Source organism: Enhydra lutris, unplaced genomic scaffold (assembly GCF_002288905.1).
Source record: "Enhydra lutris kenyoni isolate GAN:26980312 unplaced genomic scaffold, ASM228890v2 scaffoldscaffold47, whole genome shotgun sequence".
In the NCBI taxonomy this organism is placed as follows: domain Eukaryota; kingdom Metazoa; phylum Chordata; class Mammalia; order Carnivora; family Mustelidae; genus Enhydra; species Enhydra lutris.
Window position 1 is genome coordinate 4473042 of NW_019154131.1, and position 72089 is coordinate 4545130.

General features: G+C 35.4%; 1 pseudogene; it reads right to left on the bottom strand.

The window, feature by feature from the left end:
• Positions 1–10176: 10176 nt before the first annotated feature.
• On the bottom strand, positions 10177–43133 carry LOC111156585 (annotated as a pseudogene).
• Positions 43134–72089: the final 28956 nt, after the last annotated feature.

A 72089-nucleotide genomic window follows, 5' to 3' on the forward strand; every position in this document is an offset into this window, starting at 1 on the left:
TTTGGTCGAACACCAGTCTTGATGTTATTGGAAAAGTATTTCTTTTTAAAGATTTTATTTATTTAATATAGAGAGAAACAGTGAGAGAAGGAACACAAGCAGGGGGAGTGGGAGAGGGAAAAGCAGGCTTCCTGCTGAGCAGGAAGCCAGAGGCCAGGCTTGATCCCAGGACCCTGGGATCATGACCTGAGCTGAAGGCAGATGCTTAATGACTGAACCACCCAGGTGTCCCTGGAAAAGTATTTTTTAAAGAAGATTAACATTTACCACTAGTTTACTTTAATTAAGTAAAGCAGTTTGTCCTCCATAATGTGGATGGGCCTCATCCAATTAGTTGAAGGCCTTAAAAGCAAAAACAGGAATCTCCCAAAGAGGTAATTCTGCTTCCAGATGACTACATTTCCTAACACAGCTTCTTTTTCCTGGGTTTTGTTGTTCTTTCAGTATTATGAACCTGCTGATAGCTGAAATACTAAATTTACATAAAGAATAACTGAAAAGAGAGGAAGATTAGGACAAAATATAAGAAGAGTAAAGAGTAATTTGTAAACATGGTGGTCATTAACACTGAAAACGCTTCAGGATTGATTCACATAAAAGGAAATTTTGGTGGAATGCTCACTTTCAACATGTAGCAATTCCTTAGATTGATAAAAGAGTTCTTGTAGAAGTCCACAAAGTGATCATAAATTGAGGTTTATTTGGTTCTTTCCATTTGTCCCTATGTTTTATGTACATCTGGTAGAATTAGTGTTGACTGAAATATAGATAGATATGAATTGATGACATGGAGACATGAATGATTATAATTATTTAATCTGGCTAACATTTTATTTAATATTTATATTAAATTAAATATCGTAGCAAAAATAATCAATATCAGGTCAAATTTAGAGTGAATTTTGAGGAATTAATAGTGAAATTTAGTTTAGGGCAATTTTGGGTTAAAATATTATATTGTCCAATTACATACTCTCTCAGAGATATTGATGATATAGAACAAAGTTTGTCTTGTTAAGGAAAAAATATTATGGGTGCATATTTCTCTATGATTTCTAAAAATAGAGTGCGACTGAATCCAAATGACTGACATGTTATTATCTCGAATAAACTTGATGGTCTTAATTTGCTGATACAGTAATTCTTTGCCATTTCTGACTTTAGTGATTTCATGATTGAGCAAACTGAGTATAAAAAAGTGGTTGGATGCTCTTGATGAAAGCATATACACATGCATGTACACGAGTCTATTATCCTTTATGTGTAATATAGGGGTTTAAAAACTGGTTTAAAGAGCCAGTTTTCTGGGACTAGTAGAGGACAGTGTCACACAAAGATTTGTGAATATATGTGCATATCAATGCTCAACTTTTCAGAAGCAGTGGTTGGAGAGTTATGTGAAACATCACTTTATTGGACTACCACATGTGCATGGTCACAGTTACAGATATAGATATGACTACACATATATGATAAAGCTGAAGAAAATGGAAAAATCCTTGGAAAAGAGAGAGGATATGACCCATGCTTAACCTGAGTTAATTTTTGTGTTCTCATTGTATACCCACCACCCTCCTTCCCTCAGCTCTGTCTCCTTTACTCTCTCTCAAGCTTGAGTGAACTCTGGTGCAAACTGTGGAGGATGTGTCCATCTGGCTTTAATCTAGAGAGAATTTACTAAGAACAGAGAAAAATTTATGTTTTTCTTTCTATGAAAAATATACTGGATTTCTTCTCAGATATATTCACGGATTTGAAGTTTTCAATGACCTATGAGATTTTCAAGATCTCCAAGTAAAATCTGAGTCTTTAAAATGAAACTCATTGGCTCTAGAGCACAAAAAAAGAAACCACAATACCAAAATGAATAAACGTTTAATTAAATGTCCGCATAACATGCCACTTCATTAATTATTAAATTTAGTATTAATAAAAGATTTATTATATTTGAAAACAGTTTAGTGGATAAATTTCTCCACTTTTCAAGAATTTCTAAGTCCACAAAATGTCAAGAAATATTCCCAATCATAAATTATATCAATAACACATAGCCAAATAATTTCAAAGGCAAATTCATGACATTTCTTTCCCCAACTTTTCTAGTAAATACTTAAAATGTGGGTGTGCTTTCATATGTTTTTGACTATGCATGTTGTGCCTTCCAAAAGGGCTGACCAAGTTCTTAAGGCAGCTCCACTTTTAATTCATCCATTGTTGTTCTATGATACAAAAGAAACACATATTTTGTTCATGCTTCCCTGCTTTAAAATCTTTAAAACTAGTGAGGATCTTAGACTGTATTCTCTAGGAGCAGTCTCTGGGCAGAGTCCTGTGCAAAAGGATTATTGTGCATTATTCTCAGGAGATACACCTAGAAGGAAGGGTGGAAGGCAAACTGGGCAGAGGGAGAAGCTGTCTGCTCTGTGATTGTAAGAGAGGGATCAGCTGATCCTACAGTGAGCTCTGGAGCTAAGATGGCTCTTCAGAGCTGCCCCAAATTGGGTCAGGGAGCAAGGCTTTCAAATCCCTCCCATCAGCCAGTTATTGGTCAAATCTTCCCTGGGAGGAGACATAACCTTTGGCAAGCAGCTCTAGACATCTGAGGGAAACACATTAGTGACAAAATCTGGAGATGGAACATCACAATATGTATACCCTCTAGGGAGTATCAGATTTCCTCACACCAAAATTCAGTCTGTATGTTGCAGTTATAGACAAAGGTACACTGGGGGAAGGTGAGATTTCATCCAGTTCTTTAGTTTATCAGATTAATACAATGGTAATTATGTATTCCTGGAGTAAGTGTGTCCTTAGTCTTGACTGAAGTTTAATATTAAAGTATAATCAGTATGCTAGATCAATCTAGCAATTCAATATTAAATGATCAAAGACTTCTTCAACACTCTAAATTCTGAACTAGTAGTATTTTGTGTAAAATAAACATGCACAATTCTGGATTTAATTTAACTTGGTCAAATCATAATCCACAGTTATTATTTTTGACACCTATTACTAGGTTAGACCCCTGAATGCATTATATTATTTATTATTAAATATATGAATCCTACTTTAAAGAATAGAAAATTGATGTCTAGAGAGTTGATAAACTTGTCTGAATTCACACAAAGTGTAAAACATTCATTCCAAATCTCTCTGACTCTGAAGTCCACATTTTCCTCTCCAATTTACCATGTTGCTGCTCTAGTCCAGAATAAGTTGTTAAAAATCTTTTAAAATATATGCAAAGATAATGTAAAATTATGCCTAGTAAAGTGAAGAAAAGTTATACGTGAATACTAATTTCACTGTAAATATAGCTTGCTACTATGTACCACATGCTGTTTGAATTACTTCCCTTGAATAGACTCTTCACAGCTCTAAAAGGGCTATACTATCATTTTATTATCCCCTTTTTAGAGATTAGTTAAATAAGGTATGGACAGAGCTAGGAGACTTCCCAAGGTTATATAGCTTTAAGTAGCAGACTTGGCATTAGACTCTTGTGGTGTGACTCCAGATACAGGATCTTAGTAGGGGTATCACAAAACTCTGTGCCTCTTTGGGTTAAGTGTTGATGTCTTCTGATTTAAGTGCTGCTATACCACATTTCTTTCTTTACAAAAGAAAAGTGTTTCTATTGACACACATTTCTGGGAGCCAAAGTCAATGTGTATAATATCTAGAAATTTTCAAGGACTAAAAATGATCAGACTCTGACAGTGTTATTTTTAAGCAGAGGTAGTGTTTTGGCTTTTGTCCCTCACAATGGTAGTAATAAAAGTATACTCCAAATGACACATGTATAGCAAAATATGAGAAAGATGTTGCAGCAGGCCACTCTACAAAAGAGGAAGGGTAGTTAGCAACATAGCTCAAGGACTGTTGTTTTGATCTCTCATCAAAAGAGCCATCCAAAAAAATCTCTACATCAAAATATCACCATTATACTTTCTCTAAAGCGTATTTTTTTCTTAGACACTATCTTATGTTTGTGTGTTTTAAGAATAAAGGATAGAAGATACATTTAATGAGCCATCTCAAGCACATACGGGGCAAGATAATTTTTTTCTCCAAAAATGTTGTTTTTTAAAGTTCCTCTGCTTTCTAATGCATAATTAAACATTAAAAAGAAGGTATTGATTGAAGTGTATGACTCAGTAGTAATTTTATAGTTATTTAATTAGAAAACAAAATTAGTGTGGCCATTTACAAGTCTGAAAAGTGCTTGTGAGTTTTTGATCAACACTTTGATAAAGGGACTTTCTCCTATTACAATGGCACTGTGCTGATGGTCAAAACTGAGAAGAAAGATGAAACATAAATAGATTATCTTTTAAATTATTTTACAGCCACATAGGTAGGATTGCAAGAATAAATGCTCTACTCTTGCCATTAAGAATAAATGTTTTATACTAATTATTTCCTATGTCTCAGAGAATATTTTAGTATAAGTTAAGGTTAAAAAAAATAATGACCTAATTCTTGCTTTAAGATATGCACTATGCAAGTGTAAACTTTGATGGGTACTAATGGACACCTCTTCCTAGCTTTGACCCTTAGGTTGGAAATAACAGCCTGTTGTTATTTGCAGAGAGAATAAGATCCATTTCTAAACATTTTAGAAATCTCAGGGCTTTTTTCTCCTTATAAATAGACAAATAAATGACCACATTAGCAACTGCACTTCAATGTGAGCCAAGGACATTTTTAAAATGTCACAACTCAGGGTTAACACTCTCATTTTTGACATTTGGCCTTCAGATTTTTCTTCTTAATTGTCTGTTTGCTGCCTCATTGCTATATACAGGGATTTAAGGTCAAACACATCTCTTTCTTGCATTGCCACAAGATAGAGTGTCCAAAAGTTTTAAATATTTCATATATTGTGGGCTACCAGACTTACCAAATTCTGTATTAGTTTTAATGTTTTGAATATTAGGTCATCTGGAAGGTCATCTGTTTAGACCAAAATTGCCCGCAGAAAGGATCGTCAGTTACTTGATTCCAACTACAGGCTGCTTACTTTTTAGCAGATACTTGGTGTTTGCTTTTCTAGACCAGCAGAAACAATTTGGGCTAGTTTTGTGAAAGCAAATATGAATGCAGCTTATACATAGTAGTGTATTGTTATATTAGAAATAGATTACATTGTTAAGGTGATGTTGTTAAAGATTAACTGATATAACTGGGACTTAAATATTCTTTTTAAATCAGGATAACTTCCAGAGTGGCACCAAGTGAACTGAAATGTGTCTCCACACACTGTCCACTTAAGAAGTCTTTTTTTTTTTTAAGAAGTCTTAAATACAAAGATATTCTACATCTATTGGCAAAGAATATTGAACTTATAGCTGACTCCTACCATCCACTGAGAACAACAGAGAATGAAAACTTCATGTGATGGTGGTTTTAACATTGAAATGCTCAGCTCAATCAAGAACCCATGCCATTCATTACCCATTCAGCAATTATAAATCAATATTTTATGTTCCACATATAGGCAGGTTACTAGAGAAACAAAGAAAAATGTTGTTTTTCTCAAGAAGTTCTAAGAGCCCAGAGACTGATTTCTGTGCCACATGGCTCTCTGTATTTGATTTGTTTTTGTTTCTTCCATTAAATTATTATGACCTTCATAAATCATTATAAGCACCAGAAAGCGTACTAAGTTCTTAACTGCCTTTCCAAGGTATGTTATATTTAAGCCCATAGTCCCTCTCTCCTCACTTCCTACCCCAATTATGGAATGTGGTCTTACTCTGTTTAAAAAAAAAAAAAAAAAAAAAAAAGAATTTATATATATATATATATATATATATATATATATATAGCCAAATTCTGTATATCAATAGAAACCCTTTCCCTTGGCCACAGATGAAATGACTAAGGATGGGCAAACTATTCTATAATTGACAATTTATGAGTTAAACAATGGCAACCTGTGTGGCTTTGGGAAAAGGCTTTATCCAACTATGGACAAAGATGATTGGTTAAGTTAGTCACAAACTTTCTCTGGGTAATTTGACCCAGTGAAACAAACAAACATAAAGTTTACTGTAGCAAGCTGAAGCAAGAAAAGATACAGAGGAAAGATAGTATGTAGGAACTAAGTGGCAAAGCTATGAATAAACACCATGACACAGAGAAAAGAAGAGAAATAATGATATACAGTCATTGTGGCTGAAGAGATATACAGAGAGAATGGCAGGCTTACTTTTTCTAATTATATCAGAGCTGCAAATTCCTGGAAAAGCAAAAGCCCTGACTTTCATGATCTCTGAATTGGCCATGCATCTACCCCTTGGATTTCTCTGTTACTTCTCCATTATAGTCTTCTAATATATGTTATTTAACATGAACTTAGTGAGTTTCTGTCTGTTTTTGAAATAGTCTAAAATATTTCATTATCACAAATGTGAAAAATATCTACAAAATGCCCTAATGAGTTACCAAAACAGAATTTAGGTGTTTGGTCCTGAAGGGTTTGCAATATATTGTCAGAAATAGAACGTGCATAAAGGAGAAGATAAATCACAACTAATGAGCATATATATATATATACACATACGATCCATGATTAATAATTTCTCAATGATCTTTAGATATATCCAAGAATGAGGATTGTTGTGACATATACCTGAATGCAGCAGCTGTAACCCTGTGTGTTCAGGGAGAATGCCTTCTCAAGAAGAAATGTGCATGGCATTTCAAAGAGGAAGAATTCAGAACAAGGACTGAAATATGAGAAATTATAGATAAATATTTTAAGAAAGATAAGAGAAACTTAAAAAAGGTTGAATGCCAGCTAAGTTGTTGGCATTACTCTAGAATTCATCACATATATGATCTTACTTAATCCTTGTGAAAGACTCTGGGAAGTAAATATTCTAAACTACAAAAATTAATTTAAAAAAAAAAAAGAAAGTGGGACTCAGGGAGTTTGCAGTAACTTCTCCAAAGTCAAGTTACCAGGTGAAATTCATTCCTTTCTGGCTATAATCTTCTCATTTCTTTAATTTAACCAGAATGCCTGCTCTTTATATACAATAATTGTCTACTGTCAGAAAAAGCATAAAAACCTCATGCTCACAAGAACCCTTGACTCTTGATTCTTGTTGCCTTTACTTTTATCCAGAACTTTCTAGAAAGGAAATCCCTGCCAAATTGTAAGTGATTTCAAAGAAGGAACTATCTTCACCTAATAACATGGGTTCTGGGAATTCTGGTAGGTGGTCAAGATGTGTATGTTGAACAAATGCTTTAACAGACATTTATACTTTACAAACATTATCACAGATTATCCTAAATCAACATTAGCTATCCACATGCAGATTTGCTTGGGTTACTGCAGTTGCGAAAAAATAGATTTCCTAACTATTTCTGGAGATGCTAAGCCAATTAAAATTTAAGCCTGTGGGCTCTAGAGACAGTATTCTGTATTTAAAACTTGACGGCCACTTCATAGTTGTGTTGCTTTAAGCATGTTATTCAACCTTTCTAGTCTCAGTTTCCTCAACTATAATGAGTTAATAGCAGATAATGGTATGTTTTGTGTGAATATTACATGAGTTGATACTGTGAAATATTTAAAACAGTGTCAGGAAAATGATAAGCAGTCAATAAATTTGAGCTATTTCAAAAGAATTCCAATGGTTTTCATTCCATATTACTCCTATTTTTTTTTACCCCTTAGTGAAGGGCAGGCCTTTCCCAGATCAGATATGACTTACCAGAGGATTTAACAGAACCCTATAATGTGACTGTATTCATATGTCTGTTGGTGGGGGTTTGGGTGGGGGAAGAGTGTTATCTTTGTCTTGAAGGACCTGACACAAGGTAATAGATATCCTACTTTTGAAAAGGAGCCTTCTGTAAATGATCAAATAATAAATATTTTATACTTTGTGAGCCTTCATCTCTGTCACAACTTTTTAACTCTGTTATTATACCATAAAAAACAGTCACAGAAAATAGGTAAACAAAAGAATGTGGCTATGTTCCAGTAAACTTTATTGACATAAACAGGCAGTGGGCCAAATCTGGCCCCAAGAGTTAGAGTTTCCTGACTTCTGCTAGAGATAATGACAGGCTGCACAGTGTTCACATAAGTACACAGTTGGGATAACTGCTCCCCAAATATACCTTGAATATACCTATATCATCAGGGGCAGATCACTTAAATTACATGATCAGAGTTTCTCATTTGTGAGCTGGAATAAATGTTTCATGGACATCTTTTCAGTAAGTCTCTACTAACTTTTAATATCCAAAGGCCTGGAAATCCCATGTAACAAAACCAAAATTACTCTTCTATTAAGATTGCTAAGTTTTCCCTTCCTTTCCTTCTAAAGGAAATCCTGCTTTGCTTACTGATGTTCTCCTCCCCAACCTTACTTGACTGATGATTTTGAGATTTTTATAATATGGAGTAGGTAGAAAAAGGTGAAGATAGGAGAATAAGATGGGCATGTTTGCTAGGGCTCGATAAAATAGCTTTGTGAAAGGTTCCAAAGTAAGAAATGAGGAAATACCTATAACGTAGAATAGAATAGAATAGAATAGCAGAGCAGAAGTGGAACGGTGATGATGTAACATATTTATTCTTTTCACTGTGTCTGAAAATTGCAAAGAGAAAAGGTTATTTTGATTTATTTTGTTTTTTGGGTTTTTTTTTTTGTTTTTGTGATTTAAATAGTTTATGTTCTAAAAATGTAATGCAGAGGTTATAGGAGTGTATAGAGGTGACACATCTTTACCTTAACCATGTTTTTTACCTTCTGTACAAAGGTAAAAATGTTCGTTAACCTCATAGTTAGTGATGTGAGACAGAGGTTGGCAAACTTTTTCTCCAAAGGGCCAGATGGTAAATATTTTAGGCTTTACAGGTCACAAAAGATCTCTGTCACATTTCTGTTCTCTTTCAACCCTTTAAAAATGCAAAATCCATTGTTGACTTGCACCATACAAAAAGAGACTGGGCCAAATTTGCTTGCCTGCAGTAGTTTCCCAACCTCAGGGATAAAATACCTATTTTCTGACCTGTCTGGGAGACTGCTCCCTTCTGGCCCTTTGACAGTCTGCTGCCTGAAGTAGAGAAAGACCTTATTTACAATTGAATGTGGCCTGGGACGAAAGTAGAACTGGAGAGTTCCTGCTCATTTTTCTTGCTCATTTTCTATTCACTCATTAAATAAGTTTGTTGAGCACCCACAATATACATTCCTAAATATCTTTGTTTTCCAGTGTTTCTTTCTTAAACACATGGTTCCTGTAGTTTCTCTCAAGCTGTAATTATCAGTTCCTTATACTCATGTTTTTGGGCAGATCACGAATAAAATCTCTACTAGCACTCAAAAGAACTCATGATTATAAAAAATGAATCTAGCTGACAATGATATTCTTTCACCTGATATACATCCTTCTTCAAAATCATAACCTAGATGAGGAAAAATATGTAACTAACTCTACTTAAAAAGATACTTCTTTTTCCTCCCATAGGCTGAAGCTTAACAACAACAACAAAATATTCTCAAACCTAGAACATCTACCACATAGTTTCTTTCATTTTCATAGTTCCTTGTCATGTTAACAGAATATCTGGATCCAGATAGGGCGTTTCATAAACTTTCAATTTCACCCATAAAACAATACATTAAGGGGTGAATACTACTTTCAAAGTACCTTATATTCCCGCATTTCATGAGAGGTCATGATTTTGCTTCTTCAGATTGAAAACTGTAACTGCCAGCTTTCTGACTATTTCTGCTATTTATCTTAAGTGAGAAAAATCTTTCAAAGTGGCCAAAAGGAGCCACAACTTCAGTATTAAAATATACAAGTTTTATATTATATTTATATTATTTATATATAATATATATAAATAATATAATATATAATATATAAATATATAATAATAATATATATATAATATATATTATATAACCCCATTCCAGATCTTTGGTATAGACATCAGCTACAATAATCTACCCACACCATAGAGACATGGCACATTTTATAATTAGAAGTGTTTGTGATTTTTCTTTGGACCATGTAAATAGAAGGAAATGCCTTGGAAAACAACTTTATTCATTCTCTCATTTCTCTTAAATACACATGTGCACAATCAGTTCTTCCTTTGATCAACTCCATGAAGAGAAAAAAAAGAGTGGACCAAAGTTATTGCCTCCACTCCCCTCATTGTGCCCTTCTCTTTTTCCTTTCCTTGCATTCCTGCTTAGCTAGTTTGTCCCTCTCCATCTGCAGCTTGTCCTATCCTTTCTTCCTTCGGGACTCATCCCAAAGTGAGACTCACTCCAGTTTTCCAACATTGAGGACATCTTCCACATTGGTGTTTTGGAATAAAGATGTATCAGAACCAAGATTCATCGTGGTGGTATCTGAATCATCCTTCTCATCCTTCTCGTCTTCTGCATCTGTCACAGCAGTATACTGACTGGGCTAGGAGTGCAGCTTTATCTGCTTCTCCCCTTCTGACACCATCCTGGGCTTCACCACAGTCTGCCTGCTTCTAAATTTAGGTGGCAATAGCCTGTATCTCATCTTTTCTCACCTTGGTGAGAACATCCCAACTTTCCAACGACCATTGTTCCACAATTTCCTTGAAGATGGTAAGAAGAGAATCTTCTTCCAAGAAGGCAGAGAGGACACCCTGCAGAGCATCAAACTTCTTTTTCTCCTCCTCTTGCAGGATACCAAGATGTAGGAGCCCTAAACGTCTCAGTACATTCCCAGCACCTGGAACTGTCCATCCATCCATGATTCAACCCAAAGCCACTGCCCCCGCCATCATCACAAAATCTTTCTGGGACTGGACCACATGAATAATGGCTGCTGCTTCTTCTACTACTTCTACTAGTACTAGTACTACTTCTTCTTCTTCCTCCTCCTCCTCCTCCTCTTCTTGTTGTTCTTGTTGCTGTTGTTGTTGTTCTATCTTCTTCTTCTTCTGGAAAACGACTTGTTAAATATCACACATTTCTAATCATGCTAGTGCATCCCCAGGTTGATTAGTGAGGATGCCAATGAGGATGCCAATATTACATATTGGCATCCATTGGAGTGGATATTACATCCATTGGAGTGGATGTAATTGTGATTTTTTTAAGCCTGATTTTTGGTTGACAGACAACAGTTTCAGAGAAAACAATAATATTGGGCAGCCTGGCACATTTATACAAACTTGAAGAACATTTCAGTATTCCAAAGTGGGGTAATACTAATGATGGCTCTTGAACAAAGGTTATCCTCTTTCTCAAAACAACATTTTTTTCAAGTTGCATCCTTACAGTTGAGTTACTGCATATTTGAAATCACTCTTTATGAGTTTTTGATGCTATCTTATTCCATTGACTATACTGAGAAGTTAAAGATTTTTTTTCTTACTAATATTGGCACATTTTTTGGTTGTTTTGCTGCATTTCTGGTAGATCTCTAATATGTTTCTGGTTCTGATAAAGTTTTATTAATAAAATAGACATTTTTTAGTATTGCAAATTATTTCCTAGACCTCAAAAGGCTTGGAAGCATTCTTGGTAACTTTAATAAGAGTATTTGTCCCAGTATAATTAAAGATGGTTCTCATCTCCAGAATCAATTCTTAAAAACTTCGTTTGCACAGCAATAGTCCTATGCACCTAAGGCATTCCACAATTCCAATTGTGGAATGAATAAGTAAATGAGTAGTTGTGGGGAATGACTTACATATAAAGCAAACAGTAACAACACTAAATTTGCACAAATTCTCACTAAACAAATCTTAATAGGACAAGCCGATGGTGAAGTGTATGATACCCTGGAACACTGAGTTTCCTGAGGTTTGGGGCAAATCACATATTGCTTGCTTTCAGGATTAGTCTATATATTATTTACCATCATGCTTAACAATCAACTGGTTGTTGTGTGGAGTGTGGGAATAAGACACACCAAGAACCCTAAATTAAAATATCTCCCCCCCCTTATCTCTCTAATGTCACATTCTATCTGCCAGGATTATACACTGGTTACTGAGTATCTCTGCAACCTTCTTTTCTCTCTGCTCACCTTTGGGATTCTCCTCCTGTGAGAAAGTAATGTCTCTTTAGAACAATCGCTCCTAAATTAAACTTTTATTTTCCAGGGGGAAAGGTTAATAGTGTTTTGAATGAAAACAAAACACTAGGCTCACTATTGTTATAAACATGCTAATGTTAAGCCACTATCATGTTGTTCTACTTCTCAGAAATAAATGCTTTTTCAAATGCTGAGAGTATTCTCTGTTGTAGAGCAAAGGTCTTCTCTACAGATAATACTACTGGGAGCTAAAGCAGACACAGATATTGAAATGGTGATACTTTATTCATGACCATATGCTGCTACTGCTTTCTGCAGCAAGGCATGTATAAATGTATTACTTTTTTTCTTCCTCTGTTTCAATGGATTCATAGTTATCAAAAGTACATGTAATAAGTAGATGAATGATAAGTAATCTAATATTCACTGATTGATATTTAACATTTTCTATATTACTCTCATCCTGCATGGGTATATGAAATGTACTCATGAGAAAATGTGATTTAGAAACTAAGTATAATAAGTATTTTTTCACTTATAACTTACATGAAAAAGTTATGATTTCAAAATATTAGAGATACTATATTTAGAACAAATCCATAGTACAGGGAGAAAGACAATGGATCTGAAAGAAATATAAACTTAATCAACATCTACTGAGTTCACACTATGTGTAATGTACTTTAAAGATGGTTAATACTTAAGAATTTAGAGACAAATTAAAAATTATTATGATCGGGGCACCTGGGTGGCTCAGTGGGTTAAAGCCTCTGCCTTCAGCTCAGGTCATGATCCCAGGGTCCTAGGATCAAGCCCCGCATCAGGCTCCCTGCTCAGCAGGGAGCCTGCTTCCTCCTCTCTCTCTGCCTGCTTCTCTGTGATCTGTCAAATAAATAAATAAAATCTTAAAAAAAAATTATTATGATCTCCAGCCATATCAATTATTTTAAAAAATATAAATGTTCTAAGCACACCAATTAAAATATAAAAACTTTCAGATTGGTTTAAAATGCTATTGAAAAAAACCTTACTTTAAATAAAAAGACATAGCTTGGTTAAAGGTAAAAGTGCAAGAAAATGCATAAACTGTAAGTACCAACCAAAAGAAAGCTGAAGTGGATATTTTAGAATCAGACACAGTAGGTTTTAGAAAAGGGATGAAGAGAGACATTCCACAGTGAAATGTGGGTCAAATCACCAGGAAGACATAACAATCTTAGATGTGTAAGCACCTAACACTAGAGCTTGAAAATACATGCACCAAAAACTAATACAACTGAAAGGAGATCAAAAAGTAAATCTACAATCCTAATTGCAAACTTCGATGTTCTTTAACAATTGATAGGAAAATCAGGGAGAAAATCAGTAAGTATATAGGAGGGTTGAGTAAGAATATTAACTAACTAATTGGCATAAATAAAACACTCCATCCAACAAGAGCAGAACGCCTATTATTTTCAATTGCTTTAAGGAATAGTCACCATAATAGACTATATGCTTGGTCATAAAATAAGCCTGCAAATGTAAAATAAAAAAAATACATAAATAATGTTTTTATCCATAACTTATTAAAGTAGAAATTAAAAATTTATTTATTTATTTATTTATTTAAAGATTTTATTTATTTATTTGACAGAGATCACAACTAGGCAGAGAGAGAGGGGGAAGCAGGCTCCCTGCTGAGCAGAGAGCCCGATGTGGGGCTCGATCCCAGGATCCTGAGACCATGACCTGAGCCGAAAGCAGAGGCTTAACCCACTGAGCCACCCAAGTGCCCCTAGTAGAAATCAAAAATTTTTAAAAAATCTAAAAATTCTCCAGTATTTATAATTAAATAATACATTTACAAATAATGCATTGATAAAATAAGAAGTCCAAAGGAAAATTAGCAGCACTTTGAATTGGATAAAATTGAAAACCCAACATATCAAAATTTGTGGGATGTAGTTAAAAAAGCATATAGAGGGAAACTTATAGTGTCTAATGATTATATTAAGAAAAGAAGAAAGTCTCAAATAAATTATCCAAACTTAGCTTACATCTTAAGAAACTAGAAACAGAAGAACAAGCAAAAGGAATGAAATAAAGATAAGAGCAGAAATAAATAATTTGGAGAGTAGAAAAAAATAGAGAATTTAATGAAACCAAAAGACACTTGGGGGTGCCTGGGTGGCTCAGAAGGTTAAGCCTCTCCCTTTGGCTTAGGTCATGGTCTCAGGGTCCTGGGATCTAGCCCTGCATCATGCTCTCTGCTCAGCAATGAGCCTGCTTCCTTCTCTCTCTCTGCTTGCTTCTCTGCCTACTTGTGATCTCTCTCTGTGTCAAATAAATAAATAAAATCTTAAAAAAAAAAAACCTGCAATAAACTAGTAATAGAAAGCAATATCTTTACTAATAGATGGAATTTACAAAAAGCTTATAGCTAACTTTATACTTAATGTTCAAAGACTGAAGGCCCTCTTCCTCTAATTAGAAACAAGGCAAGGATGTCTGTTCTTATTACTTCTTTTTAAGTCTTATTTTATGTAATAATAAAATTGGAAAAAGAGACCCCCAGATAGAAAGGAAGAAATAAACTGCCCTTTATTCATAGACAACATAACTGACTACATATAAAATCTGAAGAAATCTGTATTTTTAAAAAAAGCTAGTTAAATAAGAGTTGAAAGAGTTTATGGCTGTAAAATACAGGGTTGGCATACAAAACTGAGAGGTATTTCTATTTTTAAGATCTTGATTCTTGCCAAATTTATCTATAAAATCAAGGCATTTTGTAGTATAATAAAAATATATAACTGGTCATAGGCAAGGCCCAAGGAGGTCTCCTGAGTTTCTTTGTGCTAAGAACACTGCAAGCACAGACAACCAGATTCTGAAATCCTCTTCCATGTGACCTCCTGCAGAGGAATGTCATTAGGATTCCCAAGAGACAACTATGGACCTTTCTGAACTATGGAATATGACATCATTGTTAAAATAATAGGGTTTTTTTTTGTCGTTGTTGTTGTTGTTGTTGTTTTGTTTTTCCCATTCATTTGGCAGGGAAAGAGAGAGCACAAGCAGAGGGAGCAGCAGGCAGAGGGAGAGGGAGAAGCAGGCTCCAGCTGAGCAGGGACCCCAAAGAGGGACTTGATCCCAGGACCCTGGGATCATGACCCTAGCCAAAGGCAGACACAACAGACTGAGCCATCCAGGTGCCCTAAAATAATAGTTTTGACAATTATTCCCAAACACCAGTTTCTGCACTGATGAGAAATTCTTGTGTACCATGAGTCTTCTGCAAGTTTGTCACATTGGATGTCAACTTTTTTTTTTTTTAATGTGGGTATTAGTATATTTATATTAATATGATTATTAGTATAAAGAATTGTGCCACCACCATCACAATTTTATTTTAAATCATTTCCATGACCCCAAAAAGATACCTTATGCCTATTTGTATTCGCTCCCCAGTCCCATCATACCTGTCTTCTGCCCTAGGCAAGCACCACGTTACTTCCATTATCTATTCTGGACACTGGATAAAATGTAACTATACACTGTAGTGTCCTTGGTATTTGCCTTTTTTCACTTACCCTGATATTTTTGAGGAAGTTAAAAACTACATAACATATAAATTATACTTGTCAGATAAGGATATAATTTCTACTTTTTTATTTTTTTAATATTGCATTTATTTATTTGAGAGAAAGAGAAAGAGGTTGAGAGAGAGAACACAAGGAGAGAGGAGGGGCAGAGGGAGAGGGTGCAGACCCCTGCCCCTCAACAGGGGGCCTGATGTGGGGCTGAATCCCAGGACCCTATGACCATGACCTGAGCTGAAGGCAGATGTTTAACGAATTGAGCCACCAAGGCTCAGTTTGTTTTGTACAAAAGATTACTCCCAAAGGTTTCAGTTCAATTTTCTCCAAGACAGTAAATAAATTTTATCTAAATTGGAAAAAAAATCATGAATCAATGTGATATGCTATCTAGTAGAGGAGGTATATAAAATACCATGAAAGCTTTGTGAATGGGGCCATAATTGGGGGTAGAAAGACATGTCACGAATGAGCTCCTAAATATCAAATATATAGTTATCTCCTTCAGTTTGTCTGTTCCATCACACATTGCTTAAAATATTATTAATCAATTTCAACTAATTCACCAACACTTGAAAATTGGGTGTTTTTACATCAAAATATAGATTCATCTCTTCTCTTAAAATACCAGAATGTAAGGCAACACTTGGTTTCTCCATATACAGAGCAAAAATTAGCTGGATATGAGCAGTAGCTAATATCATAACATAAAATATATGTTATATATATATATATATGTATATAAATATATAATATCATAACAAAATATATGTTCTTTGATATTTGCAGAAAACAGGTGTTACATATTCTTGATTCCTCCCTGGTGGTTAAGCGCTTGGGGAAAAAAAATAATTTGTTCTAAAAGAAAATGCATTATCAGCACTGTAATTAAGAGATTCAGATTGGATCCTGCAGCGAAAGTTAAGGGGGACTGAACTTGATACTTCTGAATTAACCTGGAAAGGATTTAAAGTACCCACAAGTTAGTAACCACCATGGTTCCTAAAGGAAGCAAGTGGAAATCCTCTCTGAAGGGAATTGTTGGAAAGTAATTCTTTGTGGTTCTCCTATTTCTGTGTATCTTATGAGTAGCAGCCCTGTGTTATAAACTGTCTTTTCAAGGGAGTTTATATACTGAAAAGCTTTAGATCTGTCTTTGAAAGATAGATATGGCACCTCCTTAATGAGTGAAGATGATGTTTGTATAGCATTCAACCCAATAAAGGCAAGCTTTTCCTCTGGATCACAGGGCAGGCATGCTTACTGACCATCATAAAGTGTCAGGTCCCCTAAGGTCAAGGTTTCTCTCACATAACACACTACATGTGCAGATATCACCTGACACTCTTCACATGTCCTTGTAAGAATGTGGACTTGGGAAATCTGCATAAGAAAATGGCTACTGCTACTACTGTGAGTAATAAAGTCTTGTCTCTGACCCAAGAATGTTTTATCTTCTGCCAGCATCTATGAAATTGTGGCAGGCTCAATTAATAGCTTGAATGTAGAGTAAAATGTCAGACCCTTCACAGTTTTAGCTTTTTAAAGAAACATTTGGCTGTAACTATTAACATTCAAAATGTCTATGCAATTGGGTCAAGACATTTTATTTCTAGGTATCTAATTTAGAACCATATTCTCTCAAAGGCATAAGGGCACACTAGGATATTTATTGTAACACTGTTTAAACCTAAATACATACACAGGATAACTATTTTGGCTGAATTATAGGATATCTATCAGTTATATGTCATTCCATATAATGTCTTATAATTTAACCATATAACTATAATGGCTAAATTATAAGACATCCATTGTTTATATGAAGTAAGATCAAGCTATATATACTTAGGTGGAAAGATTTTCTGGACATTTATTTGAGAAAGGAAAGCAAACACAAGAAATGCAAACTTCTGGTATAAAACCATGTTTATAAAAATATTCACGATATTCCCTCTGTGTGTATATATTTATAATTGTATGCAATATACATACAATATAATTGCATATATGTATACATATATGTATAATATCCAAGAAGTTGCCTACTAAACTCTTAATATTGTAACTAGAGAGAGAATTGCAATTGGGAAGTGACTCTCCAGTGGTCAAAGGGTTTAATTTATCAGAAATGATTAAATTTTTAACAGATATCAATATATTTACATAAATCAACATAAACGTGTTTATGTAGATGTTATGCAATTATTAAAAAAAATAACAAATACTCATTACCCATTTATCCCCCAAGGACACTCATTGGGGTGATATTTTGTCTGCACATTGCATTTCTTTCTCTTCTTCCAAATAGTGATGTATTCTCTTTCATACTGTTCCTGATTTCTGTTATTTTGTCCCATAAATATATTTATTATTATCTATGTCATCATAATTTATTTTAGTTATTATTATTTACATTTATTATTATAATTCTGTATACTTGCAATAACATCAGAAAAGTTACTAATGATAAAAACCATTATCATAACAATTATGTCTAGGATAGCCCAGTGATTTAAAACCTCTTTGCAAGTATGTAGATCTTACATATTATGAGAGAAAATACAAGTTGATAAATTTTTGGTAATAAATTTAAACAAATTCAGACATTTTGTAGAGTTGCTCATTTGAACATCTTAACCAATTCCACTCCTACTGAGGCTTTTAAACATGTTCACCAACAGAAATATACAAATATATGTATGGTAGTATTGTTCATGTTATTAAAAAGTTGGAAACAGCTGAGATTTGCATAGACAAAATAATGGGTACAAATCTTCATAGTACAGAGGATTTATGTAATAGTGAAAAAGAACAAACTGTGGTTTCATAAAAAGGTGCAGATAATTCTTACAACCATAATATTGAGAGGAAAAAGCAAGTAAGAGATAATACTGGGTATGATGATATTTTAATGAAAAAAGTTGTGTGTATGTTTATGTGGATAAATATGTGATGAGACTTCATAATAGCCAAAACAATGATAAACACAAAGCAGGTCATACACATATTTATTGGGGACAGGTGATAGAAGAGGTAAGGAGCCACATCCAAATAAATGCAATCATATTGGTGATATTTTAGCTCTTCACTTTGGTGCTAGTTCATGATTAATAATTTCCTTATTTGCTTCATAATTTGCAAATATATCCAGCAGGAACATTTATAGTCTGTCATATGTCTCAAAATGTTACACACCCACGTAAAAATACCTTGCATATCACCAATCATCTTTATGTTGAACAAATGTCTGTGAATAGTACTTGTTTTTGTTTTTGTAAGAAGATACCTTAACTTCTGCCCTGTTGGGCCTTGTGTTTTGGAGGTAAATAACATAATCTTCTGTGTTAAAGCCCATGTGACCACATGCAAAGCAACATGACAATGTCTTCTTGAGTAACTCTTAACCGGGCAGTAGGTATTTGCTTAAAAGATGCATTTCCACAATTGGGAATTATGGTTTAAGAATAAAAATATTTCATACCAGGAAACAGCATAGGTGCTACTGGGAGCTTCATGCTGTGTAATAGAAGTGAGGATTATTTTTTTATGGCCCATGGTTTCTATGAATAGAATCAACCAGACACCAATTATCACCTCATTGAAAGGATAAGTCACTGTGACTTCTACAGCTGAGATCAAACTCATTTCTTTTGCAATGCGAATTAATTAGAGTTAGAGAGAGCTATACTGAAGGGTTAGGACGCACTGCAAATTTAAAAAAAAGTCTATATTTTAAGGAACTAAGGCGAAAATGTGTTCTAATTAGCGTACAATGTTAATAAGCAATGATCTTATTTATACACAAGTACTTTAAAGAAATACTTTAAAAAAAATTAAACAAGCCATAAAAACTATTCTTTTTGTGATGACTGTCATTGAAGAAACACAAAAATTCAGCAGGTGTATTATTTATTTTTAACTGGCAAGCAGACTCTACAGAAAAGGTTATCTTTACTTGAAAGTGTATTCCTCGGTGGTGAATAAAGAGAGATGGTTGGCTTCTTATCATAGCTCAAAAACATATCAGATAAATATGCCCACCAGCCTATTTGGACACAGCAGTAGATATTACCATCTGCTCCCAAATATGCCTGCAACCCTGTAGCTCTTCCATTTTGGCACCCGAATTTATGGGAAAGAGAATGACGTCCTAAGATATACTTATTTCTGAAAAGAGCCTTGAAAATGTATCCCTAGTGACACAGAGTTGTGTAAATAGCTGGGTTTACTTCAGTCACCACTGTTTTTGTGCCGGCAATACCATTCCCACAACTATTTTTTCATGTTGGGATAGAATGACATGAGCCAGAAAATTTAATATCCTATTAGAATAAGCAGGTAAACAGAACATTGCTCAGGAAGATGATCCCCGCATTTATTTGTTTGTACCAAATAAATGAAAAGAGCAAAACAAAGGAAAAATCTGACTGCAAGAATGGACACTGTTAGTGTCTTTACAGATAAGATAAAGAGTCCAGTGAAAATGGCAGCCACATTCTGAAGGGAATGTTTCTGTCCTGCATTCAGAGACCTGAATCCAGGTTCATTCGTTCTTTCATATTATGTTTTGTCAGGCTTAGATATAAGAATCCATAGCAAACTCACAGTGACATAATGTATAGTTCCTAATCTCATATTATATTTCCAACTTGGGTTTCCAAATTCTTATTTGCACGGTGTGTATAAACACCACAGTAATTTCATTAAGAATTTATAATGCATTAATTTGATTTCACATACACATAAGTTCCTTGATGTGATTACAGGTTTATTTTGTTAATTTTTATTATACTTCGTTATCTAAAATAATAAAGAAGGAAATGTTTATCTTTTTAATTTTCTTAATAGGAGAAAATAAAATTTAATAGCATACATGTGGGAATCTGCACAGACATGGAAAATCCAAAGATACTCAGGCAAAATGAAGTATATAAGGTTTTTTTTTTCTTAATTACACAGAAAGAGGTGCTGGTCCAGTATTCAATGTGAAGAAATGTAATTGACAAGGAGGGACCCAGCAAGGCCTGTTTGGTCAAAGAAGGTAATGTTGAAAAATCATAGCACATACAAGAAGTTAATATGAAATTGGAACCAATTGGCCAATATAAAGGAGAAAGAAAGAAAGAGGGAGGGAAAGAGAGAGAGAGCAAGACAGTAAGAGCTTCAAAAAAAAAAAACAAAAAATCACCAATTATGTTCAGCAAAAACAAACAAACAAACAAAAATAAAACCAAAAAAACCCTAGTATTGTCATCATAATGAAGTATCTTTGAGAGCTTAAATTGATGCTTGTGAATCCAACTGCTGGGTGAAATTTGGGATGGGTAGGTTCTTATTTCTTTATTTCAAGAAGACAGATAGAACATTAATTATAGACAGATGATGTTCTTGAATGAGCAGAAGGATTTTCTGGCAGCTCTATAAAAATACACCTGTGCAGATATGATTAGTATCCCCCACTCCCATAACATCAAGAATAGAGATGGAAGAGGATTCTTAAGATTTTTTTTTTAAAGATTTTGTTTATTTATTTGACAGAGAAAAAGAGACAGTGAGAGAGGGAATACAAGGAGGGGAGTAGGAGAGGGAGAGGGAGAAGTAGGCTTCCTGCAGATGTGGGGCTCGATCCCAGGGTCCTGGGATCATGACCTGAGATGAAGGCAGATGCTTAACAACTGAGCCACACAGGTGTCCCAAGATATTCTTGATGCATTAAAGAGGCAGCAGAGCAGGGTGTGATGATATAACCACAGTGTCTGCACAAGATTGTCATAACTGACTCTTATAAATTAGGGAAACTAATATGCGAATTATTATAATTTGTAGCACCTGATTAAAAAGAATTCTGAAGCATTAAAACCATGCTCTTATCCACAAACAACTTGAGGAGCTAAAGACATGATATGCATCTGTCACTTATGCATGTTACTCTACTCAGTTATTCCTAAATAACCATATTATTAATCCACATGTGCAGTCGGTGAGAATATTTTTACTCTAAATCTTTACTGTGGGAGGAAATTATTCCTTGACTGTACATATAGAAACTCCAGTATCAATTATTCCAGAATTCCGGGCTTACAAATTTTTTTAATATTTTATTCCTAAGGCTCCTATCCTAAGTAATTGATAGGAGCTAAATACTGATACTCCCTGACATGAAAAGGCTATGATGTGCATTGACTTGTATGGTCTTTGAAAGATAAACAAACAAGCAAACAAAAACAACAACAGCAAAGCCCACAATGCTTTGGGGGTTGATTTGATTTAATACTTATGAACAATGGTTAAAAAAAAATGAAGCATCTGCCAAGACAATATACTTATTGATGTCTCAAAGGCAAGGATATAGAACTTCCTTTTAAATTTAAATATCTTCCTAGTCTTATACAAGATTATTGAGGATCACAGCTGGGATTTTATTGCATATGTTTTACAAATATCTAGGGTAGAGTCACCACTCTATTTTTAATGTTTATTTATTTTTAAGAGAGTCTTATGAGAGAGTATTTCCTTTTACCCAGATAAAAAAGTAAGAAAGAGGAAGTCATGATGTGCCTTTATTTTTTTTTTTGAAGTAAAATTGATATGTAACATTATATAATATGACCACCAATAGGTAGTGCCTGGTAGGGACAATGATCTAAGCAGAAGAAAATGGCCAATTTGAGCCACTGAACAAAAATCATGCTGCTGGAACTGTGGCTTCTTCCAACTCACTGGAAGATAACTGCCAGCAAAGGAGTATAGAGAGAGGTGGCCTTCAGCCATTTGGCATTCACCAGCACGTAGGCCAGATTTGCTCCAAGAGCCTAATCACCACTAATCAGCCAGATAACAACTCACCCTCTCATTGATTTGGAACTGAAAGATTTACTTTCCCACCATGGTTACTTATTACATAAATAATTTAGCCTATGTGGAAAAATATTTTCTTAAATATACAAACTACAGTAGTTTTACAACGTGATCATATGTAGAAGTTACTTAGAAATGATTTGCTCCCATGGAACAAATTAGCATATTTAGTAAATTAACCTGGTGGAGACTTTTTCTTAACTTGAGGAACAGCATTTTGAGAAAAAGTAAAAACGTCACAAATGAAATAGCTACAAAACCAAAATGTGTGATTTTCTAGACTTTTTATTTCATGGGTTAGATAATTTTCTAAACACAGCTAGTAATTATTTTTCTTATAGTTAACCCTCAGAATTTGAGAGAAAAGGTTTAAGGGAATTTTTTTTTTTTATCATTTAATTTCATTGAAGAAGAGTTTGTTTTTTTTTTTTTTTTGGTGTGTTTCACCATATTAACTTTATGGACAGCTCAGTGATACTTTATGAATCATTTTAAGCAAATGTCTTTTAAAAAGGATCTATCAGACCCCTGCTTGAATTCGAATGAAAAATATTGATAACTCATTTTGGATTAAGAGGAAATGTGGAATAAATAAATAAATATGTGATGAATTTATTTAAGTTAAATGAAAATGTATTATTTTAAAGACTTTAATTGCTCACCATAGTTCTTGGCTTAAATTTCATAAAATAATGTGAAAAAATTGATTAGAGTAAATCTTTTCTTTAAGATATCCTATTTCCATAAAAAAGAAACAAAGAAACAAAGAAATTATAATATAAACCTTCTCCAAGTTTTGCAGGTACTGAAATTTTCCATTTGAAGATGAAGCAGCTCCCCTATACACAAAGCCATCACTGTAAATTGGTTTTGATAGGACAAAAGGAACTTTGAACATCAGTTAGAACAAATCTTAGCAAATTTTTTATAAAGGGCTAAACAGTAAATATTTCAGGCTTACAGGCCATACAGTGTCTGTCTAAGTTCTCAACTCTGCTGTTGTGACATTAAACCAGCCAGACAATAACAAATGAATGAGCATGGTTGTGTTCCAATAAAACTTAATTTATGGGCAGTGAAGTTCGAAATTCCTATAGTTTTTATGTGCCATGAATATTATTTTTTTAAAAATTTCCCCCAAACATTAAAAAAATGTAAAAACCATTCTTAATTCACAGGGTCTACAAAAACAGGTGATGAGTTATATTTGGCCAATGGACCAGAGTGAACCAATCCCCAAGGTTGATGATGAAGTCTTGGTTTATATATATACTCCATTCCTACTCAAGTAGGTGTTTTGTGATGGCTGTTTGATGGTGATTAGGTTTGCAAAAACAGTTATTTCTTTTTTTATTAATTATTTTTATTAACATATAATGTATTATTTGCCCCAGGGGTACAGGTCTGTGAGTCATCAGGCTTACACACTTCACAGCACTCACCATAGCACATACCGTCCCCAATGTCCATAACCCAACCATCCTCTCCATACCCTCCCTCCCCCCAGCAACTCTCTGTTTTGCGAGATTAAGAATCTCTTATGGTTTTTCTCCCCCCTCCGATCCCATCTTGTTTCATTTTTTCCTTCCCTACCCCTCAATCCCCCCACTCTGGCTCTCAAATTCCTCATATCAGGGAGATCATATGATAATTGTCTTTCTCTGATTGACTTATTTTGCTCAGCATAATACCCTCTAGTTCATCCACATTGTTACAAATGGCAAGATTTCATTTCTTTTGATGACTGCATAGTATTCTATTGTGTGTGTGTGTGTGTGTGTGTGTGTGTGTGTGTGTGTGTATACCACATCTTTATCCATTCATAAAAACAGTTATTTCTAAAGTTATTTCTAAAGTTATTTCTTGAGAATATTTCTATACTCAAGCTCACTGTCATTTTCACTGAATGTGAATGCTGTCAGCCAAAACAAATGCTGTAAGAACCATTTTGGGTAGTATCTTGTGAGGAGCTCATGAAATAGGAACTTGAAGATACATTTTAACACTGAATTGTATTGAATGATTCAGTACTCAGTGTCTACTTACTTTCTGCCTCATTGATATCAAACCATTCATTCAGTCATTTATTCACTTAGTCATTCCCTTGTTTATTCTGTCATTCCACATTAAATGCCAGGCACTTTCCTACGCACTGGGGAAATAGGTAAATTAGACATGATTCCTGAGCTGCAAGAACTTATAATAGCTGTGGGACAAGACAAAAAACAAAATAAAAAACAAAAACTAATACGTGATACGTGAGATACCAGAACACCATGGAAGAGGAAAGATGCCTTGGCAAGACAGAAAGTACAATGAAGACTTCAGACAAACAATTCTGTTTAAGACATTTAAAGAAAAGAACACTCACTGCCCACAGCCTCAGATAATACATGTAATGTTTATTCATAATAAAGTACAGTAATAGCTTACATTTAAGTAATGTACATTTAAGTAAGTAAGTAAGTACATTTAAGTAATAGCTTACAATTACTCACAGAATTTGACGAATGATAGACATCTTAGTGGTAACCTATTTGGATTCTCAAATTTAATCAATGAGGAAAAAGTGGTTCTGAGAGGAGAAATGAAAAGTTCAAGGTCACCCAGCTCTTTAGAGGTGACCCTATTCAATTTCAAAGTTCTTCAGTAGCAACTGAATATTGTTTCCAACAGCCTAAACCTTCTTTGCTTCTTCCATAGCTTCTTACAGATTGCACATTGTTTATTCCCTCTTTCCTATGCAGATTCTCTAAGTCAACTTGCAGAGCTCTTATCTTTTCTTCAGCAATTCCTTAACGATTGTAGTTAATAAAATTGAGGGGAAAAAAATTGGAAATAGTGCTCAAAGGGTGTTGCATTTTTTTCTTAAATTTCTGCTGATCTGAAGTAAAAATACGATTACCTCAGCTCAAACTCAGCATATTGTGTTTTTTGTTCTAGTTACTTCATAAATTGCAATTATCATCATTTGTGGCTCTCACAAGATTATAGGTGACTGAGTACTTCATCAGCTAAGATCAGAATTTCCCATGGCACAAAACAGAACATTTGTGTAATGATCTAGGAGAGTGGATTAAACATACTAAATGAGAGAGCTACACACTGAAAATGTTGACCGGATTATCAGTTTGACTTTTCAAATCCGTTCAACTAAAGTGAAATTGATGTGCCTTTGCTTAAGTGTCAGTACCATTTTAGAGTTTAACTTTTCCCTTTCTGACTTTCAGTTTTTAAGGTTGTCACCATTTTCAATGCTGAGGAGCAGGATCTGCACTCTTGCCTCACCCGCCTGTGTTGGATGCATATTCCCTCCCTCCACCCAGGGTTCTTTCTGGTACAAGAAGGGTGGGGGAAACAGAAGGAGGCATACAGGTTCCTAAGGCAGAGTCTCTGTAGATCTTCAGAGTCTAGAGTTTTTGTGCTTTTCTTTAGGACATTGCCCTTTAGAAAAGTATATTTCATGGCTGGGATGCCCATAAAAATTTCCAGGGATTCAACATATCAACTACAAAAACACAGTTCTGTGTGAAACGTCACTCAACTTCATGACTATTATTGCTTAGTTGGTCACTGCTGTATTCCAGGGCTTCAAGCACATTATGTCACTTAGTCTACACAAAATCTTATGATACCATTATTATTGTCTTGATATTTCTCAAATCACATCTCTAGTGCAGCAAATTATACAGAATTAGAGTATTGAAGTTATAATAAAATATCAGTTATGATAAAAATAATAACAGGTATGCACTACTTACTATGTTTTAGAGATTCTTCTAAGAACTTTAAGCATGTTATTTATTTAATATTATTTACTTATCTATCTTTAATCTTATCTACTTAATCTTCCCAGCATCCATAAGAGTTATCATCCCATTTTAAGACTATAAATTATAGTTACATAATATGCTTAGTATCACAATTAATAGACAGCAGAACAAAGATTTGAACCACACAGCCTGACTCTGTAGGTCACATACCTAACCACTACACCACAGAAAACTCTCATATAAGATGGCCGATGGAGGATATTTTTCTTCACTCTTTCAACTTATCTTCCATTGACAATGAAAAGGGAAAAAAAATCTTATTTTCAGGGTCCTATCTAACTTTAATAGGGTTATCATTTACCCAAATAATTCAAGTAATTGAGCAAACTCTGTAGTTGGTGGCTTAATGCTTATTGTGTGTATATAAGTATGCATATATGTGCATATATGTATCAGTATGAGATATATATATGTATACATATATACATACATATATATATATATATATATATATAAAATTATGTGATAATTGTTCTCTCTCTTCATGTGTCCTGAAAACTATGGCTTGTCCATCCCCATGGACTGAAATTCTTATTTAGTGCTTCTTATGATCCTTGACAATGTTTTTTCATAAGCAGTGTGGTATATATGTGTATCTTGTGTTAATTTAACTCACACCCCATGGGAGGTCAGTTGGCCTAATTCAGAGAACACACTCCAGGGATAGGAACATTTTAAATCCTCTAATCAGAAGCCCACCTTCCAAAGATGTGCACTTCAGCTATCCTTATTGCTAAGGTTCTTATGTCTGATTAGTATCCAATTAGCATAATGTGTGTTATAATTTTTTTTTGGTTACTGATAAGGATGCAAGAAATATTGTACAGACTTTCTTCTCCTTGCAGGAATGTAGTGTAAGAGTCCAGAGACCAATTACCTATATACCTTTTGGAAGTGGCCAGAATCTGAAATGGTCTGGTGTATACCCACTGATTCTAAGAATAATTGTCACCATGGTTAATCCTACCGATAACATATTTTTGCATTTGCCTCAAGCAAATCTTTCACACAGGTAGGGCCAAACTACTAAAAGGAGCTTACTGAATAAGCTACATGCTTGTTTGCCAGTAAATGTTTGTACGTGTGAACAAATTCCTCCTGTTAAAGCCTCATTTTCATGTAACCTGGTTATAGGAGGAGACCTAAAACTCTTACCTGCCTCTACACTTAGAATTTTTATTTACCATAAAACACCTACTAATTATAAATGACGGATTGCTTTAGACCAGAAGGCAGCAGGAGTGTGTGTGAGTACTACATGAGTGCATGTTTGCATGCACACGCCTACAGAGGCACCTACAGGAGAATGGTAAAATAGGAGGAGTGGACTAGGAGACAGAATGGGGCTGCCAGCTGTTTATATATGAGCTTATTTGTCCTTGTCCCTTAGGTTGGAAAGTTTTCATCCACAAATTCTCCTAAATTTCTTGCGGATGAACAAGCTATTTGTCTTTGGCTGCAGAGACGGTAACACGTTATTTATGATCCACACTTACCTACAGTTGTTCAGATCTCTGTCACCCCCAAGATGGATGGCTAAAATGCACTCTACTTTAGTCTACCCCCTTCCACTTGCATGCCTTTATTTGTTCTTTGAAAGCCTATGCTGTGTATATTTCAGGGAAAAATCTAGTTGAAATGCTCTTCCTTTTACATTTTATGTTTGACAAATGTTTAAGCCACTTTTCTCCCTCAAAATTTCCATCATTATTGCCTTTTTCCTTTCTTCTAATGTTGTCATGCTTCTTACTCATGTCTGTAAAATATGAAAACCATTTAGTAAGCAATGTGATAAATACTTCTCTAAGCCCTTAGGCCTTATATCATCCAATGTTGTTTTTAAGCAGTTAGAATCATGGTTTTCTTGAATTACAGGTTTTCACTTAAAATCTAAGTTCTTTGCATTTGTCTATATGAATTAAGTATTCTCTATTCTGAATGGTATTTCTTGAAATTTTTTTTCCTTCTTACCTTTTGTTTTTATTTTATGCTCTGAACTTAGCTATGGTCTTTTTCAACTAAGAGTGAGGATATATTATGGAATCAACAGAAACCTTCATTTGACCCAGTCCAGAGTAAATAAATTAGTACAAATAAAATCACTGGCAATAGTTTAGATAATAATGCTGTGGTGCAGTAACAAATAATCCACAGTAAAACAAAAACAATGTTATTTCTCACTCATATGAAGTCCACCCAAGGCTGAGGGACAGTCCAAGAAAGCTCTCTTCCATGTGGTGGACTCAGGAATCCAGGCTGCTTTGTCTTGTGGTTATGCCATTTGCAATACTTGGCCTATGTGGTTTCCAAGTCAATGTAAGAGGCAATTAGAAAGCTGTCTACTGGATCTTATGTGTTTTGCTCATAAGTGACACACATTATTTCTCCTCCCAGCACATGTCTAGACCTAATCAATGCCTGCTTAACTCTAACGGGACTGTGAATTTCAGGTGAGCTGTGACTGCCTCTGCCTAGTGTTCTTATAGAAGAAGAGCTATATGATTACAGAGGCCCTATGGTATGAATATTGCTCAGACCACTGGAATGCTAATAAATATTCAGGGTGAGCATGAATCTAAGTTATCCTTGTAACTAGCATCTCCACTTAGAGATATATATATGACTGGCAACTCTTCAAACCAAAGTCAGTCTCTCCTTCATCACCTGCTAGTCCTTGCAAAGTGCTAAAAAAAAAAAAAAAAGGGACTCTTCTGGGGCACCTGGGTGGCTCAGTGGGTTAAAGCCTCTGCCTTCGGCTCAGGTCATGATCCCAGGGGGCTCTCTGCTCAGCAGGGAGCCGGTTCCTCCTCTCTCTGCCTGCCTCATTGCCTACTTGTGATCTGTCAAATAAATAAATTAATTAATAAATTAAAAAAAAAAAAGGGAACTCTTCTTTTGTGTAGTAGCCAGCCAGTTCCTCTCTTGCAGGCAAGAACAATAATGATGAGGGAATAGGATGGGAAAGGTTTGGTGACTCCTTCCTTGACAATAAATGATGAGGGAAGTCTTTCAACTGGTTGTTTGTATCTTTAAGATTGTATCCTGTTGTGGATCAGTATCTTGAAAATGTTAAAATGGCCTTTGACTCTGAAACCTTGCTAAGCTTGTTATACTTATCTACATCCATGTACAGATTAGCAGTGAAGCCCTTAAAGATGCAACATCTGTGCATTTTTCTTTGGTGATGCAGGATGGAGAAAGGAAATCGGGGAAGCTGAAGATTGGTAAAGAGAATAGGCTCCCGTGTCATTCAGGTACTGGCTTAAATTCTCTCACAGTTGCTCATTAACCATTTCATTAAAAGTGAGTTAACTAGCTTCTCCAAATCTCTCTGAGTGGAGATACAAAGACCTATCTCAGTGGTGGTTGTGAAAATAAGAGAATGTACATTAACAGTACATGCACTTAGAAGTAAGCATTCAATAGATACTGGCTGTCCTTTTAATTGTTAATTTGATAACCAAAATAGTTATAATGCAGAGAAAGAAGAGCAACAAAAAAAGAAAATAGAGAAGACAGTCTACACCTCAGAGATCTCTCTAATTTTAGTAGTTGAAAGGTTTACAAGAGGTTTCTCAACAATATTGTCTTATTAATATTAATTAGTATTAACACAAGTATTAACCATAGAGATTAAAGTTCCAGAGATTTGAGGCCTCCTCTGATATTCCTCCTGCTTGACATTTTCCAATATTTTCTTCATCTTTTCGCTAATGAGTGGGCACATGATTGTTGAATAGCAATGTCTCTTTTCTTTTTGATTCTGGCTAGAGATGGTGGCCTTCCCAATTTAGTAGGAAAGTCTAGGAGTGAGCCAGGAACATTAGGCCAGATGGAAAGAAGGCACAGATGTTGAAAATTGATATGTAGTTTGAAGATGAGAAGACCATTTGTCTGAAGGCCATAGAAACAGAGGAAAAGCAATGTGACCTGGGTCTGATAAGACTGGACCAAATGAGCTTTGTACCATATCAGAAGATCCAAGGAGACACTACAGGATTGAAGGTTGGGATGAGGGAAGGGATGACATCATGACTCTTCCTCACAGAAAGATGTCTGGTAAGGGAAGATGAAAAAATTTTTTCTCTAGTCTCAAAGAGCTCTAAATCTTTGTTTGGAAGATAATAGTATGCATGTTTTTATATCTATGGCATCCTCAAATCCTGTCCTTGATCCTTGTCTGTTTCCTTCACTCTCAGTAGTGATGACATGCAACACATAACCTGGCACTTGGATTTAGGACAGTTGTTCTCAAAGAGTGACCTCTACCACATCCAGAACATCATTTGGAAACATGATAGAAATGCAAATTATTCCACCCCTCCCCCCCAAATCAGAAACTCTGGAGATAAATCCAGGAACCTGTTTTCTACAAGCATTCTGGCTGATTCTGATGCACACTAAAGTCTAAGAGCCACTGTTATAAACTGTATTATTGTATTTTTCCTATTTAGTATCACCAAATATAACTCATCCCTCCCTCCCCATTTCTGATAATATGCGCAATTCCACTATTTATAACTTAAATGTCTTCTCTTTAAGGCCAACTCTATAAGCCAGAAACTTAAATTTATCCTCTTTTTCTTGCCCAGCTTTCATATCAAATCACCACTTGTTCAACCACCAAGTAGCTCCAATCCATCTTCTTCTCTCCATCCTCATAGATGACCATCAACTCAGTCTGCACTATTGAAAGACCTTCTTGCTGAGCCACTATTTTGTGCCAGATTTTGTATTAGGCCAGTCAGCAAACCATAGAATGAAGAGTATACCCAGGTTGTGACTTGTTTTTGTAAAGAAGGTTTTATTAAAATAAAACCACACTCATTTTAAAAAATATTGTCTGTGACTTCTTTTGTGCTAAGACCAAGTTGAGTAGTTATAACAGAGACTGTATGGTTCACAAAGTCTAAAATACTTACTAAGCGACCTTATATTCAAAATCTCTGCCCAATCTCATGCTAGGCACTGGGCACACATGGAGAGAAAGAGAGATTTCATATCCTCTTGGAACTTGACAGTCCAGCAGGGAAAATCAAAAGATAAAGTGAGCTACTCAGTTACCCATGTCAGGAATTTCAAAGGAAATGTGGAAATTCATCAAAGAGAAAAAGAGAAAAGTATTACACTCAGAGGAAATAACATTTCTTTTATTTAATATAATTTCTCTTAGTACTTGGTAGAGTCCTCAGTATGTTCCGATTTTCAATGTAGCTGGCTGTCTAATAATCACTTCATAAAATCCTTTGAGACAGTGTTTAAAGCAGGGACCTTCAGGTCACTCCTTTCCAGGTGGGAGTCCAGGTTATACAGTAAGTCATAATTCTACAAGTGAATATAGACGTGACCCAGGGCAGTGCTGGGAACATGTCATTTGAGCATGTGAGGCACTCCATATTGATATGCTAAACAAATTTCTTCCTGAGATCTCAACATATGCTTTTGGTTTTGCCAAAAGTAGTGACTATCAGATCACACTTTACATCTGTTAACAAGTGGCCTTGTAGAATAGTATTGGTCTAACAATTTTGCCCCAGGATGTGTGAAAAAATGTGTATGCAACACAATTTTTTCAAGGCAAATTACATGTAAAAGGTGAAATGATTTTGGTTATGTGCTCCTCTTCCCCACTGAAAATTCTTTTCTTCTTTGTAGAAACACTTGAGGAAAACATTTGAAAAGTCTGTCAAGAAAATACAACTAAAATAATTTTAGAGGCATTTATTTCCTCTACTTTTTCCCCCTTCTTCATTTACATGTTACTAAAAACAAAAAACAGACCAAAAGACCCAACTCCTTCCCCTCACTGAAGACAAGTGCTTCAGATGCACTTTCCTCTCTCTTCTAGGACAAAATAAATAAATAAATAAATAAATAAGTAAATTTTAAAAATTAAAAAAAAAAAGAGAAAAGAAAAAGAAAAAGAAAAGAAAGAAAAAACAAAAACAAAACAAAACAAAACAAAACAAAACAAAAAAAAAAAAACGAAACTATAAGGACAGGGGCCAGGCCATGAGCGCTGAAACTCTAGCAATTTGTGGCCAGAGCCATTTCTCTTCTCATATCGCTGTAACCTTAACTGCTTTGACTGCTATCCTACCATCTCAGGTAAAACACATGTGCCATTCTCCTTTCTGCCTTCAAATCCATGCTAGAATAATTCCACCTGTTTTGTATCTGGCACTGATCCTTTTTGGCATGAAAAATAGAAACATTGGGACCGTTAAAGCTCTGTCTACATTTCCAGCATCTCGCTGGCGCGCCCTCCTCCAGCTAATAACTCGTTCCCGGCCAAATGGTACATTTTCACTTCAGGTGGGGATGTCTTCAGATGGCTGTTTCAGAGGTAGAAGTAGTTAGGGGATCTGGGAGACTTCTTAATTTCCCCCTTCTCTCCAACTTATAACATTCCTCATGAATCAGATCATTGACTGCTTGCTGCTTTTTCTCCTGCAGAGGCTGCTCCCGTTATCACCAGCATTACTTTCAATCTTGTTGCAGATCTGGCTGATTAAAAACACTAGTCTTGAGAAAATTCTCTTTCTTGAAAGTCAATGCTTGCGGGAGATTAGGACTATTTATATTGTAAGGCACTCCCTTCAAAGCCTCTGGTGGCTTTACTTTCTTGACTGATGCAAACCTAAACTAATTCTCTTTATCCAGATAATCCACTCACTTCCAATATTCATCAAATGGCAACATGAAAAGCTTTTAAGAAAGAATAAATGTGCAGGCTTAAAATCACATAGAATTTTAGTCTTAATAAAATTGTGAAAGAAATTACAAGGAAATCAGGGTTTTGAATCTTCTTCCCAATGAGATAACTTAAAAGCCGATAAAAATCCATGAGACCGTAGTAAATATGTTTTGTACTTCTTGAATTGCTTCAGCCATGTTAGGATCACAAACCTTCGATGAGGAAAAAAGAAATGGTTTTTTTCTCTCTGATAAGTACCGTAAAACAAACTCCCCCTCTCTGTTCTCCTGTTTCTTCCCTTTATGTGTGTGGAATTCTCTATCGCGCTGTCTCTTCATTTGATGCCTAAATCTTTTCATTGGATATTTAATGTGCAGTGACCACACACAAAGTACTAACAAATATACAATACCTACAGTAAAAGAGGGAAAACTTGTCCTGAGGAAGTTTTCTCAGACTTGATGGAGTTGTTTTGAGTTAAGGCCAGAAAACCAGGGGAAGCTGAGAAGTTTCCTATAGCACTAGAAGAAAGAAAATGTAGTGAGGAAAGGGATGTTTTTGATACAATGACATCTAGAACTCCAGTCCCAAATTTAAGGAATTAATAGTTGAACAGATTTCTGAGGTTACCTATAAGATATGTGATTTTAAAGTGTTGTAATTTGTGACTCATGATCATTAACAGTGTTAGGGATGACATGTAGGATGATACTACAAAATTCTTACTATCGCTGCCAGGATTCCACCAGGAAATATTCAGTATTTTCCAAACATATTAAAAAGCAATGTAGCAAATCTTTCACACTTTGAAGAATACTATCCAAAAGAGGAAAATTTTTAAAAAGCCTCAGTTTTCTTTATAGATAGCAATATGCTATGGTTAGGTATCAACTGACTTAGTATTCACCAAAAGGGGGTCTGATATTTAGAGCAAGACAATGTGAGAAGAAAGGACCATTCAGGGTAGGAGCTAGCAGATTTCTTTCCCAGGTTCATACTGTATTTCATAAATGGGCTTTTTCAGGCAAATAGAGAAAAATGGTGAGGACTGTTGTAAGAAAGCAAACAGGAGAGCTGTAAACCACACTCTATTGTCAAACACAAACACTATCATTCAAAGCTTAGTGAATGCAAACCAAACAAGCAGACCTCAGCCCAATGATGCTGCCTGTAAGGTTTCATGCAGATGACTCAGTGTCCACAGAGTGGTTTGGGTGCCCACAGGGATGGGTACTGATGATCCAGCAGTTGAGATGAGTGCATTTGTTTGTGGGCCCCATTACTTGATAGCTCCATAATGAAACAATAAATGTGCTGAGTTGTAAAATGATAAGGATCGTCTATAACACTCAGCCTGGGAAAGGCTTTTACACAGGGAAAATCCTACTCAGGACTTGTTGGAGATAGAAAACCTCAGTGGGAAAACATTTTTTTTTTCCTATAGGTGGGCACCATCCCAAAATATTTGACTAAAGGGAGAAGAATAAGTTAATTTCTTCTTGGCTAAATGTTTTTCTTAACCACATCATCAGTGGGAATACTGACATTTCTCAAACCCCAATCCACCATATAAGTGTAGGATGTTAGAGCAACTACTCATCATTCATTACTGAGAGTAAAAGACACTTGGCCTGCCTTTCCTCCCCCTACAAAGATTATAAGGCCTCTCTTGATTCAGAATTTTACCTGGTCCAAACTATAAGGGAAAATCAATGTAAAGTTTTTGCTTCATTTTTCTGTGGCCAGGTAGATGGTTCGCATTGGTGTGTGAAGGGTGGCTTTGACATGAGTCCCGGTTTTTATGCCTTGGTTACAATCTAAAAGGTGAATGGCTACACAAAGCACTGCCTCTACTCCGAGTGGAGACCCCTATGCAGATTACCGGGCTTTTAGGGAAACATCTTTTCCCTGAATTTGAATTGAAACTCTGCTGAGTTCAAGGATCAGCGTTATTCTTAGAAGACTATGTATTTATGAAATGGAAAATTCTGTCTCATGCTGGTGGATAAATTTTATAGACAGCTAGATTTTTTAGAGGGACCAAACCAAGCTCGAATTGTTGCCTTAGGCTGGGGTATAGAAACGTCATCTCCCTTACTTGTAGTCTGTATACTGTTTTAGGCTAAATAAATTTTGGACTTTGGTAAACTAATTGCTGATGGTTTATCAGTTTTGCTGACTCCCTGAAGGGAGAAAAAGTATGCTGGTAGCGAGATCGAAGAAGAATATCCTCAGGGAGGGAAACAAGTATAGAAATTGGGATACGTGTAGAGGGTTTCATTTGGGAGAGTTTCCTCTTTATCTAGGAAACAACCCTATATTTTGAGAATAATTATTTACACATTTCAACACATCTTAGCAAAGTCTGATGCACCTAAAACCTTTTTTACTTATTTATTTTAGTGGGTGATTATATTCAAGTCACCATTCTGATTTCACTCTAAATGTAACTTGCACAGAAAAGACTCCCTTACACCCAGAAGATGAGACTCCTCAATCATCTTAATACCTTCCACTTGCTACAGTTTTTAATCTGTGTTGATGATTATATAATTAACCCATAAGCATAGTTTGCTGACTACTCGTTCTCCAGCACTTGATGAAATGCCTGATCCATAGCAAGAATTCATTACATGTATGCAAGATAAAGTAAGGCCCCCGAGGGGGGATCAGAGTGGTGGAAAGGAGCCTGACATGGGAGGAAGAGGAGGAGATGGGTCTAACCTTCTTCCTAGAAACATTAAAGGAAGGCGACTCTTGGAGAAGGACAATGCCTGGGCACCTAACACACTTTTTGTTCTTCATGAAGTTTTAGTATGTTGTAAGCAAGTATAATCTGACCTAAATTTTGTATCTTTTTCCAAACGAGAGCTCAGGAAATTAATTTTTTTTCAGGGTGCATACAACTTATATTCAAGTAATTGATTCTTAAGTCTAAAAAGACTGTTAGATTTGTAAAACATAGCTCTATTGTGCCTTACTCCTTTCATTAACATCTTGTTTTACTTAATAATTTACTTTAATAACTTAAAATATGCATTGTACTTAACCTAAATAAAGTGATCCAAATGAGATATGAACATAAAATGGCAATACCCCACAAAATACCATGCACATAAGCTATTTTTAAATTACTTTATACTTGAGAATTTCACTAATTACCTTCCTTGCTCATCCCCAGTGCAGAGCTAGCAAACAAACTGAGGGACAAAATCTCTTCTTATTAATTACACTTTATCTCTGTACCTGCCCAAAATTGTGTTGCAACACAGTTACTGAATAAAAGTGTCCTGGATAAATAAATAAATTAAAGAGTGAATCCCGCCACTTTTTAGAATAAAGTGAACTTGAGAAGCTTTATTTTAATATTAATGTGTCAAGAAGAAACTTCTTACAGAAACTACTTACAGAAAGTTACTTACAGAAAGTAACTGTAATGTCATGGGTCATAGTATTTTCAGAATTAATAAGGCTATCATTTGTCCCATTGCCTGAACAACTAGATTGATGGATTACCTTGAATATATACAATGGTAGAGATAAAGAAATGAAAAGAATGACAAAGGTTGATCCCAGTTTTGTAACATCTGATCTTTTTACAACATAGGGGATCCCTTTTGCCAGAAAAATAATTTTTAAAATCACAAGTTTAAGTGCAAGCCCTTATATAGGGCCCCACAAGACAGGGATTGAAGCATAAAGCTCACGAACCTCAGGCCAAATCTGCTTCTGGTGCTTACACTATAGAAATATCCACTCTTGGGTCTTCTGATCATTGCAGAACCCAAACAATAGTTGTTACTAATAGCCTTCAACAGTGACTCTGCAGGATTTGAAAGCTGAATGGCATCGTGAAAGTATTTAAATATGTTTAGCAGAAATTATGTGATAATAAAAATACTTCCTCTATTATTAGCATGACCAGATGACTTCCTGAGAATATATGGCAGTTTGATCCCCAAACTACAAGGATTCACAGGTTAACAGCTACAATCCATTTAGCCCCACTTAACTGACCATTTTCTGCAGAAGTTAAAGTGGGAATAGAAAAATCCTGCCCAATTTCACACTGTACGCACAGTGATTTTGTACCTGGCAACTTTTTAGTCACACCCTGGCTTCCTATCTACCTTCTAGGAATGTATGTTTTTATTCTCTATGTCAAGAACATAGACATACTATCTCTACTAGCCTGTGCAATGGAAAGAGACTAGAATCTTCCAGCTTTGCTCACGCTGTCCCACCTTTTGGGGAAAAAAAAAATGAGAATAAAAGTTGGTAAAGGCATATAGATGTAGCCCCCCTCTGTTGAAACGACAGGGTCGTGATCCTGGCCTAGAAGTTATCTGCAAGCATGAGCAGCTGATAATTAAACAAGAAAGGTGATTAGAAAGAGTGAGCTCAATAAACTATGCCCTTTTTACTTTTTCATTTTCATTATTCCATATGATCAAAATGATGGGTTCATTCTACCTTAAAGTAAATTATAAAAGCACACTTCTTTAATAAAATACAAACCCAACACTCCCATTACTTCTGACAAAAGTTATATACTTGAAATAACACTTTTTTTTAAATCCCATGGTTACAAAAGAAAGTTAGTGAGCCTAAAACTGTAGTCATGAATATGGACATAATTCATCTAAAAAGATATTAAGGTTCACATATTTCTATGTCACATGGAAAGACCAAGACACTCAAGTTAATGGATATATCTGTAATCTTTTCTTCATTAACACACAAAAAAATATCTTGCCAAACTAGTATGCTCTTTAGTATAGCATCCTGGATTCTCTGTAGAAGTGAAATGGATTGGTTTCATATTTTTTATTTTATCTTATTATGACTGTTTATTAATTCATGTGTTTACTGAGCTTGTCACTGGACTATAAATTACTGTGTAAACCAATTAATTATCTTCCTAAAACTAGCTGGTATAGTCTCCATGTGCTGCCTTTTGATAATAACAAAAGACTAGTTTCTCCACCAATGTCTTGGAAATTTGAGTGAAAATGGTGAACTGATAACTCTTTGGGTTTTAATTTATTTATAAGAAGCTTTATTTTCAGAACAAAATTGAAGATCTTCATACTAAAATCCAATATAGGTTCAGATTCTCAAAAATATCACCTATAATTTATTTCCTTTGCAAGATTAAATGACTACTGAATTGGTCTCTGTCATGCTTTATATCTCAAACTATTTAACATTTTAAATTTGTGTTTGGGACATAATGGTTGAAGTCGTAACATTTTCCAAATTGTTTTATAAAACCTTTTTTAAAGAATACCAGTAGGTAGGCACCCCATAAAGAACTCATGATCTAAATAGCTTTTGATGTGCCTGATTATACACCTTTCCTAGAGATTCACAAACAACAATAACATATCGAAGGCTTTAAGAAGTCAAGGGATAGAGAAATACTAGACTGAAGAAAACTGTTCTCAAAATTTACTTGAAGAAAAATATCATTTATGTGGCTTCTCAATAACATTTTGCAGAACAGTGTTCCAGGACCATCAGCTTAGGAAGTTTTGAATTAATAATTGCAAAGAGACCAGAATGATATATGCCATCAGGTATCTTTAGAAAGCTCTAAAAACCAAACTTCGATGAACTCAGCAGCACTCAGGAAATGTATCTCATTAGCATAAATTCTTATTCATTTATATACGCATGTCTGAGATTTGGGGCAGTGTAAAAGCCTGTCAAATATGAAAGCTGTGCAGATTCCATTTATTATAAAAGCTACCTCTTTAGATTTAGACATTGATTTGCAGAATATCTAAGTATTTTAGAAGTTATCTAGACAAGTAGTTCTCCATCACAAAAGCAAACCATCTGGAGAGGGTGGTAAAAATCCAGATTCTCAGGCCTCAGTCCTGGAGAGTCTGATAGAGTAAGCTTAGAATAGCACTCTTATTTGTAGCTTAAAATTTCCTTCAGAAATTCTCTTCTGAATCAAATTTGGGAAGTACTGATCTAGGCCAAACATTCCAAGGATCCCATCTACGATGTTTCGATAAATAGTGACTTCTAAACCTAAACACTTCCAAACCAGTTTGTGTCATTGTTAAAAATTTTCTCTCACTTGAATCTAAAATATAATTAAAAGCTAGTACTTACTGTTTGTTTAAGTGCCATATACTATATTAAGCACCTCTAAGAATTATCCTATTTAGTTGTCATAATAATGCTGTGAGGTATATGCTATTATTATCTGCTTCTATTGATGAGGAAAGCAAGCTTTATAGAAGCTAGATAATACCTTTAGGAATAAAATTTTCAGTTCAAACATTTATTAAGAAATCACGATTATTTTTCTTGTAGTAAATCAAACACAAACAAAATGGCACAGACCCTGTATACCAACCTTGTATGAAAATGTGATTGATATTTTTAACTATTTGAAAATTTCTATCCATGTGAAGAACTTGACCAGATATTTTTTGATTCACATACAGAACAATATTTATTATTCAACCCATGAATTATGTTAAAGATTCTTAAGTTTTTAAACTCTAGAAATGTTTGATGAATATCAAAATAGTCACTATTGCCACATATTTAATGTTCCCAGAAGTTTGTTAAGGGATACAGCTATTTCTAGTCTACCACAGAAGTTATATTAATCATGTATTTTAGAAAAAAATGGATGCTTGAAAAGTGCTTTCATGGTTAACACTTGCAGACTTCATACGTCACTCAGTGACATTTGGTTTTCTGAGAACTTAGAAAGAAATTATGTGTTACAGAGGAGTATCATTACCTGTCATATCTTATTTCTAGCTTTGTTGATAAAGAGAGGCAACACTATACTGTCCACTTTTTAGAAAGATAAGTTTATGTAAGGCTAATTTAGCCTTTTAATAAGATTTTTTTTATCTTTTCACTTCTATCTACATAATTACAATAAATCAAAGTTAAGTTTTTCAAAGAAGACTCTTTATACTTAATAAAAATGATTGAGTAAGTAAATATACTAAATTTATGAACTGAGTTAGCTGAAAGCTTAAAACATCAAGAGGTACTACACCGTTTTTCCCCTTTTAGTCAAATCTCCCTGCTGGGTTTTATTTGGAATTCTTCTGCTCAACAAACCTAGTTTTAACTGAAAGTTTAAAAGGATTTTAAGCTTGATGGTTTCTAAGCTTTCTCCCATCTTGAAATACTATGATACTTGCTACAGTGCACATCAAGAACATATGGTTAGTTGGCTCAGCTGTCCAGAGAACTGGGGATTGAAATTCTGTGTTTCCTGTTTAGCTACTTTCTGTTTCACAGAGGCTGCTTCCATACTACCAACTTACGTTTCTGCCAATGCATGGGATAATGTGCAATATTTATAAACAACTCTGGAAAAACTCATCTCCCCTACCTGGATAAGCAACACAAACTCAGCCGCATTCCTAATGATGATAAAAATAATCTTTGTATAAAAAGTTAGCATAACACCATTAATATAGTTACTGCCATTTATTTTAAAAGAAACAGACCTCAGAGGAGGCAACATGTGTACAGTGTCATTCTATAGTGTCTGCTCTCTAAGACACATCAATTCATTGTTTTTTGCTTGTTTGTTTGTTTTATTGTTGTTCGTTTAGCAAGGCTGAGATCCATGAAGAGAAAGAGAAATGAGAGTCAAAGCAGGACTGCTCTGTTCATGCAGGAGAATCCTTCATTTTTAGTGGAAAAGATTCTGACATATAACAGATACTGAGACACTAATATTTTCATTTGTAGTAAGATTTGGGGCAATTATGCAGACATGGTTTCATGCTATCTGTACTAGGTAGCATGGCATAAACAGCATCATTCATTTAACTACTCAGTAAAGTCAGTCATATGTTGATTACCAACTTGAAGGAGACTCCCAGCTACATGCGGTATAGAGTCATGAGCCTTAATGTAGTCCAGATTAGAAAGTCAACATGGAACTCTTTTGCCTGAGCTACACAGAATCAAAGAAGTCCTGAAGGACAAAAATATTTCCAATGACACCAGGAAACACACATGTTGTTAGCTAAGTGACCACTCTATAGACTGATAAAAATGGAACACATGGTTTCTTACCAAAATGAAGGGTTCAAAAGCAATTATGATTTCTAGAGTAAAACCTAGGTTTCTTCACAACAAAAGAATATAGCTTGTTTTACCTCAAATTATACTATGGAATATTTCCAGAATAAAAGGAATATAATATTTCAAAAGTATGTTTTAAAATGTATCAAATGCAAATTTAGGACAAAATAAACATTCATTTTGGTAAAGGTTCAACAATGATCAATGAATCATGACAATGAATCATGAATTATAGTCAACTAAATTGAGTGGGTGTTGATGATGTGGGACATAGTGATGTAAAATGAGAAAAGTAAAAGAAATAGAATATATCTAAGCTAAAACACACCTCAGAAAAAGAAAATGGACCAATGGACAGCTATTGGCTTACGTAGGCATTTTGTCTAAAGGTGGAGCTGGGGAGGGAACTACCAAAACTGCCTAGGGAATTACTATGGCTAGTAAACAAAGCATGCAGCAAACAGGAGGAAAATAAGATCCTACTTGCATATCTATGCTTAGGAAGCAAAGACATTGGGCCAAATCAACTTAAGTGTGCATCATACATGATACAGCATTATGGCATAGATGCCTTTGTTCTAACAGTAGACATTTTCTTGGGAGAGACGGTAGATAGCAACAGATATTTTGAGAATTTCTGGAAAAAAGAGGTAGGCTTTTTAGTTGATCCTCATTACATGTTATTTACATATGGTAATAAGATTGTGCGTTGAGGAGCCTCGATGGCTCAGTCAGTTAAGTGTCTGCCTTTGGCTCAGGTCATGCTCCAAGGGTCCTTGGATTGAGCCCAGTATGAGGTTCCTTGTTCAGTGGGGAGTCTGCTTCTCCCTCTTTCTCTGCCCCTTTCCCCACTTGTGTTCCCTCTCATTCTTTCTCACTATCTCTCTCAAATAAAAAAAATAAAATCTTAAAAAAAGATTGTATGTATATACACATGTGCACACATACATAGGTACATATATGTGCGTGTGTGTTTTCTTATGCTAAAGTAAGAATCTCTGGCTTTCTCTAAATGATACTCCTGAGACAGAAGCAGGAAATACCACATATAATCAATATATTTATTGATGCATTTCTAATATGGTTGGTCAAATGCATACTGAAATTTAGCCCAGAGCAGAATGACAAAATGGCCACAGCTATTTTCAAGACAATTATAAGACTGAAAAAAAAAAAAAAAAAGCAATTATAGAATCTCTGCTCTAAAACTGTTTTGTTTTTTGTTTTTTTGTTTTTAGTAAAAAGAACTAACAAAACCAAACAATTCAGCTCATACCAAATCTGATTCATTTGATTCCTGGTGAGTTCAGACCTGCTGGCTGCTATTTCAAGCCTCATTTCTTTTTGACCTCAAATAATAAACTTGAAGCCAGCCAGTTTCTATTCAGCCTTGTTGCATTGTCTGCCAGTTTATAAGGCTTTATGTTTGCATCAAAAATGTTATAGGAGAAAAACCAAAGGAAGTCACAAATCTGGGCAATTTTCCCTGTTTTACACAGATTTTAAAAATGTTGCAGAAGTGGCCAGGCACTGGACATACTTGATAGCAGAAAATAACCCAAACTCTGACAAATGTCTGTCACTATTTTGTTAACTCCTTACAGCAAGAAATTGTTGTACTGGTTTTTCTTCTTTCCTTATTTCCCAGCTTCCTTGCTTCATCCCTCTTCTCCTCCCTTTCTTCTCCCTTCACTCCTGTCTATCCATTCAGCACTTCCTCTACTTCCTTCTTTGTGCCAAGCTCTCTTAACCTTCTCACAGTCTAACAGGAAAAGAGACCCCTAAATCAATACTGGCCAATAACATACCCAAATCTGGGTCATTCCACAGTGTAGCAGCTATCATTGGCACAACTGACTCCTTACTTTGACAAAGTGGGCGGCTTCTTAGTAGCATGATCGTGGGGTCAGAGGGCATCCCAAAGCCCTGCTTGACTTTAGATTCCCCAATCCAACTGCTAGTTGTGAGAGCACCTTGCTGTCTGCAGAAGAATGATACCATTAGAGCCATCAAGGCTCACAGCAGGAATTATCTCATGCATTCCTTTCTACAACCTGCTATCCCACTGTAGTATTCAAGTGTAGCTGAACTTTCTCCCCACACCTGCTCTTATGTCTAACTAGCATTTCTATCCCAGCGCTCTCATTGTCTGGTGAGCAAGCTATCTCCCCTTTAGTCTGTGAGAAACTTCAGGCAGGGACTTTGTTTCCATTTCAGTTTCCCAACACCTAACAAAATACTGTGTACAAAGTGAATGCTCAGGAAATACTTGGTAAATGAATTCTTTAGAAAACATACTCCCCCCCCAAAAAAAAATCCAAAAAGCAAAACAAACAACAACAACAAAAACAAAACAAACAAACAAACAAAAAGAAAACATACTCCCCTGTTAACAATCCCTGACAAAATAGTCAACAAATATTTACTGAGCCTGTAGTATATTCTAAGAAGTAGGCACAGGTATAATGCAGAAACAAAGTTGCCTGTTCTAAAGGACAGGTTATCAAGAGAGGATACAAATAGTGAAAAGCAAATAAATTATTATAATGGCAATCAAAATAAAAAATAATCAAATAAAGGTTGACTGGTGAGGGCTGTTGTAGAACATGAAAGCTTCTCTGAGGTGGTGACATTTAAGCTTAGACCTGAAGGGTGAGAGGGAGCTAGTCAAGTGAGCAGAAAGGAGAGAATGATTATGACAGAAGGGAAAGTTGGTGTAAGGTAAGTAAGACTTTGAAGTGTTCCAGGCATAGAAAGAAGGCTATTGTGCCTGAAGCACTGCAAATTATGGAATAGTAAGAGATGAGATTTACAATATAGGCAGTACCAAATTACACAGGGTTCTTAAATCAAAGCTCGGAGCTGGGGTTTTATTCTACAAGCAAGGGGAAGCCTTTGTAGGGTTTTAAGCAGAAGAGTGATGTAAGCCATTATTTGATTTAAATAGATGATGCCTTCATCAGTAATGCAGAAAAATAGTTTGCAGTAATGAGAGGAATCAGGGAAAACCATTAGACAAGAATGAAATTAAACACATTTATTTTAGCTTTTATAGCCTCTTACACCTGTCAATCAGAAAGTCACCAACCAATCGGGATGGACATTAGTCATGGGGCCATAATATCTGAATAGATGCTGAGTAGTTGGTTAACCTTGTAGCATGCAGTGAGAGATAATGGTAGCATAAACTAGGTGGGTAGTAAAAGGATGAAGAGAAGTGAATTGTTGAAAAATATATTTGGCCAGTATAACTGAAAGGGTTTACAGATAGATTGAATGTAATGGGTCTTTGGATAAGAGAGGTTATCTTTAGTAAACCTCACTGAAAGTTTTGGTATGGGTGTCTATTCCATTTTAATGAAGAACAATTAATATTTGTGTTTCAGGCCTGATAAATGTAGATCTCTTTATGACATTTGATTGAATAAGTTGGATAAATGACTGAGTTTCCACATTTGACCTGAGGCGAGTGGTTAAGGCGGGAGTTGTACATTTAACAATTACAGTATGTGCTCAATCTTTTGGATAGGATCAACTCAGGAAAGGGTAAAGAAAATAAACTTGGAGGAAATAAACCAATGAGGACAACTAGAGGAAATGTCTTGAGGATAGTAAGTTAGCAAGAAAGACCATGTTGGTTAAGTTTCATCTGTCTCCTAAATTTGCCAGAATTTGGTCCTGCCAGAACATCTAGTCTACAATGTAACTCAAGCTCTCCATTCACCTTGGCACCTTCTAAATTGGCTGCAAATTTCATTACAAATATAAAATAAATATGGTACTCATTGAAATATGTGGGCATGAAAAATATTTTTATGTGTTTATTTAACCCTAGATGCTTTTACTCCATGACATAATAGATGCTGCATCATCAGCTTAAAACATGTACTTGACCAGGATGCTTTGACTATTTCAATGTTACATGAAACTCACAAATGAAGATCATCACTAATAGGTTTTTCTGAATATGAAATATATCTATAATCCAACATATTTCAGCTCGTTAGCTTCCTGTTGACCTTCCCTATCCATACATACACAATCATGCACATACCATCTAATTATTAGTAAATGGATGATTTGGGGGTTCTAATTCAGAACTGCTTGTTAAGTAACCATGTACATACATTTGGTTACATATGCATGTGCAATGGCCTCCTGGTTCATTATCATACTTATTTTGATGTCAAATGGTGCAATTATTTGGAAACTCAAACATATTCTGGCAACTAGTTAGCTAGAACAGATCTCAGATTTCTGAGTACAACCTCTACAGGCACTTGCTTTTAAAAAGATACATAAAATTTCTGAATACTGTATGATTTTTTTGGCTGTTAATATATATAATGCATGAGATGAGATTATGCCTATCAAAGGATTTGAAGAACTTGGTACAAGTAGATGAAAAGGAGCTTAAGTTTCACTTAAAGAAAAGACTAATTAAATTATAACAGCAGTTATGTTGCTGTGGGTTACTCACTGCATGTATCAGACCAGAGAAGTTAGCAAGATTCACATCTTAAGGAGAACAGCATTATTTCATTGTTGTCTGAGCATAATTTAAAAGTTATTAATCTTTAGTTTTAGAAAATGTTAAACACAACAGCATTTCCCTAATGCCAGAAGGTATTAAGAAAGTCACACTAAATGAGTATTTAGCAGTAGACAGTAAGAGTCTACTTGAGAAATTTCTCCAACAGCTTTATTTTATGCTTCAACACATGTCCACATCATCCATATTTAGTGAGGCTATTGCTCTTACAAATAGTTCTAACACAAAGCCTTATTTAAACCTGACTTAAATATTCAATCTTGGAACTTAATTAATTGATTTCTCTTATTTATATATTTAATTAATTCCTTGGTTATCATTCCTCACCCTCATTCCTCCAATAGAACCATAAGAAGTTATATTGATTTCAGCTCCTGAGAGATGGTATGTTTCTCATTTGCTGATAGGATTTTAAAATTTTATACATCACTTCAGGTAATATTCCACTCCCCAAAAGGTGGTTGTAACACCTCAAAAAAGGTAAGCGATATTATATACATAACAAACACCCATCTCCAAGATCAGTTTTTTGGATTGGTTATTAGCGATATTCTTTTCCCTTCTACTATGTAACTGAGATCTACTGTGTGACAGACTTTTGCATTTAATTGTGCAATCAGCAAATATTTATTTTGGATTTACTTATTCTCAAAGCACTATAACATAGTGTTTAGAGGACTCCCTAGTTCAGAATATCAGCTTTCTAGTTGTTTAACTCTGGACAAGTTACATAATTTCTCTCTGTTTTAGTTTATTCATTTCTGATATTGGTATAATAATAACATCTGAGAATAAGTATGATTTAAGGTACATAAAATACTTAAAAGAATGTGTGGCATGTAGTAGGCTCTTAATGTTATATACTGCCATCATTTAATATCATTTAATTATTATTATTATTTTTTAAAGATTTTATTTATTTGTTTGACAGAGATCACAAGTAGGCAGAGAGGCAGGCAGAGAGAGAGAGAGGAGGAAACAGGCTCCCCACTGAGCAGAGAGCCCGAATAAGGACTCGATCCCAGGACCCTGGGATCATGACCTGAGCCAAAGGCAGAGGCTTAACCCACTGAGCCACCCAGACGCCCCAATATCATTTAATTATTATTATGTGCTTGTGCATCTTATGTTAAGCGCTACAGATATAGTGCTAAAAAACAATAATCTGGCACTGAAGATATTTGCAGGCTGGCTGGGGAAATGCATGAATGATATAGAGAATTTTAAAATAATGTGTACTTTGGCAGGAGTAAGTCCAGATCTTGGAATATTTACTCTAAATATAAAAAAAAAATGGGTTTATGACAAATCCTAAAGGGAAAACAAAAACAAAACCCCTGCACACTTACTTTTTACTTTATAATGAAACATCAAAATTTTCAATAAAAATTAAAGACTTTCTTCAGACGATTTTCACCGGAATTTTAAGATATCATGTGAACTGAGTCATTTCAATTCTTCAAAAGTTCCATCTTTCTGTTTTAGTGTTTTGCTAACTTGGTGGGTTACAAGCAATACATTGGTCATTGGTATTCTTTGTGGGGACAAAGCCTTCTAGTAAATTCCAGAAAAATCAGTATCTAGGAACCAAAGTAGGAATACTGCATATTAAATCCTCATGACTTGTTCATATATTTATTGTTCTCTTATTCAGACTTACCATAAAGTGAAGGAGGCCATACAAACACACACACACACACACACACACACACACACACACACACGAGGAAAGTATTAGCTTCCACAAGTCTTTCTCACTGACATCACTGTATTGTGATTACCTGAGAGCCTTGTATTGAAAACAAGTAAGAACAAGTAATTAGTTGAGTGTATTTTTGGGATGCCAAGATATTTATGGTTAGTTATTTTACTAAACTGGCCTCAGGTGGTGCCAGTTTGATGAAGATAGAGTTATACTCCACTTTATGCATCAAGAGTAGGCTCTGAAATTGCATATAAATCAAATCTCCGTTTAAAAGTAGTTTGTTTTTAATGGACCTCATGATGAATACTTCATTCTATCTTCATTTATCTTTGCAAATTTGAATTCTGTAACTTTTTTTTAAATACAAGATAAACATTTTATTTTAAAAATGAGTCCATTGGCTTTTCCTAGAATGTTAGAGAAATTTGGAGAAAAGTGGAAAGAGAGAAGGGAAATAGATAGCTTAAGGTAAGGAATAAAATAAACTGAGGGAATAAAAACACACTTGGGGACAAACACTACATATACCAGTCTTTTCAATGCTTTCTTCTTTTCCTTTGCATTTGCCTATGTTGTTTGGATACAATTTAATTTTTGTTTCAATTAGTTTTTTTTTCTTTCAGATTATTATTTTTCTGAAAAAAACAAAAAAATATTTCTGAAATAAAGTATGACCAGCAGCCACAGATGTCCTCTAACTAGAAACAGTTACCTTTTTACAGCTCCAACAAATGTCTACCGATGAAAAAGTTACATCTATAATTTTGTCTGTAAACACATGAGTTCAAACAGTACAATCGCATGGAACATATTGTAGGGGTAGATCATTACCACTGTGAAAATGACCCACCATGCTATCTATCTATCTATCTATCTATCTATCATACTTTATTTGTAATAGGCTCGGGGGGGATGGCGGATTGCCATTTTACAGAGAGATGCATTTGCTAATAGTTACTTAAACTTTTCTTGAGTATGAAGAAAAATGTAGTATATTTGACGCTAATTGAAGTATTTTTTTATGCCCAGAAAGTTTCTTAGTAAAAAGATTCTTTATAATGTAAATATTACATATGGAGAGCCATTTCAAATATATAAGGGACAGATGAATTCTTTCACGATGAGAATTAGGATTGGGAATATATGTAACTAGTGATTCAAAGTGGAATGTATTTCTTACTATGACTTATCAAAAAATTTAAAAACACAGTGAAGTTATCACTGAGATAAGGCTTTGTGATTTTAGCTTTAATTAATTTGAGAAGCAGCTGCACAGTTTCTCTCATATAAGCAGAACTTGCTTAGTCTTTCGAGCTTAAGTATAGGCCAATCATTTTGAAGGTTGTGAATTTTCCTAAATCCTTCATGATTTGGGTAAAGTCCATGTGTACCATCTGTGAGTGTGAAAATTACTACATAATATAACAGTAACAACAACAATTTGTATAACATTTCATGCTTTAAAAGCCATTATTTAGGAATTTAAAAAAATTATTTCTTTATTTGTTTGAGAGAGAGAGAGACAAAGAATGAGAGCACAAGCAGGAGGAAGCAGCAGTGTGAGAGGGAGAAGCAGGCTCCCCACTGAGCAGGGAGCCCCACTCGAGGCTCAATCCCAGGACCCTGATATCATGACCTGAGTCGAACACAGACACTTAACTGACTGAGCCATCCAGGCACCCCATTGTTCAGGAAATAGTAAACCGAATGAGACATGGGTCAAACTCAAGCTTACAGAAAATACAGCTGGATAGAAGTATCTTTAGTTCACAGAAATTATACCTTCTTTGGAGACAGTATTCTCATCCTATTAATAAAAATAAACAATATCTAAGACAAACTCAGTCTCTTTTCCAGTTTAATTAAAGGGATGTTTGATTTTAATGCTTCATTGAATTTACTTTGTCCCTAACCAAATATGCAATCATAATTAAATGAACTGTAGGCAATGTTGCAGATTCCAAATCCTTTCCTTCCCACGCTTCAGGAAATGGATGCACGATGGAACATTAACATTTGTGTGCAAATATATAGGGCTAAATAATCACTTTCTCCAACAAAAGATGATATGTGGTTTAAAAAATAGCCTACAAAAGAATAAAACAAAAACATTCATTGTGAGACCTGATTACATATGCAGTATAAATTGAGTTATATTGATTTTTAATACCAAATAAAGTTTGATACATGGAGCAAAAGGTACCAGCTTTTTAAAAAATCTCTCTAAGAGTAGTGATTTCAACCAGAGATATTTTATTTAATTTTCTTACTGGTCCATTTCATATCATGCAACCATGGTTATTTTAAGGGGCATTAAATGCCTAGAATTTCCTGTATTTGGAAATACATGGGAAAGTGTATGTGAAGAACAGATCCTAGGAGCCATCCTAGAATTGCTGTGACAGAATTTCATAGAGGTATGGCTGGGACTGGCTGGCAGGTAGGTGGGTATCCTAGGGTTATTCTTTTTTTTTTTTAAAGATTTTATGTATTTATTTGACAGAGAGAGATCACAAGTAGACAAAGAGGCAGGCGGAGAGGGAGAGAGGGAAGCAGGCTCCCTGCCGAGCAGAGAGCCCAATGCGGGACTTGATCCCAGGACCCCGAGATCATGACCTGAGCCAAAGGCAGTGGCCCAACCCACTGAGCCACCCAGGCACCCCCCCTAGGGTTATTCTAATGATGTTCCAAACTTGGCAATTTCTTCAAATTTATTTCACTAACAATCTGCTCCTCAGGGACATTTATTTTGCATAATATGAAGTTCCCTAAGTATTAACCAACATTATCTCCAAATGAATAACATTGATTTAGTATCCATTTAATATAGAATGACAAATTCACTCTAAGGAATTAACAGAGTGTACACACTAAAAAAAAAAAAAAAAAACAAAAAAAAAAACCACAAAAGAATTTTCACAAAAGATTTCATAGAGAACAAAAAATGAGCAGTTATATGTGTGAGGGAAGCTTTTTTAAGTCAAGAGAGTTATAAGAAAAGTAATTTTGAATATTTGAATTCACAGGAATTTCAGATGTAAGTACTATGTCAAAATCACTGTTGGACATATTAGGTATGTCAGTGACTCATTGTTGAACAATGGTGTCCTATATGATCACTGAGCCTGTAACATAGAGCACACAGACATTCTAGTTGTTTATCATCATTAAAATACAGTGCAAGGTGTTAAGGGACAAGGTCTGAGCTACCCATGCACATGCAGAATGAAGAATGGTCTTGTTCCATCTTGAGGGCATTGGCACATTCCCAGTTCATCAAAACCAACACTGCTGAAAAGAGAACTGGATTAGGCTATGTCTAGCTTGAGCAGGAAGATTTTTTTGTTCTAACAGGACACCAAAGCAAGATTTCCAAAGACTTGTTTCTGATCTCAATGCTCAAATTCTGCTACTCTGTAGTCATAATGGCAACTGCAACTCCCAATAGACTGTATAGTTCTTTTTGACTCCTCACTCTCCCTATTCCCCTCATATAATCTATCAGTGATTCTGGTGACTTTATTTTCAAAATATCCCCACTACCTTTCATACTTCTACTGTTACAACCTTAGAATATTGCAACAGCCATCAATCAGGTCTCTCTGATGCTGACCAAGCCAAAAATCATGCTTTTGAATTGTATCATGTACCCTTTCCTTATAAATATAGTGGTCTCCTAATTATTGAAAGTAACAGTGTTGGTATTTGAATGCTCACAACAAAGCCACCTGTGCTTTCCCACAGTGCTCTCCATCTCTCTCTGCAAACTTTATTTTTATCCATAGCACTTTTCATCATCTAACTTACTATCTGTTTTACTTAGTTATTTCTGTATTATTTGATTGCTTTATTGATTATTGACTCTTCCCAACAGACTACATGCTCCATGAAATCAGGGATTTTTGTGTACAGATACGTGTGTGTGTGTGTGTGTGTTCTTTATCCCCTGTCCCCAAGAAACATGTCTAGCACCCTGTTAGTGTCCAGTAAGTAATTTTACAATGTTAAATAAAAATCTGTAGATACACCACAGAATGTTACTGTGTCAGAAAGTAGAGGTAAGGAATGCGCCCACAGCATAACTAACTATTTTAGGCCCTCTCTGTGCAATGACATAGTAATGACACTTATATTAGCCTTATTATGCTTTACCTTGAATTATATTAATTTGAAATCATATCTGTGTTAACCAGATTGTAAATTCCTTGAGGGTAGAGGGAATCAGGTCTGGAATTTTAATTTTACCTAAGCTTGAGGAAATATAGTGTTTTGTCTAAATTCTCAAGAGAGCTGTGGAGGGGACTTGTGTATGTCCACTATGCTCTTATACTTCTGACTCAGAAGATTTTACACTTCATATCCCACACATATCACACGGCCATGATCCTTTGCATATAGTAGAAAATGCATTAAATATTTCTTGATGTATTGCTTCCTACGTAATCCTTTGGTTCAGAGAAACATATGGCTTCCTTAGTTCTGGACTGGATTGTTTGAGTAAAACAGCCAAAATCAATGTGAGTGTACAATGTGTCTAAAGACATTCAAGATGACTGGATCATTTTTCCCTCCATGGTTGACACCATGAGATCTTCACATGGTTGTCAACTAATTCTTACTGTAAGAGGCAATGTTAGATAGAAAAAAAAAAAAAGTCTTCCAATGCATTATTTCTCCACTACATGCCCAGAAGGATGCTAAGCATAATAAAGGACACTAAAGAGGGAAAAAATTTGATTTGAATCCAATTACTGAGAAATGTTGACATTAATCTAACAAGAAACTCATTTTATGCAGAATTATTTGGGTCAAAATATTGTGAGTTTATCTTATACATTAGAAATCTGGTTGTTGATGGCAAGTTATATTATAAGGAATTATTTTATTAAATACTTTTTAAACAGTTTAAATAAAGAACATTAGCTGTACCTGGTCACAACTAGAAATATTCATATTGAAAAGAAAATTTCCCCATCTTCCCCCTTATTCTCCAGTGACTGAGTAGATATTTTGGAGTAAGTAAGTTCATTAGTCTATGACAGATTTTTAAGCATAAAGGAGAAAATTATGGAATGCAATTTTTAATATGAAACTATCTTGTATATTGCCTTTATGCATGTGCACATGTGTGTGCACACATGAACAGAGATACACACAAATAGTAATTTGAGAGGACAGGTTATTTCTTCTCTTAACAAAATATTTTTATTCTTTTTGTAAGGTAGAGTTATGATATTTGAATGTGAATTTTCAACTTTCATAACCTCATCAAATGTTGAAAAGAATAATTCACTGTGGCAAGAACTTTATGTTCATTTCAAGGGGGAACAAATGGCAAGCACTAGGATCTCAAGTATTTTAGTTCTATCTTCATTTTTAAGTCTCTAACATTTACCTTTAGTCATGGTAGTTTTTAGGTTAAAGTGGTTTGACTACTTTACTACACCACGGTAACATTCTATTACATTTTCCTCTTGATTACTTGCTTACAAAAGTTAATAAAATAAAGTTACAGATTCTTGCAGAATGAAATGCAAACACTTTAAAATCATCATCTGAACTCTTGCATTCATGTTGATAAGGTGACAAAAACTCAATTAATAAACCACCCCAAAATGACCACCATTTGTGTTCTTAGAAGGGAGGATTAGAAGGAGAAACACTAGCATGTCTAATAATAACATAGAGAATCAAGAATGATTAACTTTCCATAAAATAATCCTCCTTTGGTAAAATAAATAGTGTAAGTGCTAAAATTTTGTAGTTCCACTAAACCGTTTAGCAATGGGAACTGTTTATTTCCAACTTACGATATGCCCATCTGGGGTTGCTTTTAAGGCTTGTCACCTGATTGGGGACTTAGTCACTCTCTGATTCACTCAGGGATAAACTAGATCTGCAATGGCAGTGCATGGAGAGGAAGGTGTTATTTTCTTCTTGTTTATTGTTTGGTCCTTAAGTATAAAACATCATCTTTTCAACAATCTCAAAAGTCCAATTACATGATTTTGCCTGCTCAAAATGTAATTTATTGTTAATCGAATCACAGAAAAATGTTTCCATGGTTTATAGAATGTAGAGTCAAGTGAGTAAGGCAAATTGCTATTCAAGAGGAATTATTGATTCTCCTGTTACAATAGGTGCATTTCAGTTTTGATACATGGAATTTTATTTCTATTGCAACAATAATTTATATTTAAGCCTCAATTCTTGAGTTACGTTCCTTAGCCTATGTTGTTTTAAACCAGATGGGACAATTGTGCCTGAACTTCTCATTTCTTGCTCTCTTTTGAAAACCTCATTTGACTCAATGCTATCTAATCTGGGCTTGAGAAGTATAAAGCTACCAATGACTCACTTGGCAAACTTTTACAAAAACCTTTATTTACCCTGTCTTCATATATGCTGCTTGGACATTAGGGATACTGGACAAATTGAAATGTAATTCCTTCTAAGCCCTAATGTCTCTGAAGATATGAAATTATTTTTAACTCTCCATCAAATAACCATGAGTACATATTGAAATCTGTAGATGACTTTCTTCATGTAATGTTATGACCAAGTACTTGAATGATTTACCAATTAGTATAGTTGATTTACTCTAACAAAATTATTAAACAAAAGCCTTAAGCAAGTCAAAATTAATCTTCCTTGTATTGTGTTCTCACTGTATACTCTGCCTCTGTAAAAGTGTTTCTTTCTCAGTTGTGGATTATAGCTGGATTCTTGGTAGATCAGTCTATCTCACAAGAGTGGAAAAATTTTGAAGAGCAGGGAATTAAGGAATTCTTTATCTCCATTATACCTGGCCTCAACTCTGATGTAAATAATACCATCCTCCATTTCTTGAGTATTACTCTTTGTATGTAATATCTTGATTTCCCCAGAGAATAATTCATGAAGTAGAGTTTATTACCTTATTCTGCAGTTGAGAAAACAGGTTCAGATATATTTTTTCACTTGTTGAAATGACACAGCTGAAAGGGATGGAACTGGGGTATTTCTTAGATCTGTCTGATGCTAAAGATCAAGAACCTTCTGATATGAAAGGTTTTGATTTTTTTAACACAATAAAGTAACACTTTTGAATAGAATACGTTTTTCTTAGAAACATTGTATACTTAAAAATCTCCCAAAATGTGGCTATTTTATCTGAGAGCTGTAAAGATAAATAAGCAAGAACAATGAAATTACCCATGTTAAACCTCAACTTCATTATCTCCCAAATGGGGACCTCACATCAAGATGTGGTGAGAGTTGATTGAGTGCAATTATTTGATGTCAAATCACTTATGTGTCCTGCACACAGAGAAGTTTTCAATGGTTGTTAAATTATTTGTCATCGTCATCATTATCGTCACCACCACCATCATCATCCTTTAGTATTATTTGTACATAAAGCTCAAACATATCCTGATGCAGAGGCCATCCTTACTTTTAGGATGGCCCTACCAGAAATTCATAAATATCACAAAGTGTTTCTTTGTGGTTGTTTTAAAAGTAACTCATCAAGATAAAAAGCTTCTACACAGCAAAGGAAACTCAACAAAACAAGGAGGCAACCCACAGAATGGGAGAAGATATTGGCAAATGACACTATAGACAAAGGGCTGATATCCAAGATTTATAAAAAACTTCTCAAACTCAACACCCTCAAAACAGATAATCATGTCAAAAAATGGGAGGAAGACATGAACAGACACTTCTTCAAAGAAGACATACAAATGGCTAACAAACACAAGACAAAATGTTAATCATCATTAGCCATCAGGGAAATTTAATTCAAAACCACATTGAGATACCACCAGTTAGAATGGCCAAAATTAACAAGACAGTAAACAATATGTGTTGGAGAGCACATGGAGAAAGGGGAACCCTCATACACTGTTGGTGGGAATGCAAGTTTGTGCAGCCACTTTGGAAGGCAGTGTGGCAATTCCTCAGAAAATTAAAACTAGAGCTACCCTATGACCCTGCAATTGCATTACTGGGTATTTACCCCAAAGATAATGAAAAGAAGGGCCATATGGACCCCAATGTTCATAGCAGCAATGTCCACAATTGCCACACTGTGGAAACAGCCAAGATGCTCTTCAGCAGACGAATTGAGAAAGAAGATATGGTCCATATCTACCATGGAATATTACTTAACCATCAGAAAGGATGAATACCCAACTTTTGTATCAACATGAATGGGACTGGAAGAAATTATGCTGACTGAAATAAGTCACGCAGAGAAAGCCAATTATCATATGGTTTCACTTACTTGTGGAGCATAAGGAATAACATGAGTGAATTGGAGTAAATCGGAGGGGGAGATGAACCATGTGAGACTGTGGACTCTGAGAATCAAACTAAGGGTTTTGGAGGGGAGAGGGTTGGGGGGATGAGTGAGCCTGGTGTTGGGTATTAAGGAGGGCATGTATTGCATGGAGAACTGAATGTGATGCATAAACAATGCATCTTGGAAAACTGAAAAAAGAATTAAATTAAAAAAATAAAAGCAACTCATGACAGTTTTCATATCTTTAACTTTTAATAAATGTCTTAACTTTTAAAAATTATAGCACATTCATTGTGTTTATGTGGGAGAAAAAGATTAAGATCCAAAGTTTTAAAGGCATATTTCTTAGCTTGATTTTTTTCCAGCTAAGCATCATGAGGGATAATTGAATTTATGTTATACATTTTAATATCAAGCTAGTATTTTAATATCAAAATTGTCTATAAAACTGTTTTATATTTTAATAAGGATTAATAAATAATTGTTGAAAAAATAAGAAATCAGACCATTTTGTGTTTAATATAATGTTACCATTCTGGGCTGAAGTTATTTATAGTTCATATATTTTCAACATCATATCTGATTTTTAAAACTAAACTAGGCATTAAGTATAGCATAACAGTAATAATGATTATACTTAGCTTCATTAAGTTGCTGTCATCTTTATCAAGTTATTTCCGCAACATAGAGCCAGTAAATGGGAGAGCCAGGACAGGCACCTACGGATTTCAAATCAAATTTGGTTCTCCCACATTTTTACACATACTGTACTGGCAGACTAGGTTTTGGCAAACTATTCTAAACTCCAGGAAATGCATATTTGATAATTCAGACTAACTCATGTAAAACGGATTAAAAGTGATATAAAAGGAAAACAAAGATAAGTTTATAGGGTTCTAATACCCTCATTGCCTTATGATTTTTATTTGATAAAGACAGGGTGGGGACATCTAGTATATTATATGCATATCTCCTTGATTTCTGATGAAGAGAGTATATTATTTTGTTAAAAACAAAGATTTATTACAGTTGTAAGTCCAAAGTTAATGAGCAGTTTGTAATACTGAAGAACAGTCTAATGTTTCTATAATATAGTTACTATTAGGACATTTAAAACATCTTGACAACAGTTGAGTCATTGTGTAATAATAGATTTGGAGGGGGGAGAGGGCTCTTTAGCAGTTTTCGGGCATGTCACTAAATGCAATGTTGATTCTCCATAGATAATGCCCCACCTAATTTTTGTGCATTTTTGAGCACTCAGTATCATGTGTACTCAACATACAATCATATCCCCACCAAGGACCTGAAGAGTATGTCACCTTGCTTATTAGCTAAACGTTGCTGTTGTTTGGACTACTGAATTTTTAAATCTAGAAGACCCTCAGATATTTTTCAAAGGTTGTTTCTGTCATTCTTCAATACTTTTCTTCTCTGTTACACAGAAGATATGCCCACCAACTAAAGCTCTGAAAGCCACTGTGACAGAGAAAACACTCAGCATTCCAGAGCCCAGACTTCCATTTCCCTCTGGGCGTGCAGCTGGACTTCATTTCTTGGACTCTGCAGTTGGATGGGGCCATGTGACTGAATGTCGATGAAATCTAAGCATGGTGCTTAGATATACTGAAGACTTAATTTCTACCTTCCTTCATTTACATTATTTATCTCTTTCTCTCCTTCTTCTTTTAAAATTATTTTTTTATAAGTGAGAGAGAGAGAGAGAGGTGGGGGAGGGTTGGATAGGGAGGGTGAGAGAGAATCTTAAGCAGGCTCCATGTCCAGTGCAGAGCCAACACAGGGCCTGAGATCATGACCCAGGCCAAAATCAAGAGACAGATGCTTAGGCAGTTGAGTCACCCAGGTACTGCTCTTTCCTCTTCTTTTTAGGGGCAATCTCTGAGAATCTGAGGCATGGCAGAACCTATGTCCCTGAACAACTTCATGAAACAAAGCACTTTTGAAACTTGCTCTGGACTATAACATGACTAAGAAATGTTTGTTATGTTAATCCAGTACAATTTGGGGTTCTTTGTGACAACAGTTATCCTAGTCTGACTTACTTTAGAAAGGTGGTTTCTTTTTTATAGATAACCTCTCAAGAAGTGGGACTATGAGCCAAAATTTAGCTTATTATTTTTGAACTATATTGAACACCATTCTATATGTAAGATAAAATTCAGTAACAGTGTACCATTTTCTTTAGTCAACTATGTTTGGTCTTTACATAATTTGGGGGGGGGGGAATCTCCTACTTTGACCAATGTGGAACAATGTACATAATCAAGAATGAAGTGTGTGTGTGTGTGTGTGTGTGTGTGTGTGTGTGTGTGTGTATTTATTTATTTCTAGGAAAGTGTTATTATTTAGGCTGAAATACCTGCTTCATGGTTTAAGGTGGGTATGGGCACCATGAGAGTTTTTTTTTTTATAAATAGCTGCTCTTCTCATGTCTCCTTTCTCCCAGGGAGCAATAATAGTTTCTCTTTGTAATGCCTGCAAAGTATGTGGCTTAACTGCTACACATACACATCCATCCTTGTAGTGATCATCTCAGTGGGAGCTCCATTAAGAAATTAAAATGGGGTGATGATGAAACTGAGTGATTCAATGCTCCAGCCTTATCCTTGTGCTTATAGGGACCTCCTGCAGTTCTACAAAACAAGTATGGGCTTCAGACAGGTGTTATTTGAATGCAGGCTCATTACAGTTTAAGCTCCATGGAAACAAAGCTCAAGAAGCCCTACAAGAGCCGGAGAGCAGTATGGCAGGTGTTCTGGTGCTATCTCCAGAGAACTCAGCATCAGCACCAGTAGAATGATTGGCATAAGGATCTGCATAGGTGGGTCAATGGGCAGTGATTTACAGTTTCTCTGGTTAAAATGTTAACGATGAACTTGAGAATTTCATTTTCAAACAACATGCTTTCTTTATAATTCCTTAAACTGGGTAATCTTACTAAAGTCATAATGGTAAGTGGTTGCCATCAGCAACTTCAAAATGTATTTACTTCTTTGGCTATAAAATCAGTGCTCTGAAATTTTGCTTAATTTAGCAGGGAATTTTTTGCACCTGGGAGTCTCAGAAGTGACCATTGAAATTTAACACTTTCTAATAATGTTCATTGTGTATTATAAGCTTAACAAAAATGCTTATAGCTTTTATAGATCACTTGATATAAAAAAATGAACTGCAATATTTATTTAATGTTACATAGTAAGAAAGGAAAAGAGATAATTCAGAATTTCTACCTTCTGTCATTGAATTTTAGCTGGTGGTTAATATTTTCTGGTGGTTAATACTTTCAAGGTATTTTTGCACACCTCATCTGCCCTAGATGTCTTCCATTTCCTCCCCTAACTTCACTCTTTCCCTGTGCATCCTACTCCTTTCCTGGGAGTTATTGCTGGGTTTCTTAGCCTCTGGCTGCTTGTAAAATTCAAACACTGTGGAGTACTGGCACCAGCGGAGGAAAGGAGTGCTCACCAAGGACTAGCTGCATCCCTCCAGGGAAAGTCAAAGCTTCTGACAAGTCACTCTTTCCAGACAGATCCTTCTCTCTTTGGGTTCTAGTGCTCATTCTCTCCCCTTACACCTCCAGGTGGTAACAGTTCAAGATCCCTGGTCCTCTTCTTGTCTTTGTAAATAGTCTCTTTATTAAGTCCTTATCAAATCTTAATTGGATCATGTCATTCGTTTGCCTCTGAGATGCTGCCAGATCTACCATTCATTTGATGTTTACACCAACTTTTTGCAAAAAACAATCAAACAAACTGCCCCATTTCACAATAGAAGGATTTGATACACAGAAAGAGAAAATGATTTGCCCAAGGTCACAAAGCTAGTCCATGGCTGGAGTTCAGCAATTTGCCTCATTAAATGTTAGCTCTGCACTCCTGCACTGCTTCTATTTACTACAATTATTTAATCATGTTAACCACATTATACTGAATTAACGCTGAACTAGTTATCATCTTCTATTATATTTTCGAAGTAAAGATCAGGCATTTAAAGAGAGTCCTTTTAAATGAAAATCACTGATGCAAATCATTCATGGAAATGTGGATGTTAATCACAGTAATTTTTAGGAGTGAATGTTTTATAATGGCATAATTAACAATCACAGAAGATCATCACAACATGGATCTCTTCAAATATCTTTAGCCTCGAAAGTTTAGTATACCAGGCGTTCACAAACCTTGCATGTGATGGAAAAATAATTTGCCTAGTAATTTGGTTATGGATTTTGAATGAACAATTGACCCATCTTCAGAGGAGGGTAGGTATGACACGGCCAGTCCGTCTGTGAAAAATCATTAGGGTTTCAACAGTAACACATTTATTTATAAAATATATTTGGCTAGTTGTACTAAGTGATCTGACATGAAACAAACAAAAAAATTATTCCATGTACTGTCTTAGTACGGGTTTTGTGACGTTTCCTCACGTGATCGTTCGCAAAGAGGCACTAAGATTTTTTGTTGTTGTTTCTTTGGGAGCAGATGTGTGTGTGTGGAGCTAGATGGCACCTTTTCCCTAAGGTCAGTTCTTTCATTAGGACAGTGTTAGCTTGGCAACCCCACTAAATGTCTGATAAATGAGTGTAGAGAGTGTTTTCTTCCATTTATTACAGATCCATATAATGTGTCGACTTTAAAAATGCTAAATAAAGTGAAATATTAGGAAAGGGAACATCCCACCCTGACAGCTTTTTATTTGCTATTTCTGTTGTGTGACAAAACTGGGTTGATATGCAATCTTCAGTGATTTACAAAGACCTGCGTTCTACCTTGTAATGGCTGCTGTGATGCTGAGCTGCCTGGAGATGATTTGCTGCAATTTGTCACTTTTTGAAACTGTTCCAAAATAGTCTGCTGACATGTACTAAAGAGCTTTCAGTGAAATCTGAAATGGTTCATTTGTTATGTCAATTGGAAACATTAAGTGATACCTAAATATCACTTTAAGATTTATTGTAGTGATTTAAAATATCCCTTAATGACGATTTGGTATATCACAAAAGCAATATTGTCATTAAAAGCACAAGAAAATCTTTTCATCATATCTTAAAAGTATTCATATCATGTTCTGATTATAACTGCACCACTTAGGAAATTGAACACTATAGAGATATTCTGAAAATTTAACAGGCAACTTTTAAACAAATATTTGTAAGCGGAAGAAGATTATTGAGATCTGAATCATTTAATATCATTAAAAATCATGGACCTGAGAGCTTAAATTCCAGAACATATTACTAATGTTGTTTAAAGATACTCTATTCTATTCATGTTCTGTTTCTTAAGAATCTAAGTATGTGTTGCTATGCAACATATCTATGTTGGCCACTGTGAGTCACCTCCCAGTTCAGTGAACACACAATGTAAGTAAGTCAGATACTCTAAGTGTCCTGTTAAATACGAGTAGATTTTTTTTTATTTTAAGTTTTATTTATTTGATATATATAGAGAGAGATCACAAATAGGCAGAGAGGCGGGCAGAGATAGGGGAAAGCAGGCTCCCTGCTAAGCAGAGAGCCCGGCACGGTACTCGATCCCAGGACCCTGAGATCATGACCTGAGCTGAAGACAGAGGCTTTAACGCACTGAGCCACCCAGGTGCCCAGTAGATGTTTCTTAATGTTCTTTTTGGACCATAGTCTCTGGAAAAATGAGTATAGGATAATATTGACAATCTGTGTCCAGAGAATTATCTATGATTATTGCTTATGATAATTTTTCTTGGAAAAAAGGAAAAGTATACTGAATTTGTTTAGGTTTAGATATTAAGTATGCTTTTAATTCAGAATACATAACAATCAAGGATACCTCTGAATTAGTCAACAATACCTGATCATCAAAATCCTTTAATTTCTAAGCTAAACGTAAGTGTAATAAAATATGATTAAACTCTTCCCCCAACCCCCAAACTAAAAACAGCTGCTGGGCCAATAGTAATAGGAATCTGACTCCTTAGAGAGGATCTTAGGTGGAAATAAGGTAAAGAGAGACAAGTCTTCATGTCTAAGTGAGGCTATGGGGAGTAACATGCTTTGCTCTGATGCTGAAGCAAGGAGTGAGTGGAATATAATAGAACCAAATTCTAATGGAAGGCTGGGACTTTGGCCAGGTACTTTTTTTGTTCAAGTTCATAGGATGCTCAGGTACCTGTGATTTCTCTCAGGGAACAGGTATCTAACCATAGCACTCAAGAGCAATCCAATCACATCTAAGGAAATGTAGTGAACATAGTCATGCATTGCCAATGCGTGCAGCTCAGGGGAAAACACCCTGACCATGAATATTCTGCTTTGGAATCAGCATGGAGGTCAGCATGAGAGGGCCTTGATGTCACTTTCACTTAACTTTTTTGTTGACTACACCTGCTTAACAGATTGTCCTAAAAAAAAAAAAAAAAAAAAAGCCCACTCTAATAGTGCTTAATTCTGTTAGGCCATAATTGTGGCTTAAAGAGGAGTTTTGATAAGCAATTTCCACCAGTCATAATTCCTAATGCTAAGCAATGTGATCCAGAATACCGAGCCTGTTAAATTCTTTGCTTGAGATTGTTTATTTTGTACTAGCTATGTTAGACCACCACTGTGCATGACCAAAAGCAAATCTGTTAATTTTCCTTTTATTTAATTCTACTGTCAAGCACAATTATATATTTGGTTATGGTAAGTCAGTGTTTCTCAAGGTAGGATATATGGACCAGCTATGGGAGGATTACCTAGGGTATTGTTTAAATGCAGTATTTGTAGCCCTAGACCTCTTGAATTCGAATCTCTGGGATGAGGCTCAGGAGTCTGCATGTTTAATAAGAACCCCGGGTGATTCTTATGCACACTGATCATTGAGCACTACTGTAATAAGACATTTTTCTTTGATTAGGGCTTATAGTCGCCACGAATAGATCCTCACAACTAATTTATTTTAGAGCTCAAAGGGACCTTAGAGATCACTTCGTGCAGCATCCACATGATTAAATGAAGATGTGTTTGAAATTTTAAAAATATTTGATTATTTCAGTGAGAAGCCAGGCTTGAAGGCTATTTCTGACATAGTAAAAAAAAAAAATAGTCAACATTTGTAAGGGACAGAAAATGTTAGGTAAGTAATACGGCATTTTTACTAATAAAAATGATCCTTAGACATAAAACAGTGATTTGGGAAGCATAATGTAAACTGGTAGACTATATAAACTATTACTGTGTTCAATAGCTCCAATGCAGTTTTTAGAGCAATAACAATGAAACATATATGTGGAGTGGCCATTGTGATGATACGATCATTCAAAGTAGATTGACTTAGTTTTTTAAAAAATGTATTTTGATTAATTCTTAAAAATCAACAGATTGAAATTCTTGAAAAAAGCAATAAACAAAAATTACTTGGAAATGTAAGCTTATATATATATGTATATATATATATATATGTATATATATATATATATACACACACACACACACACACACACACACACATACATAAGGGGAGTTTTTATATTGAATTTGGAAGGAAAACACAAATATATAGGACAAAATGATGAACAGTGATGAACACTCTTTGTTGTCAAAGAAACAGCTATTGATAGAGGAAAAAAAAATTGCATGTCTTACTTCAAGGGGTTACTTTAATTTTAGTAGGCTTTACAAAATTACCTCAGAGTAGCTTTGATAAGTCAGAAAACTGAGATGGCAACCTTTCTGGAAGCTGAATTTCAGTGGCACTTAAAAGGGCTTATCATTTGGTTTATAAAAAAAAAAAATAATATGCTTCATTTATTTACATATGAAGTCAAAGAACCCAAACTGAAATTATATGTGGAAATCAATTTGACTTCAACAGAAAGGAGGGGGAATATAACTCCTTTTTGTAGAAGAACCTGATCCTGATGTCGTGTCATTTGATGCATACGTGTCATGAACACCAAGTGCTCACCCCCATATGGCTGACATTTTTGCATCCACTATTGAAGAAAATACTGCTTGGTCCCAGTCTGAATTGAAACTGTGGGGAAGAAAGGATGTATAAAGACTAATCATTTAAAAGTAAAATATAATAAAATAATCCAGTCTATGTAAGACTATTGCTTTGAAAAGCACACTAAAGAAAACCCCATTTAAATGGCTCCTAACATTCCACTTTTATGAAATGAATGGCTCAATGTACCATTCAATCCTCATTCAGTGATATTTATTTCAGGATATTAATGAATATTTAATTTCAGTTCTATTTACTAGTACAATAAAGCCTGAGGTGATAAAATAAGAAAATGATCTGGTTACTAAAGCTAAAGGAAAATTTTGCAGTTAGAAATGGAGATTGTGGGGTACCTGGGTGGCTCAGTGGGTTAAGTCTCTGCCTTCAGCTCAGGTCATGATCTCAGGGTCCTGGGATTGAGCACTGCATCGGGCTCTCTGCTCAGCGGGGAGCCTGCTTCCCTTCCTCTCTCTGCCTGCCTCTCTGCCTACTTGTGATCTCTGTCAAATAAATAAATAAAATAAAATAAAATTAAAAAAGAAATGGGGATTGTAATTGAGGGGTATGGTCTTACTAGGCTAGCTAACATTGCGAATGGAGAAGTCAATAAGCAAAGTAGACAACAGGTTTAGTTTTCCAAAGAGCACTGTAAACTTCTATGAGAGGCTTCACTTTCACTTACAGGAAGATGGCTTCCTGGGATAGCTGGGGAAGTTAAAAATTCAGCTTTTGCTGTCTAAATGTTTAGGCTGCAGTCCCAGCGCTGCCTGTTACTACCTGGATAACCTTTGGCAAAATACCAACAGTCCCCCATCTCAGTTCCCTGTAAATCAAATGATACAGATGACAACATTATGTACCTCAAAGAGTTGCTGTCAGGATGACACGAGCCATCCACTTAAAGCCCTTAGCCCATGTTTGGCACATGGTGAATACTCAAAAGTGTTTGATACTATTATTGTCTTTGTTGTTGATCATATATTCTCAAGGCAATGGTGGTTATAGGGAGGAGTTAAAAATTATTCAGTTTGCCAACAAACTCACAGCTCTCTCATAAACCAGATTAGATTGTTCACTAGAATTGCTTTCTAGATCTATCTTGGAACAATTTAGTGGTTCTCTTCTGTAAAAGTTGTTTTGGCAACCTGTGCATGGAGACTGTACAGAGAAAGCTACACCTGGAAGTCATCCAAACTCTATCTTAATCGAAGTGGGTGATAACAAGTTTTACTTTGATACAAAAAGAAAAATTCTCTCTTTTAGATTCTTTGATAAAATTTACAAGTGGAAACATGGTCAATAAAAGTACTGTGTTGTCCCTTGCCTTGACCTGCAAATTTCAAAATCTATTTCCACCTTTGCATAACAGACATCTGGATGCTGCCTCTGCCCTACCATGCTGTTCTGTCCTAAGGGCATGTTGCTGAAGCAGCTTGAGTGCCTGACCTCAGTCTGCATGTATGACAGAGCATTTCTGTTTAAGAGTTTGAGGACATAAAGCTTAGTATAAGAGTACACACTAGCAAAACTTTGGACAGAGGCAGGCTGCTATATATGAAGACCTATTTTAGAAACAACGCTGCTTTGGAACAAGTGCTGTTCCCATCACCAGAAAAATTGCCACTGGATCCCCAGATTCGTGACAAATCCAGACGGTCACCTTGTTTTTTGAAAAATTGGGTTTCTTTCTATTATGCCTAACCATAAGAAAGTTACTGTGATGACAGATATGTCATTCACCTATTTCTTACCATTAGAGGGTACAATTAGTGTTGTAGGGAGTATTTGTGAGAAACCACAGTGCAATTTTGCATCTTCTTATTGTCTCAACACATATGCTGCAAATATTTGCTAAGAGCATATACGTCGTGCTAGACTAGGTTTGGGGGTATGGTTGTGAAAAACACAAGCACAGTCTCTCGTCACTGAGATTAGTCATTTAATTAAAAATACATTTTTATGTTAAAACAAACCGGCAAATAAACTATGACATAGAATGGACATTTTGAATGCATGTTTCTGATAAAATTAGTATGTCCAATTAAATTCTCCCTGAAGAACTTGCTCATGCCCTTCCACCAATGAGATACTTCAGTGAAAACAAAACAAAACAAAAAAAAGACAAAAAACACCAAAAACTGAAATGCAGATGTTTACTGAGTTGAAAATATATACTAATACATTTTGAAAACAGGATTGGCTCTAGTCTCCATTCCCATCAGACTCTTCAAACATTTCACTCTCTCCTGCATTATCTTGTATCTCAGTGAATTCTAGTCTTTCAGGGTCATGATTGTTTCAGAGAGTCTAGGGCTTTTGTTTGAGCACCTCTTAGGCTATAGTATCTCTGCTTTCCCCTCCCTCAGCCCTGCACTTAGCATCTCAAAAGCAGATGATGATCAACACCTACTAGCCAGGGTTCCCAGACCAAGACTTCCACTGGCAGAGGTGTTGAAGCCCTTGTTCCTGGGTGGGGGTGGCTTCCTGATGTACTGACAAGGACTGCAGGTAGGCATTTGGAGATTGATTGGTGCAGAATGTCTCACCAGTCAGCTGGACTTGAACTTCATTCTGAGGAACTTAGGTTGAAAGAGTTAACATAATGTGTTTTGTTTAAATGAGATCACTTTCAGAAACTTGAGGGTCAAATGTCATAGCAAAATCCCTGAAAATATTCTTCTTTTTCTTTTTCTTTGAGGAAACCATTTTGGAAGATTAATTTTAGACACTATTAGAGAATAAATTTTAATGTAAAATGGTTTAGTTGTGAGGAGGCAGGGTTTGTTTTTCAGTTCATCAGCAAGATGGCACTTTGATAAATCACAGATTGCTCAGTGCCTAAAGAGGCACATTGTGACAGTTTTCATCACAATGTGATATAAAGCAGCAAATGAAGCAGTACTCCAGATCACGCCAGGGCCGGTTTGGTGATGGCACCCACTGCGTTGCTAGGAACCAGGAGCGGCTGTCAACTTTCTCACAATGTGTTCATTGCTCTCTGATCCTACCTGTGAGGGTAACCTTTTCATCAATCACTTAAGGGCTGAATCTGATTTGGATCTTGCTGCTTAAAAATAATTGAATGAATGGGAGGTAACACAGCCAGCCAGACTTCTTTAAAAGGAAATATACTATGGATTTTTTTTCCTTCCCTTGATGACTTAGGCAGAGTCACTTTGTGTGGTAGCATGGGGTGCAGGTGTAGAGCTGGTCAATGAGCCACTCTTGCTCTTGCTCATTTGCAGGCACCAGTTAATGCTAACTAGCTCCATGTCTAATCCTTTAACCAAGCTTTCTGGCAAATCAGAGTCATGGAATTAACTATGGGCATCTGATCTGAAAGCACACGTAAAGACTTTATCTCAGACTTCACATTTCTCTTTCTGATGCACTGTTTATCTGCATGTTAGCATGTATAAGCCAATATCCATCTTATATACTTAGGTAAAATTTTCTCTGAATCCATCACTAAAAGGAAATTCTGTAGTAAATATTAAGCCCTTGCACTCCTTGATTTACTTGTAAGTCTCAAGGGGCAAATTAAGACGTTCATATGCTCGTTCAGATACACTATGGGATCCTAATGGAGTAATTCATGAGATTAATGCTAAAGACAAGCGTGTGAACATATCTTCAGAAGAAAGAAGAAAGAAAAAGAAAAAAGGAAGGAAGGAAGGAATAGAAAGAAAGAAAGGAAGGAAGGAAGGAGTTATCACCAATTAACCAATTTTATCACTGGGTGATGGGGGAGATACAAATGGTGCCAAACAAATGGAGTTTTTACCTTTCAAATACTGCTATAGCACTATGGGGCCTGGTCCAAAGAGACTGATCTCATTTGTCTCATCCTGGTTTCCTCTGAGCTTTGGGAAAATGGGCCAACAATTATTTTCAAGGCTGACCTTATCTTTTCTGGCAGGTGAGTAGACTTTGCACTTCAGTTGATGAGAGCATATGAGAAATGAACCAGATAAATTGCTTGATTAGAATCTTCATGAACCTGAACTGATGAGAAGGGCACATATTTACTTGTGAATTAAGAACCAAATACATCTTTCTGAGGCCCAGTGCTGACACACATACTTATGTCCCCCCACTGTGTACCCCTTACTAATTGCAAACCTTGGGTTATTCCGTATTACAGGAATTTGTATCAATGTGTGGTGTTTGAAAATTGACTATGCTTCTCTTGCAAGTCTCATATTAGTCTATAAGTGGCATTCTGGTTAAGGGAGCACTGGCCTTCCTTCTGTACTTGTAAGAGATGCAAAGGAGGGAATTAAACCAAAACAGCCGGTTATGCAGTCTCCTTGATTATTATTTCTTCAATAGTATGAGCAAACAAATATAAATTCTTCTTAACTGACAAATGAGATGAAGAAAAAAAAAAACACAAAACAGTTTTCACAGTTCTGTTTTGTTTTTTTATAAAGATGAAGTCATAGTTAGCCAGAATGGACAAAGCTTACATGAGCGACACTATTGCCAATATTATAGGGGTATGTATGTGTGTGAGTGTATGTTTGTGTGTATGAATGTAGGTTTTGAGGCTGATAAAGTAAGAAATAAAGTTTTTTTTTTTTCTCTTCAACTTTCATTCAGCTGAGAATTAAAAATGTGTATCAAAATTACCTTGTTTCTTAAAATGTGAGAAGTTTGGGTACCTGGGTGGCTCAGTGGATTAAGCATCTAACTCTTGGTTTCAGCTCGGTTCATGATCTCAGGGTCATGAGACTGGGCCCTGTGTTGGGCTCCATGCTCAGCATGGAGTCAGCTTGAGACTCTCTCGCTTCCTCTCCCTCTGCCCTTTCCCTTGCTTGTGCTCTCTCTCCCTCTCACAAATAAATAAATAAATAAATAAATAAAATCTTAAAAAAATATATGGAAGCTTAATTTCTCTATATGCTAGGTACAGAACTTAATATCAATGAATTTTAGCAGATTAATGTGATTCATTTATTTTATTAATAGTAAACAGTGATACTAGATACACATTTATACATTTGTATTTTGTATATTTTATTTAAGTGTCCAGGTCTTCACAAAATACTTATTTCTGATATGAAATATATTTGATAAATAGGTGTCAGAGTTTTAATACACTTCTATAGCCAATTATCATCTAGAAAAGTCAACATTCATTTAATACAGTATCTAAAGCTAAAATTCAATAAAATTAGGAATAGAGGAGATATAAATCTATCTCCTTAGCTGCACCTTCTCAGAGAATTTTAAAGCACCAGGAACTGGTTAAAAAACATCTTATTTGGGGGCACCAAGGTGACTCAGTGGGTTAAAGCCTCTACCTTCACCTCAGGTCATGATTCCAGGGTCCTAGGATTGAGCCTCACATTGGGCTCTCTGCTCAGCAGGGAGCCTTCTCCCCGCCCCCTTCTCTGCCTGTTTCTCTGCCTACTTGTGATCTCTCTCTGTCAAATAAATAAATAAATAAAATCTTTAAAAAAAAAATCTGATTTAAGTTGTTGACTACTGAAGTCGATATATCAGTGTTCAGCAAATATTCCCTGATTTCACTCCTGTCCTCCCCGGAGGAGTACAGTTCCCTGCCCCACTGATAATGAGTTCAGCACGTCACTTGCTTTGGTCAATGGGGTGTGCACAGATAGGCTATAACCGTATCTCAGTAGAATTTTGCGCAGCTTGATTGCACTGCTCGCATCCTTGCATCAACCAGAAGGAGAGTATAATACTAGTAGCTGCTGCCACGACGGACCACCAGAAAAACTCGTATCTGATCTTGAGTCTGGAACAAGGCTTTCACAATGAATCACAGGCTTATGAATGAGACCTAATATTTTTACTGTAATAAACAGATTTGGGGATTGTTTGTTGTCACTTTAGTCTGCTTTGGCTGCCATAAGAGACTGCCATAGACTGGGTAGCTTAAACAACATGAATTTATCTTCCCACATTTCTTGAGACTGGGGAATCTAAGATCTATTTTCCTGCAGGATTTGATTCCTGGTGAGGATTATCTTTCTGGCTTAAAGATGGCCATCTTTTTACTGTATTCATGAATAGTGAGGGAGAGCCAGCTCTTTGGTGTCTTTTCTTTTAAGGACAATTATCCCATTGAATCAGAGTTCAACCTTCTTAAGACTTCATTTAACCTTAGTTACTTCTATAAAGGCTCTATTTCCAAATAGAGTCTTGGGAATGTGGGGCTTTTAATATGAATTTTGGGAGGATACTTTCATTCGGTCCATCACAGTATTATTGTAGCATAACCTAATATTCATATGATACTAAAGCTTGTCCCAGTTCTTTGCTTCAGCTTATTCCTAAAACAGCAGCAAATAAATCAGGAAAAAGAAAGAAAGAAAGAAAGAAAGAAAGAAAGAAAGAAAGAAAGAAAGAAAGAAAGAATGTATTCTGATGTGGGCAATCAAAACAATAAAACCACTTTTGTTTATGTGGCTGTTTTGTTTCAATACCATTTTCTGTATTTTATACCAACATAAACACATTTTGCAAGTAGAAAATATTTTGTTATGTAAAATGATCAAATTCACTACATTTGGATGCATATAATTTTTTTTAACTGTTGAAAACACAAACATCTCATTTTCTGGTGTGTGTGCATGCTTGCAATATGAGATTTTATAGTTTTTTTTTTTTTTTTAAGTCTTCTCTGGGTACAGTCTGATGAATACAGAAATACAAAAGAGGGATAGTCAAAATCTAAAAGTATTTAGATACACAGAAATATCAGCTTATTATATGATCTGAAATGATTATTGTCTTAATATATATAACTACTCCAAGGCACACTGAATGGTAATTTTCTCTTTTGATTTTAGAAGTGGCTAATGTATTTACCCCCCTTTTATTTCTTAGATGTAGAACTCTAGTAGCTACAATGTTATTTTTTAAATTAAATTGTGGATTCCCATCACAGATTGTCTTTGTACAGGAACTCGATCGCAGTACGATGCAGCACATCACTCAGACATGCTCTCTAAATAGTAACAACAACCCTAGAATATAAGAATTTAGGGAATACTATTTGTTGAGGGAGGGGCAGGTGAAGGCCAAAAAAGGGCCACTGGAAGTTAATGTTCTCAGAAGTAGATTTGTGGCCTACCAAGGTAGCACATATAAAGAACCAGAATCATGATTTGATTGATGCACCTGAGAAATTAAGCTGGAGTCATCTCAGGACCGCTTCTCAGTGAGCACCCTCACAGTGTGCTTGGGCTCTTTTAGCCTCATGCTCCAAGTTCAGACAGTGCTCTTAGGGCTGCATTTATCTTGAGAAGAAACCACCTTTGTTTTATACAAATGAGCTATGTGCGTCCGTGGTGGCTGTGATCTGTGAATGATCCTGGGCCAGCATCAAGATCCCGCTGCAAGGGTAAGAAGTTACACTGTGCTCCTGGTGTTCTTCTTTGGGCACATTTGAAAACCACTAATTTATCTGAACAGAGTGATTTGAACTGATGCTCCACGACCCTCTAGAATCTGAACCTTTCCCTCTAGCACAACAACGCAGAAGCTCAGTCCCTGTCCCTGCCTAGGACTTCTCTCCTGCTTCAGCTGCCTTCAGTAGAACCTTCAGGATAAGTTTCTACCTTAGACTTTGTAACTTGGCCCTTCTTCCTTAAACTGCTACAGCTTTTCTACAAATTGATGAGGGATATGCTTCCGGCCTTAGATTTCTGTTTCTGAACTGGACAAAATGTATCCACAGTTCATGTTTATTTACTCATAAAATAGATATCACTTTTACCTAAGGCACCATAAGAATCAAGTACTTCATTCTGAAAGGGCCCTGAGAAAAGCAATCTTTGTGCCAGATATGTTCATGCTTTAGAGTCATTTTGACAAACTATTATGGTTATCTTCTTAGGCTTTTAGACTTCTTTCTTTTTTTTTTTTTTTTAAGATTTTATTCATTTATTTGACAGAGAGAGCATGAGATGGGGAGTAGCAGGCAGAAGGAGAGGGAGAAGCAGGCTCCCCACAGGGGGAGCCCAATGTGGGACTCGATCCCAGGACCCCGGGATCATGACTTGAGCCGAAGGCAGTCATTTAACCGACTGAGCCACCCAGGTGCCCTAGACTTATTTCTAAATAAAAATAACTTCAATCTATTTTAGAATATTGAAAAGTAATTTTCTTACCTTCTTTTGCGCCAATTCTCATTCTTTTCCTTCTGGGATATTTATATTTACCTTAACATTTTTATGGTAAAGTCTCCTAAATAGCTTTAAACTGAATAGATCTGTCTGCTACAAAGAAAACACTTTAAATAAGTATGTGTTAATTAAGAAACTCCCAGAACTGAGATATCAATTTACAATAGATTTTTATTAAAACCATTAAAATGGTTATAACCAACATATAATTGATTAAATTGTCTGTAGAAGTAACCAACAGGCTATCAGTATGTGTATGACTGAGATGTGGGGGTATTTAT